General features: G+C 46.1%; 1 protein-coding gene across 2 annotated transcripts; it reads left to right on the top strand.

Annotated features, from left to right (window-relative positions):
• The first annotated feature begins 270 nt into the window (after positions 1 to 270).
• On the top strand, positions 271 to 59,922 carry LOC127239128 (solute carrier family 2, facilitated glucose transporter member 3). Of its 2 annotated transcripts, XM_051207922.1 has the most exons (11): positions 271 to 420; positions 2,362 to 2,439; positions 49,931 to 50,023; positions 50,380 to 50,540; positions 52,778 to 53,018; positions 53,343 to 53,505; positions 53,693 to 53,880; positions 55,083 to 55,187; positions 55,406 to 55,507; positions 56,302 to 56,505; positions 57,666 to 59,922. In XM_051207922.1, the coding sequence occupies exons 2-11, from the start codon at positions 2,419 to 2,421 to the stop codon at positions 57,864 to 57,866; spliced, it is 1,479 nt and encodes a 492-aa protein (XP_051063879.1). In that variant the 5' UTR covers positions 271 to 420; positions 2,362 to 2,418; the 3' UTR covers positions 57,867 to 59,922. The 2 variants fall into 2 exon arrangements, with proteins under 2 accessions (XP_051063879.1, XP_051063881.1); XM_051207924.1 differs by lacking the exons at positions 271 to 420; positions 2,362 to 2,439 and adding an exon at positions 47,386 to 47,487.
• Positions 59,923 to 60,948: the final 1,026 nt, after the last annotated feature.

Raw genomic sequence — 60,948 nt, 5'->3', positions numbered from 1 at the left:
CTTAAAGCAGCAATGCCACCACACTCTTAACGGCGGCGCGGAGGATGGCGGGGCCCAGGACGGTTACCCCGTGAAGGCTCGGGGCGCTGGCACGTTCGGGGCGCTCCCGAGGACCCCAGACTGCGGCTGGTCGGTTGGTGGCCAGGTAAGGAGCAGGACACGGGCGGCCTGCCGCCCCGGAGGGGACCCTTGCCTCCCCGGTAGGTGGAGCGTGCGGGGCGGACGCAGCGAGCAGCGGGCGCCGGGCACGTTTTCCTCCGTCAACGGACCCTTCGGAACGGAAAGCCGGCTGGCGACGGCGCGGGGCTAACGGCTGTGGCGGTGGCGGCGGCGCTGTCACTCCGGCGCGGTGCCCGGGGCAGAGCGGGGCCGCGACGCAGACGGTTGGGCGGAGCTCAGCGCCGGGCTGCTGCGGGGATGGTGGGTGAGAGCCGGGAGGTCGCGATGGGTGGAGGGTGGAGGGTGGAGGTTGCCCTGGGGGTCGCCCCCATCGGTGTTCAATGAGCTCCCACTGCATCCCAGAGACCTCAACCAAGCACAAGGCCAAACGCCCCTCCCTCCTGGGCCTCAGCATCCTAGACCAGACAGATGGGTAGAGCTTAGATCCTAGTGGGAAATCTTTGGGGGGGGGGGGGGGATGGAAACTACAACGTTGATCATGCCAGGAAGGAAATACGCCACATAGCTTCATCCCCAGCCTTGTTACTTTGGGGGACAGAGCTGTGACCTTGAGCATCCTTCTAGCCCAGGCTGGATTGAAATTTTAGATCCTTCTGCATCAGGACCCCAGGTTACCTAGAATTACAGGCCGGTGCCATCAGGCCTGTACATCTTCTCAAGGTGAAGGAATCAGGACAGGACTGAATGCTAAGCCAAATGCCGGGGGGGGGGGGTAGAGAGAGTGGTTTGTCTGAAAGGACCTTGTAGAGAGTAACTTCACAGAGAACCATAAGCGAGCCTCTCATGAATCCAAGCAGAACTGGACTGCGGAGAGGGAAGTGTATTAGCCATGAAAGATGCCTGCCAGGATCTGAAAATCGGCTTTTTCTTAGCAAATAATGGGTTATTCAGTCATCAAGTGACTTATTCCCTGTGTGAGAAGACATGAAAAAGCCATATGCCCCTGGGCACAATGGTGTTAGTTTCTCCAAGTTAATCAATTTAGCATTTTTCTTTTTATGAAGCATTGGGGATTGAACACATGCTAGGCCAGTGTTCCCTTGATAAGCTATAACTACACCCCACCTCCACCTCACCGTCCCAGCTTGACCACTATGACCACTATGATCTTCTTTACCTCACCTTTAAATGTTTATTTTCACATGGCAGGAGAGAGAGAGAGGAGAGAGAAAGAAGAGAGAGAGAGAAAGAGAGAGAGAAAGAGAGAGAGAGAGTGTGTGTGTGTGTGTGTGTGTGTGTGTGTGTGTGTGTGTGACTTCGTGAATGTGTCACAAAGGACAGCTTGTAGGATTTAGTTCCTTCCTTCCACTATTGGGTTCCAGGGATCAAATTTAGGTTGTCAGGCTTGGCAACAAGAACCCTTACCCACTGAACTATCTTGCTGGTCCTGGCACCTCACATTTTTGTTTGTTGGTTGGTTGGTTGGTTTTTCCAGACAGGGTTTCTCTGCATTGTTTTGGATCCTGTCCTGGAATTAGCTCTGTAGACCAGGCTGGCCTCCAACTCACCTCTGCCTCCCTGGTGCTGGGATTAAAAGTGTGTACCACCAACGTCCAGCTTGGTGCCTCACTTTTCAGAAAAGCATGGGGGTTATTTTATTTTATTTTAAGATTTATTTATGATATATACAGTGTTCTGTCTGCATGCATACCTGCAGTCCAGAAGAGGGCACCAGATGTCATTACGGATGGTTCTGGCCACCATGTGGTTTCTGGGAATTGAACTCAGGACCTCTGGAAGAGCAGCCAGTGCTTTTAACCATTGAACCCAGTTTTTGTTGGTTTTGTTTGTTTGTTTGTTTTTTGATTTGGTTTTTTTTAAGTTTGCTTTTCCAAGACTTACATACATACAGGCAAAACACTCATATACATTAAAAAAAAAAAAAATCTAAGAACTTCCTACTCATTCTGCAGAAGGAAACTGTTAATTGGTGGCAGAGTAATGCCTCAAAATCTAGAGGTCTTTACCATATTCAGCTGTCTTTTTCTTTCCTCTACCCAGGGACCTTCACCATTAGCCTCCCACACCCCTGGCCATTGAACAAGGATCCCGTTAGAATTTATGGAAATTTATCTCCCACTATCCTCGTGCTCAGTTGTCCAGAAGCTAAGTCACAGGCTGTTCTCTTGGGGACCCCAATTAGACAGAATAAGTAACTAATGAACCAATTACAATTTACAGGAACCTGTGCCTTGAAGAGAAATTTGAAGAAAGGTCCAGTCTCACTACGATAGAGAGATGGAGACCAGTAAACAGAGTGTGAGTAATTGGAATCAAACTGGCATGTTACTGTTGTAATTCCAGTGCTTACCTCATTCTGATCTTCTCTTGTCTTGATAATAGTGTAAGGCACAAATGTGCTGACAGGAGCCCATCGCTGCATCAGCCTATAGGAGACACTGTAACTACTAGGGCCTCAGGGGTTTTTTTCCTGAACATTTTAATGGCCATCCTTAGGAAAGCAATCGTCTCCTTTAATGTGCTTTCCACACTAAGGCATGGAAATCAGCCAGATTTCTTTTGTGTCGTTACTAGCATACATTATTTGTAAAAAGAAAGTTAGGATTCATTATGTTTTCATGTGTAAATGTACTGTTCTTGGATCATTCCATAATATTCATGCCTCCCTTTATCCCGTTTCCTCTGTCCCTCCAATAGTCTCAATAGTCCCCCCTTTTGTTTTCCTACTTTTTTTTTTTTTAATATGGGATAGTTCACAGATTTGTCTGTTGTCCTTGCATAGGGGACAATCAAAGTCAAATTAGTATATAAAGTACAGAAGTGACCTTAGTCCTTTTTTTCTGCCCCATCTTTATCATAGCCAGATTTTTTTTAATGTGAAAGCATGCCAGATGGTGATGGTGCATACCTTTAATCCCAGCACTTTTGGGAGGCAGAAGCAGGCAGATCTCTGGGAGTTCAAGGCCAGCCTGGTCTACAATTTGAGTTCCAGGACAGCTAGGGCTATTACACAGAGAAACCCTGTCTCAAAATAATAATAATATTAATAATAATAATAGTGAAAACTTGGCATTAGTTTAGGATATATATATATATATAATTTTTTCTTATTTTACATATTGATCCCAGTTCCCTCTCCCTCCCTCCCATAACCCCCGACCCCCCATCCTGTCCCATTCCCCATCCACTCCACTGGGAAGGTGTTGCCTTCCAGGAGGGATCAACAAAATCTGTCAAGTCATTTGGAGTAGGGACTAGGCCCTCCCACCTGCCTCTAGGCTAAGGGAGTATCCCTCCATGGGGAATGTGTTCCCAAAGTCCTTTCGTGCACCAGGGATACATCCTGGTTCCACTGTCAGAGGTCCCTTAGACTGCCCAGGCCTTCTAACTGAGACCCATGTTCAGGGGGTCTGAGTCGGTCCAATGCTGGTTTCCCAGCTATCAGTCGGGGGGGCTTAGGCTTATTTTTAACTAGCTCTTACAATGTAAATTAACCCATTTCTATTCATCTATGTTGTCACTTACCACCCATTCCTGCTTCCTCTGTCTCTCTCCCTCCCTCCCTCCCTCTCTGTCTATCTGTCTGTCTGTCTGTCTTGTGTCTAGATCTCTCCTCCTACTTCCTCTCTCTGCTGGGAAGTCCCTCCTATACCTCCTGCCTAGCTATTGGTCATTCAGCTTTGTATCAATCACAGTACTACATGGTCACACAGTGTGCAAATATCCCACAACAGAATATAGTATATGACTTTTCTCAGGAATAGAACACATATCTATTCATCCAAGAAAGGGTACTGATGACAAACCAAAGAGAGACTCCTCTCAGATATGGCTTGGCGACCAGAGAGTTTATTGATGTCACGTAACAGGAGTATGGCTAGGAAATGACTTATCCACCCACCGGCGGCAGCTGCGTCATCAAAAGCACACCAGCATGGGCAAGCACTGATTGAAGATGCGTCATTGGAATTCCCTGTACAAAACTTGCTGGCAGCTTACCCACCCCACTCACTCCCCCACCCCCACCAGCAACTGCCTAAGTGACCTCAGGAGGGCCTTCATGAGCTTCCTTAGCCTCCTTTTGGCAAGCTTTCAGCACCCTCTCTCCTCCCGAAAAGGAGTGCCTCAACCTGTACAACACAAACCCTGGAGAACACAACCGGTGTTCTCCGATGAGCAGACAATGCCTCTCACAGGATTGGAGAGGTGAAGACAGTCTAAGTTTATTCACAGAGATGGAGGAGCGAAGGGCTGGAGGAAAAAGCATCAGTGCCCGGAATGTGTGGCACAAACAGTACATCAACTTCCCTGGCGAGAGAAACTAGCTTTGTTCGTGCCAGTGAGGTTCAGAGGAGCTGGCAGCACAGATGGTGATGACTAAGTCTGGGTTCCATGGCAAGTTGGGGGTGTGCCAGAGGGGGAATGCTTTGTGAACTGGTCAGGCAGAGCTCGGACATGAGTGGGTGCTCAGTGACCATTAGCCTCTTCTACCAGAGCAGGTAAGGCAGAGACAGTGTCAGGATGTTGGCTTGCAGTAGAGAACCCTTTTTTAATGTGTTTATTTTCCTCACTAACCAAAAGCATGGCTGCTCTGTATTCCTCCCACCCCAATTCCCCGCCAAACTCTCCTTGCTGTAGGCCCTGTCTGTGGCTCCTGCTCACACTGTTTATTGAATAATGAAGCTTATCTATTTAAGACAAGGGTTTCCATTTCCCTGGTTTTCCATTTCAAAAAATTGTAGGTTACCATAGGAACAAAGCAAGTCCAAGGCTAGCTTATGCTGCCCAGTCCCAAAAAGAAAAAGAAACTATATAAACCACCATATTTCTCTTATTTTGAGGCTTCCTGGTTACGCCAACCTTATCATATTAAGGAAGCACATATCATTGGTGTGTTTGTTTGTTTGTTTGAGTCAGAATCTCACTATGTAATTCAGGATGACCTCAAACTCACTACCCTCTTGCCTCACTCCACAATATTGAGATTATTAGTATGTGCCATCGTGTTCTCTCCATTCTTGTTTTATTTTAAAAGAAATATATATCTATTAAGTTAAGGGAAAGCGTCCTCTGAAGTTTGATGGGAATTAAGGTTAAGTAAAGGTTAAAATGTTTGTTGGTGCTATTACTAGCAATTGAAAACAGTGGTTTTATTATATTTATTTACAACTATTTAAGAACAGGGGTGCACATGTGCCCTGTGAACATACGGAGGTCAGAAAGTCATTTTCAGAAGTTGGGTCTTTTTTCCTACGTGGGTCTCAGGGATTGAACTTAGTTTATCGGGCTTAATAGCAGGCAGTTTTACCAAATGAGCCATCTCACTTGCCCTGGTTTTACTTTTGAAAAGCCATTTTGACAAAGCCCACTACTAGCTAAAACTGTGTCCAATATCATACTAGCATCAAGGGTGAAAACTCAGAATTCAAGACGAACCAAGAGTAATGGGTTAAATATGTAGTAAGGAAAAGACACTGTAATCTGTTGGATTTTTAGCTGAGAAAGAAATATCAAATTAGAAAAGTTAGAAACAAAAATATTCAAACATCCTTGCTCCTGGACCCTCTATGCTGTTCTTCCTTTATTGCTTAATTTTGAGATGAGGTCTCATGCATCTCAGGCCAGCCTCACATTCTCTATAGCTGGGGACAACTTTGAACTGCTGGTTCTCCAGCCTCTGCCCCTCTCCCAGAGCGGGGTCCCTGGTGAGAGAGATCCACCACATCTTCCTATGTGGTGGTGGGGTTGAACCACAGGCAGCATTCTACCATCTGAGCCACATCCCCAGCCCCATACTGCTCTTTCATTCAGGCTTCTTTCCTCTAATAAAACCACTGAGCGAATATTAAATAGCTTTTTTTTTTTTCCTGGACTCATTTCCTTCAAGGGCTCATTTATTCATCTAGTTGTTTACATGTGGCTTTTGTTTTTGTTTCCCGTTTCTTCTTTCCTCCTCCTTTTCTTCCCCCTCATTCATCCATGTGTCAGGCACTACTGATGCCTCGACTCCAGTTCAGGACATGAGAAAGTCCAAGATGGAAAATCAGTCAGATAACAATATAGAAACGGGAGGGAGCAGGGAGGGAGTTTGCTCATTTTGATACTGTGGTCTGGTTGGGGAAAGCCTCTTTAGGAAGTAGTGGAGCAGAAATAGAAGGCCCCGGGCCAGCCATGAGGCAATCTGGAGTCATTCATACAAAAGAAACAGTGTGTAAAGATCCTGGAGTATAAACGCTTCTCAGACTCCAGCAGGGGCAAGCGTATTGTAATGTACAGATCCCGGGAGTGGATGTATTATGCTCTGTGGGCCATGTAGTCTTGGTTACCACTGTTCTTCAACTCTGAATGGTGATGGCTACCACACTCTGAATCAAAACAGGTGAGACTGGACAGCAAAAGCAAAAGTCCAGCCAGGGCTATGTCATGAGACTTTGTCTCCAAAAACAGTAAAATACAGGTTGTGCCCCAAGATGGCCCAGTGGGTAAGGATGCTCCCCAGAACCCACATGGTGAAAGGTGAGAGAGACCCAATTCCGGGAAGTCTTCCTCTAACTTCCACATGTGTGCCCAGGCTCTCAAGCACAGAACACACACGTTTAAAAAAGAAAGATGGCTGCAGCACTCTGACGACACTAAAACGCAATGCCCTGTGCACTCTGTGTGAACCGCATCTCAACGGAGCTGTGAAGGTGTGTGTGTGCATGTCTGTTTGTATGTATGTAATGTCATGTGCGTGCAGATAGCCTCAAAGTCCAGAAGAGGTCATTGGATGCCCCGGAGCTGGAGCTGGAGACCCTGTGTCAAAAAGTATAAAGGGGGGTAGAGACATGGCCTAATGTAGAATGCGGGCCTGGCATATGCAAGGCCCTAGAGCTGGGCTTCTCAACTCTCCTCATGCTGCAACCCTTTAACATGGCTCTTCATGCTGTGGTGACCTGCTGCTACTTTACAACTCTAATTTTGCTATGTGAAATTTTTTATTTGTTATGAGTTGTAAATATCTGATATGATTATTCGACCCCAAAGGGTCAGGACCCATAGGTTAAGAACCACGGCCTTAGAATAAACAAACACTGTCAAGGAGGTTACCCTGGTGTACCCAGGAGAAGAGCTGTGGGGAACAGAGGTGACCTTGAGCTAGGTGGCACAGGCCTGCAGCCCACCAAGGTGTTATCTAAGTTTTTGATCTAAATATGATAGACAGTCCATGGAGGAGTTTTGACAATGGAAGAAATGAGATCAAATTTATGTTTCTAAGAGATCACTTTGGCTGTTGTTGGGATAACAGACTATGTGAAGGTGAACAAGGAGACAGAGATGCATTACCCTAGGACCCATAGGGTAGAGAGAAGATGACCCCAGCAATGATGGATAGGCTAAGGGAAGTGGGTGAGCTGATGGACTGCACAGGAGGGCAAAGGTCATCCAGATGTTGGACTGACTCCTCTGTTGGGGTGGCCATTCCCAGTGGAGAAACTAGACAAAGGACCAGAGAGAGTAGACTAGGGCTGGACTCCTGAGCTCTCCTGATTTCAGACAGACTTCTAGGTGAAGAAATATCAGATCCGAGCCCAGAGTGAAGCCCAAATTACAGACCCATCTGGTTCGGGTATTCAAAGCCATGCACATATTGGAAAGTGTTGGGAATTGGGGTAGAGGAAGAAAGCTGTGAGGGCTGTGCTTTAAGGACATGCCAGTGTTTAGGAATGCGGAGGAAAACAGCGGGATGATGCAGAAACCCAGACAGAGTGATGGCTCCAAAACCAGAACCTGGAGATCACACCTGTGATGGCAGTACTCGAGAGGGAGGCTGAGGGGAGAGGGTCACTGTGAGATTGAGGCCAGCCTGGGCTGCAGAGTAAGTTCCAGGTTATCTTGGGCTACAGAAGCACCTCGTTACACACACACACACACACACACAGGCAAGCAGAGAGACTAAAAGGCCTTCCTGGGAGGTTCAATGTATGTGGAGCTAATGGAGGTTGAGGAATGCAGAACTGAGCAGAGGAGCTGGGGAGGGAGCTAAGTAGCAGGACTTGCACAACATTTACCAAGTCCTGTGTTTGATCCCCAGCACCACGGAAACAGGAAACAGGGTGGTGGCACACACCAGCAATCCCAGCCCTTGGGAGGTGGAGGCAGAAAGATCAGAGGTTCAAGGTCATCTGCAACTACAAAGCAAGTTTGAGGCTAGCCTGGGCTACTTCAGATCCCATCTTAAAAACACAACAGGGAGAAAGAAGAACAGAGAGGTGGCCGTTGCTGGATTTGTTCAGGTGGTATTTGCTGGTGATCTTAGCACAGGTGTAACAACAGAGGATGTCTCAGGAAATGGAGCCTCCACTGTGGGGCACTTGTCCAGCACTTGTGAGGCTCAGGGTCCATCCTCGGAACTGCAAAATAAAGAGGAATGTATATTGGGTGCTGTCTAGCGGGGCAGGGGCAAGAGGAGACTTCCTGCTTTGATCCTCAGGAAGGAACTGTGCCTCATGGGGATTCTTTAATGCATCCTAACACTCAACATCCCCCTTTCACCTTCTTACTGCCACACAAAGATCCACTCTTCTAAATTCTGTGACCCTCAGATGAGTCTTAAAAGGAACTAGGGTATGGATTCATCAGAAAAAAAGAACCTTTCACTCCAGAAAGGAGTTAGTTTCCAGACAGGATCTTTGGGTAGGAAGAGGGTCCAGCTATCCAAGGAAGGTGTGGTGTAGCTGGAGCAGGTGACACTTTATCTGTTTGGCAGGAAGCTGAGAGTGGGAGTAGAGTTAGAAGCAGAAGATGTTGGTGAAGATGGAGAATTTCTCTTATTTCGCTTCTATTTTCTCAATGAACTATATTAAGTTGGGGTATCAGCTGAGAGTCAAAAAGGAAGAAGAGATGTTGGAGATTTAGCAGAGAGCACAGAAGAAAGGGCTGGGCCGCTTGCTGATGGAGTGTGCCTTTGATTATCATGGATAAGGCCTTCGTTCAGTCTCCGGGAAAGGGAGGAATTGAATTCTGAAGGGGGGAGACCGTGAAAGGATAAGACAATCACAGACAGGGAAAATGCTGGAAAATGCTGGGTTTGAAGGAGCTGTCCTGTTCCGCCCACAACCATCTGCCTCCAGATCCTGTTGCTAGGATGCCAGCCAGGAGCATCCTAGGAGTCACAAGACCTATTTGAAAGCAGGCCACCAGGTGGCAATGTAGACCTCTGCAGCTCCAGTACTGACTGCTTTTATGATCCAGAATTCACCTGTGTAAGGTCAGTTGCCATGTAGGTGCTGGGGCTTGAACCCAGGTCCTCTGGACGAATAGCCAGTGCTCTTAACCGCGGAGCCATTTCTCCAGCCCCTCATCTATGTAAGGTGAGACCAGTGCCTTGTGAACTGTTTTTAATTGGTCCTAGAAGACAAAGCCCCAGGGAGAAGAGAACCCATTTGAGAATATTCAGGGTACAGTTGAGGGAGGGGGTGAAAGGAAAGGCCGCTGCTTGGGGATGGAGGGGTGGGGGTGGGTGGGCTTTAGAATTTAGGAGCCAAGACCTATCGGGCTTCTGACACTTGTACGTTTAAAGACAAGGAAAACCACCCGTGAAACCAGAAGTGGTGGGGTACCCCCCCCCCCGCAGGTGTTAATGACAGACCACCAAGGGAAAACATGAAAACATACTAAAATGGTCAAAGAGATGTTATCCGTCAGAACTGAGCCGGGGCTCATGCTGGATTAGACACCCTTTCATCGTGACAAAATAACTGAGAAAACACTGAATCGAGAAAGGATTTATTCCCTCATGGCTCCAGGATAACAGTCCACTAGCACGTGGTTCCATTGTTTTGGGGCCAAGCTATGATGGGGCACACTGTTATGTCTGGAGAGTGGGATGGAAGAAGGTGGCCCAGGTCCGGGATTATATAGCCTTCAAAGGAATGCCTGCAACTGGGCTCTGCTTTCTGCTCCCCACCCCCACCAGCCACATCACTATCAAGCTATGAACCCATCTGTGGGTTAGTCCACTGAAGAGGTCAGATCCCCCATGATTCTTCCCAGAGGTCTATTAGTTCTCAACCAAACCTTTTAACCCATGAGTCTTTGGGCTTATCAAGTCTTTGGTCATATCCAACCCACAATAGACACTGAGATAAACTGTTTGATTTCATTAAGGTAGCCTCGGTGACTAAAGGGAGGGCCTAAGTGGAGAGCAGGAGACTTGCAGGCTGCAGACACAGGGCATCACTGAAAGAAAAAATAGGAACAGGTGCTCTTTGGTGAAACCTCTGCTTGCCTTTGTCTTAGTGCTCTAGAACCTGTCACACGGTTTTAAGTTAGCATCTGTTTTCTTTTTATTTATATTATGTGTAGGAGTGTTTCGACCTAATGTTTGTATACCAACTGCATGCTTGTTGCCCATGAGGCCAGAAGAGGGTGCAGTGCCTTCGTGCAAAGTAGGAAAAGGTGCTTTTCCTGGGGAACAGGGTTTCTAGGGCAACCCCTGTGCGAAGAAACTACACAAGGTTCCAGCCTCCATGAATTCCCCAAACTAAAGTGTCAGCCATAAAGGCCATTGTCAACTTTTACGATGATGGGGGTGGTAAAAACCTTGGGAGCAGAGATGGCTCCTTCCAGTTTACAGAGCTACAAACAGAAAGCCACTGTTCCTGTGCAAGCCCATCAGCCAAATAGACTTCTGCCTGAACGCAGACACACACACACACACACACACACACACACACACACACGCACGAATCTTTTTTTAAAAAAATAATAATAGGGCCTAGAGAGATGGCTCAGTGATTAGGAGCACTTGTTGCTCCTTCAGAGGACCCATATTCAATTTCCAGCATCCACATGGCGCCTCATACGTGTCCTTATCCAGGTCCAGGGGATGTGACACCCTCTTCTGATTTCCAGGCACCAGGAACACATGTGGTGAGTGCATAAACACATATAGACAGAACATCCATATGCATAAAATGAAATAAATCTAAATAGTAATATAAATTTAGTCCCAGCACTTGAGAGGCAGAGGCAGGCAGATCTCTGTGAGTTCAATGCCAACCTGGTCTACAGAATAATTTCTGGAATAGCCAGCGCTACACAGAGAAACTCTGTCTCAAAAACATATATATTGAAAATAATGTGTAAGAATAATAATGATGATGATGATATCTTTTCAAAACAAAACAAAAAATTATTTTAAAAAATTATAGGACCAGCAAGATGGCTTGAAGGGTATATTTACTTACTACCTACCAATCCTGATGGCCTGAGTTTGATCCCTGAGACTCATCTGCTGGAAGGAAAGAACCGACTCCTGAAAGTTGTCCCCTGACCTCCACACGCATTCTGTGCCACGTGTACCTCAGTGGGGAAGTTCCTGCATCAAAAAATATGTGACAAAGGTAGTCAGAATTTAGCCGGGCAGCTGTGGCACATGCCTTTAATCCTAGCACTCGGGAGGCAAAGGCAGGCAGATCTCTGTGAATTTGAATTAGAGGCCAGCCTGGTCTACAGAGTGAGTTCCAGGACAGGCAGAGCTACACAGAGAACCCTGTCTCAAAAAAAACCAAAAAAAAAAAAAAGTATCAGAATTCTTCATGCCAGATTTTATGCTTAAAAAAAAAATACTATTTTGTATAATATGGTATGGCTAGTTATAATTTGAGAAGTTATGTTATGAGGAAGGACCTTAAGAAGTAGCATTTGAGCTAGGCAGTTGTGGCACACACCTCTAATTCTGGCATTTGGAAGGCAGAGGCAGGGGGATCTCTGTGAGTTTGAGGTCTGCCTGGTCTACAGAGCGAGTTCCAGGACAGCCAGGGCTACATGGAGAAATTGTCTTGAAAACCAACCACAGCAAAAAGTAGCACTTGTGAACTAGAAGGGAGGGCAGTGATGACTGTTTAGTGTCAGGGGTCATCACAGCCTGACCAGGAAGCTGCCAGTACATTACATGGCTATTTTGACCCCCCACCACCACCCCACTTTGTACTGGGAATTAAGCTTTGCTTTGTGCACACCAGATAGCCAAGCCTGCTACTACAGAAGCTTGGGTTAGCTTCCCTTGCCCATCTTGAGGTAGGGGATCCTTAGGTTGCGCCGACTTGCCTTGGATTCATTATATATAGCCTAGGTTAGCCTCAAATGACAGTCTCTAATCCTAACCTTCCAAGAGGCTAGGATTGATTTGAGGTTATGTATCACCACACCCAACATTGATGTCTTGGTTTAGCTTTCTTTTTAAATTCCTAGTGTTGCTGATCCAGCCACTGAGGAAGCAAAAGGAACAGTCATCAAGGAAGCAAATAAAAACTGAAGTTGACATGAATATCTGCAAAAGAATGTGGAGATGGATTGCCCAGTGTCTGGCAGGGAGTCAAAGGGGTTCCCCTTCCAAGAGATGCCATCATCTTTTTAGTCAAATGTTGCTCCGTTGATTTCCCGAGCTGGGTTTGAAGAGAAATGTCTTGTGGGAAATCTGCCCGTAGCATATGTTACTTCATGACTTCAGACTTGTGTACTTTGTGAGATTCAGAGCAATAACTTCATGCTTTAAACTCGGCAAAACACTTTAGCATACAGCACTTAATTCCCCCATTAAGGCAGCAATTTTATAGATAAAATCATTAAGGGCAGCTTGACCACGGTCATGCAGTTTGGCATAGACCTTGTACTTTATACAATGAATTCTTTCTGGCATTTGAAGCTGCTCCCTGTGGACCCAGTCACTGCTGTGGACTATAGGGAACTGTTGTGCAGCTAAGCCACAGTGATATATTACCCTTTGAATATTATTCACACATTTCCTTCCCTGGTCACGTTTCATCTGGTCCTATTGCTACCCCCCCCCTTCTTGTTGTCTACACCCTCTCCCGGACACCCTCCTTTGAGTACACAGACATTCCAAATCTCTCTTAAGGTGTTATCTGTGGCTCCAACCTGGCTGAGTCAAAAGCCAGCAAGAGTGGGAAAGCGATATGGAACAGTCCAGTAAGCGGATCTGCTGAGATGTTTTCCTCAGGTTTGTTCCTACAGGAGGTCCAGCAGCCCTCGGCCATGGGGCAGAGGGCAGGTTAGAAACCTAGCAATATCTTTAAGTGATATGGAACAGTCCAGTAAGCGGATCTGCTGAGATGTTTTCCTCAGGTTTGTTCCTACAGGAGGGCCAGCAGCCCTCGGCCACAGGGCAGAGGGCAGGTTAGAAACCTAGCAATACCTTTAAGCCTTAAGAATGCTGTCTCTGTCTCTGTTGCTGTCTGTGTGTCTTGTTCTTTAATTCCATGGCGAATAGTGCCAGGACAGACTTTTATGTACATATCGCACGGGATGGATAACTGTCTATTGAATAAATACCCCAATGGTAGGCTCTCTGTTTGCTCTGCTCTGCTCTGCCATGGCTACTCCTGTGTCTTTTGTTTTCCATCTATAATGAGGAAAATGAAATCATGTGATCTTCTCAAGAAGGTGCCTTCCTGCATACTGGGATTAAAAGGCCCATGCCACCATGCCTTACTAGTGATCTTTCTGAAATTCAAATCTGGACACACGCTTGCCACGCTAACCTGTTGGATATCTTTGTGATCAGACAAAGTTCAAATGTCCCCCACCTGCTGTACCTGGCCTGGCCAGCCCTTTGTGACAAATGTCTCCTTACCTCTCAGCCTCTCATGCTGGATCAGAAAGCATAGGACCTGTTCAGTCCAGCAAGCTCGTGCCCTCGCTGCCGCTGTAACCCAGACAGCCGTTTTCCTACCCACCTGCCTCTGTCAGAGTAACTACTGCTGAGCCTTCAGGGTTTCAACACAAAAAGCTGTTCTTGAAACACTGGACCACTGACAGCCCTCCTTTTCATTGACAGATGAGCTTCCCTCCACATCTGCAGTGCTGAACTAGAGACCTAAGTCTGTTCACCTTCAGGGTTACCATTCATGAGGTCCTTTGTGTTCATACTCAGACAGGCTGCAGCCCTGTTCAGTGTCTTCAAACTAGTTTATATGTCGCATGAATCTCCTATGGAAACAACAACAGCAAAAAACAAGTGTGCTTGGCTTTACAATAAAAACACTAGGCTCAGCGGGCAAGACACTTGGCTGCTAAACAGGACAACCTGGGTTGGAACTCTAGGAGTCACACGGTAGAAGAGAACCAGCTCCCACAAGCTGTCCTCTGAGCTCTATCCAGAAGCCACGGTGTGTATGCCCTTCCAACAAGCAAACAAAGAAAGGAAATAATACAGTTTGTCTTAATCGTCTACCTAACCTGGTAACACAACTACCCTGCACTCGGTTTACTAGTGTGACTGGACTGGTTTTCCCAGCTTGAAATCTGTTTTTCTCTGGGTCTTCCCTTCCACCATCTGGGTCCCAGGGATTGAACTCAGGTGGTCAGGCACGATGGCCAGCACCTTCTCTCTGTGGTCCATCTCTTTTTCATACAGGGTCTCATAGAGACCTGGATAGTCTCAAACGTCTTGAATTCTTGATCCTCCTGCCTCTACCTCCCAGAGCCACCATAGCTGACTGTGTTTTGCCTGATGTTTACCCCTGTAAGCACAACTCAAATGTCCCCCTTTTCTCTCCTTTTCAACTCTCTGGAACGATGACTCCTGAGTGGTACCACACCCCCGCCTTTCTTTCCTTTTGCTAACAGCTCTATTGTAGGACGAACCATAATCCTCTTGTGGATTTGTGGGATTTCCTTTATTTTCTCTGCTTCCCTCCTGTGTTCAGCAGGGCACCTAGAGTAAAACAGAACACATCACCTTTCTAACTATGTGGATACAGGTCCATGAGCACTTGCGTGTGCCTGTGTATAGAGGGCAGAGGCTGACAAATGTGGCACTTCTCAATTGTTCCTTACTTTCTATATTGAGGCAGGGACCCTGGATAAACTCAGAGTGCACTGGTTCAGCATGGAGTGTTAAATAGCAATGTCCTTGTTATATTAAAATGTCCAGTGGGTAGACTTTCAGCCTTTTGGTTGATGTCTTATAAATGTTCTTATCAGTTATGAGCTGGACTTGCTTTTAAATCAATATGTAGTTACATTCATTGTTCTAATGCGTCCACAGTGTTCTGTACATGGCTGCCCCTCCCAAGAGGCTGCTTTCTATCAGGCACAATACACGGTATTGAAGGAGACGGTAATCACTTTATATCAAATTAACAGAGTCCTCCCAACAATTAGTTAGGCGGGCCTTTCTCTGCTCTGACATTGCAGCTGGAATCTATAAAGAATGTGCTAGCCATGGGAGAGCCGGGGCTTTCTGGATAGAGGAAACATAAACGGGGCGGTAGTGCCCAAGAGCTTGGTGAGCCCAGAGAATTGCAAAAACACCACTGTGTAAGTAGAGGGAAGTATAAGGCGTGAGAACTGCAAGGTGAAATATAAATAATTCTCGTAAAGAAACCCCCTTGGCATTTTGGTTGTTTCCTCTGGGACATGATGGCATGGTGGTCCTCTTAGTGCTTTTATCTGTATGTATTATGGCAATATTTTGTGGAAATTGTGGCTAAAATATGAAAATATGAATCATTTTTTGCATGAATGTGAGTGTGGTGTGCATGTATAGGGGTTCATGTAGGTAGGAGTATATGTACGTGTACAGGTGCACATATATGCATGTATGCCTGTATGTGGGTTCATATGTGTGTGGGTGTACATGTATGTATATAGGTACATGAGCACATTTACATGTATGTGGATGTGTGTGAAGGCCAGAGGTAGACAGAGGAGGTTCTCTGATTATTCTTTGTTTTTTGTTTTTGAGACAGGGTTTCTCTGTGGTTTTGGAGGCTGTCCTGGAACTAGCTCTTGTAGACCAGGCTGGTCTCGAACTCACAGAGATCAGCCTGCCTCTGCCTCCCAAGTGCTGGGATTAAAGGCCTGGGCCACCAACGCCCAGCTTCACTGATTATTCTTTACCTTATATGTTGAGGCAGGGTCTCTGGCTGAGCCCACTAATCTAGCCAGTGTGCTCTAGGAATCTCCTGTCTCTGCCTCCCAGGTGCCGGGAGTACAGGTCTGCAACATGCATGCCTGGTAAAATGGATTGAGGACCCAAACCCTGATCCCCACATTTGTGCAATGAACACTACCCACTGAGCTATTTCCCCAGTCTCCTAAATATTTACATCTTCTCCTCCTCTTCTATTTGTGTGTGTGTGTGTGTGTGTGTGTATATATATATATAGGCACAAATATGTATATATGTACATATATAGTATGTATAATATATAATTTTGTATGTTATATAATAATTATATAATATGTACATATATAATATTTACATTTGTCATACTGGTTTCACACATTTTGTCAGATTTTTGAAAAATTTATTTTTATTTTTATTCTGTGTTCATTGGTGTTTGGCTTGCATGCATGTCTGTGTGAGAGTGTTGAATCTGGAACTGGAGTTATGGACAGTTGTAAGCTATCATGTGGGTGCTGGGAATTGAACCCAGGTCCTCTGGAAGAGCAGCCAGTGCTCTTAATTGATGATAAATCTCTCCAGCCCCTGGATGTTTTTGTTTGTTTGTTTGGTGTTTTGGTTTTTTGAGACAGGGTTTGTCTGTGTAGCCCTCACTGTCCTGGAGCTTAGTCCCTGGAGATATATATATATATATATATATATATATATATATATATATATATATATATATATATGGAAAATTTTAATCATAATAGAAAGTTTTAATTTGATGTACCCCAAAATTACACAAATTTCAGATTTTAACCTTCTGCAGCACAAATGGTATTTTAGAAGGGAACCTAGAAGTGATAATTATATGGACTAGATTGGCAAAATAAAGTCTGTAAATTAATCTCTGTTAATTGAGGCTGTAAGGATAAAGGACAGATTTTAGGGATTCTTTAAAAAAGTACACACACATATACACACAGGGCTAGGAATGTAGCTCAATATAGAACTGTTGCTTAGAACACTCAAAACTGTAGGTTCTATCCCTGGAACCTATATGTGCTATGTCACTAAGAGCCAAGCCTCCCTAGGACAGACCTGGTGACATATGCCTGTAGTCCTAACATTCCTAATGGAGAAGCAGGAAGGAGTCTGATACCATAAGTTATATAAAGAATTTGATATTAGCATAGGCTACATGTAATCAGGTAGCCAGGTAGCCAAAGGTTTGTAGAGAGACCCCGTCTAAAAAAATAAAAGGCAAACACACACACGCACGCACGCACGCAGTTGAATATCCCCCTTTGCAGCCCCAGCTGTCAGAACTCATTGGAGTGGATGATGAACACAAGTTGTGTACATCCCATGAGAGGCTCATGGCACAGAAGCAGCTGCTGATGCTCTGGGTGAGGAGCGAAGGAGTTGTGGGGTGCCAATCGGTGCAGGGAATGACAAACCCAGTCTTCCCATGAAGCAAGACATCTTGACTCAGGGCAAAGTATGCCTGTTGTTGAGTAAGGAGCCTTCTTGGTATAGACTGAGGAGAACTGGGGACAGGGAATGTAAGTCTACTCCAAGACATATTGTGGGTGCCAATCTAAGTGTTTTCAACTTGGTTATTGTGGGAAAGGGAGGGGAGTGAAGAAGGATATTCCTGGACTGACAGATACTGCTGTGTCTCTGCAGTTGGGGCCCCAAAGAGCTAACAGAATCCGAAAGCTTTTTAGTCTCTCTAAAGAAAATGATCAGCTGAGTAGTAGTGTGCATGCCTTTAATCCCAGCACTTGGGAGGCAGACACAGGTGAAACTCTGAGTTCAAGGCCAGCCTGGTCTACATTGTGAGTTACAGGACAGCCAGAGCTACACAGAGAAACCCTGTCTCAGAAAAAAAAAAAAAAAAAAAAAAAAAAAAAAAAAAAAACCACAAGTTGTTCTGCAACTTAAACACCAAAGTGTTGCTCTGAAAGAAAAAAACGCACTAAGAAAAATGAAGAGGTGGCTGCAGAATGTGCTAAAATGTGGGCCAAGAAAATGAAGGAAGCCAAATAAAAAAATGCCAGAGTCAGATTGCCAAGAGACATAAACTGTCCTTTCTGAGAGCCTCTACTTCTGAGGCCTATGAAAAACAAGAGTAGCAAATACATGGCCAGACCTCGAGAAAAGAAAGACCCCCCTAATGATACCTAAAGCGGAGGCTCAGGAAGTTTACATGAAGGAGGAGACTAGATTCTCGTTGAGAGGGTCAGCGATTATGGATATCTTTTGCTACCAAAATGTCCTCAGAACTCCCAGAACTCAAGAGGCAGAAGAAGGTGATTTCTGTTAGTTCTAGGCCAGTCTGGTCTACATAGTAAGTCCCAGGACAGCCAGAACTACGTAGAGGGCCACTGTCTTGGGAAAAACAAGCAAGCAAACAAAGGGATTGCAACAGAATGTAGAGGGGAAGAATGCTTGCACCTGCAGGCACAAAGCCTGTTTCCTTTGAAAATTATTATTAAAGTTCCTAACTACCACCGTGGTAGCCTAAGGGGAGAAGGATCAGGAGGTCAGAGAGCCTCTCTCATCCTTTAATTGTGGCTCACAACTGTGCTAGTGACTGCAGCTAAGATAAGCTTGGAATGCTGTAGCAAGACTATCTAGAGTCTTGTTATCTTCCCTAGAAGATAAGAAGAAAATAGAGTTAGGACTTTAGAGTGAGCTGTTTGCTTACAGAGTCCTCCTGAGAAACTGCTGGCCTTGTTCCATTTGTCAGAAGCCAGCTTTGCCTTGTACCTCTGGGAAAGGCCTCAACATTTCAAGCGTGAAATGCAAGGACCAGCATGCGTCTCATTCCTCTTTGCTCACTTATTTCCTCCCAGGTGCAGGAATGTCCACTTTTTTCAGGGAAACCCTCATACCAGGATAGGAGGATGGTAATCACCGCAACCAAAGCATTCTAACCACAGCAAAGATTAGTATCTTATTAATATCAGTCATAGAAGACATGGAATTTGCATGTAAAAACCTGATCTGTGCAGACCCCCTGGCTGTTCTGAAAGACACTGGTGCAGAATAGAATAAGAATGGACAGAGTGTAGCTCACTCCGAAGGGAAGCATCAAAAGATTCTATACTTCAGGACAGGAGTCCATTATAATGTACTGGCAGCGGGCTTCGCCCCCAAGTCCCTTGGGTGACTGGACTGTAGTCTAAGCTGTCTTGTGGGGGCTGTGAGGGGAACCAAGAGACTCCAGTGGGGAGGAATGGTACCTCTTTCCATGGCTATCCTTTTGCACCTTTAGTGACTTGGGACCCTTTCCCAGGTGACTTCTGAGAAGGAAGGAGAAAAAAGATACAAATAAGTAGAATCTGCGAGGAAAAAAATAAAGAATGTATTGACAGGACAGGAAAGATGAGCCAAAAGGGAGGAATGTAACGCAGAAATGAAAGCCATGAACAGACCCATACCCTGAATCATATGTGGAGTGATAAGCACAGAACAATGAAGGGTGGTATGTGTGGGAATTACCCAGTGAGAAGAAATTCCCTATGAAGCAAACCAAGGGGCCAGAGCGATGGCTCAGTGTGAGCACTGGCTGCTCTCTGAGAACCTGGGTTCAATTCCCAGCACTCCATAGCACCTGACCTGTGTGTAACTCCAGTTCCAGGGGATCCAGCACTCTCTCCTGGCCTCCTTGGCACTATATATATATATGCCTCACAGACAGGCAGGTAAAACACTCATGCACACAAGAAAAATAAAGAAAAGCCAGGACAGCCAAAGTTACACACAGAGAGCCTGTCTCAAGATAGTTAGATAGATAGATAGATAGATAGATAGATAATCAGAAAGAATGAATGAAAGAATGAAGACAATTGCAATAGATGACAAATGATGACCACACCTAGGTAGCACAGGTATAGAGACCTGGATTTACAACTTCCCTAGTACATACGTAGGAAAAATGTGGAAAAGAGAACGGTTCTCAATAACCCCTAGCTTTCAGGTTTTGCAATAGGATAAACACTGCCCGCCTTTCCCAGGGTGGAGTTTAGAAGAGAAGCCAGGCTCCTGTGTTTGCTATGCTCTGGTGGAGATGCATCTGGGCATTCAAGTGCAAATATAACAAGGGTATAGAGATGTAACTTTGGAAATTGGATGGTAAGTCATGATGAAGTACAAGGCAGCCTCTTATGTGTAGGTCGATCTAATTACCAGAAGGTTTATGTTACATTGAGGTAATTGTAAATATAATGTATATATGCAGCCTACTCCCACCAAGAGTTACTGAAAGATTGCCAGGGTGGTGGTGGCACACGCCTTTAGTCCCAGTACTTGGGAGACAGAAGCAGGCAGATCTCAGTGTGTTTGAGGCTAGCCTGGTCTACAAAGTGAGTACCAGGACAGGTTCCAAAGCTATACAGAAAAACCCTGTCTTGAATAACAAAACAAACAAAAAATTTTATCATTGTGTGAATGTATGGTGTGTGTGTATGTCTATGTGTGTATGTGTGTGTGCCTTTGTGTATGTGTATGGTGTGTGTGTATGGTGTGTGTGAATGTGTGTATGTGTAGCGTGCGTGCGTGCGTGCATGTGTGTGTGTGTGTGAATGTGTGTATGTGTAGCGTGTGTGTGTGTGTGTGTATGGTGTGTGTGAATGTGTGTATGTGTAGCGTGCGTGCGTGCGTGCGTGCGTGCATGCGTGTGTGTGTGTGTGTGTGTATGTGTGTGTATTGGGCCTATAGCAGTCAGTTTTCTTTTTCCACCTTCTCATGGGTTCCAGGGATCAACACTCAAATTGTCAGGCAGATGCAGCAAGCTCTTTACCCTTTGAGCCATCTCACTGCCCCTCCCCTATAAAAAAAATTAATGGAAGTAGTGAGCTGGCTCATCAGCTAAAGGCACTTGTCACTAGCCCGACAACCTGAACTGACAACTGGGGCGATTTGGTGGACAGAGAGAACTGACTCCCACAATTTGTCCTCTGACCTTCATACACTCTTTCTGCTTTCTGACACACAGCAGTAAATAAGTATAATGAGGATTTTATTTATTATTGCCTGTGTGTGTGGTGTGTGTCAAGGACCGCAGTGTCCTGAAGAACACCCACTGCTGCATGACTGACTACACCTAACTCCATTTCTCGCGTGTGTCAGGTTCCCCACTGGTAGCTCAGGCTAGCTCTTCTCATCTGTTCTTGGGCTCAAAAACCAATCAGTTTAAGCTATGGATCTGTTGTTAACATGTTTGGGGTATTTTATAGTAATTTGTGAAGTAGGGGACCAAAGGAGTAAAACTTTGAACTTTACTAAGAGGCTTTTTGTTTTGTTTTTTATTTAAAGACAGGTTCTCTGTATGTAATCCTAGCTAGCCTGAAACTTTCTATGTAGACCAGGCTGGCTTTGAATTCAGAGATCTGTCTGCCCTGTCTCCCAAATGTTGGGATTAAGAGTGCTCGCCTTCATACCTGGCTCCCTTTGTTTTTCTAAAATGTTAACAATGAGTTTTCTTGGGGCTAGAGAGTTGAATCAGTGTTTAAAAGTATTTACTGTTCTTGCAGAAGACCAGGGTTTAGTTCCAGCACTCAGACTGGAGAACTTACAATTCGGGGAGACCTGGTGCCATATGACCTCCTCAGGCACCAGTTTGTACATGGTACATATAAATTCACACAAGCACAAATGGATTCACACACACACACACACACACACACACACACACACAGAGGCATTTGGTTTTTCGAGACAAGGTCTTTGTATGTAGTCCTAGCTGTCCTGGAATTTGCTCTGTAGATTGAGCTGGAGTGTGTGTGTGTGTGTGTGTGTGTGTGTGTGTGTGTCTTGTTTTCTTCCTTTCTTCCTTCCTTTCTTTCTTTTTTTCTTTCTTTTTTTTTTTTTTTGAGACAGGCTTTCTCTCTGTAGCAGCCCTAGCGGTCCTGGAACTCATTGTGTAGACCAGGTGTCCTCGAACTCACAGAGATCCACTCCAGATTGCTGGGATGAATTCATGTGCCACCCCAGCTGGGTCTTATTTGTTAAAGAATACTTAGATTACATTTTAGTAAGTTCACCATGGGGCATGCCTGTGTATATGAGTGTGGGTACATGTGCACCATGATGGGCATGTAGAGATCAGGGGCTTGGAGGAACTGATCTCCTCCCATCCCATGGCTTCTGAAGTAAGCAATGGTTGTCAGCCTGGAAGCAGGTGCCTTTACCTGCTGAGCCATTGGACTGACTCATAAAGTTTTTGTCCCCAATTGGTTGGCACATGGATATGATCTCAGCATTTTGGAGGTAGAGATAGAAGGATCAGGAGTTGAGGTCATACTCCACTTACATAGGGATCCCAGGTTAGGAAAATCTGTCTCAAAAAGAAACAAAAAAGGGCTGGGCGTTGGTGGTGCTCGCCTTTATTCGGGAGGCAGAGGCAGGCGGATCTCTGTGAGTTCGAGACCAGCCTGGTCTACAAGAGCTAGTTCCAAGACAGGCTTCAAAACCACAGAGAAACCCTGTCTCGGAAAAGAAAGAAAGAGGAAAAGAAACAAAAAAGGGAAGAGGCAGGTTTCAGCTGCCTTCGGTGCATGGCCTTCCACAAGAATTTCATTAGAGATTTTCCTCAGAGATCAAGATGAAATCAACCCCCCCCACCACCTCGTGCTGGCTTTTCTCCCTGGGCATCTGGCAGTTCCTCACTGCACTGAAGAGAGGGTGTTAATATCTAATGGACTGAGGAGGCCCAGGGGTGTAGCCGAGTGGTTGACTTACTTGCCTAGTACACCTTTTCAGGTTGGGTACACAGCACAAAGAGAAACAGAAGAATTCTAGTATAAGTGGAGGCCATATTCAAAAGATTGGATGCAGTCCCAAGCATCAAGAGTGTGCCATGTGCGACACTGGACGACAGTGTCCTGCTCTTGTTAACTCGTGGGAAGCAATTTGTCATGCTTAAGTTTGACAGACAATTCTACTTAATACTCATAATTCTACTTCCTAGTAATCATTCCTTTTCCCTTTTGGTGTATCCAACCATCTATTTGTAATCTTTCTAGATCGTAGTGGGATCCACTCAGGTAACAAAGCATTTGGTAAGCTGGGTCGAGAGCATCTCAAGTTCCAAAGCAGCCTGGGAGATGTGAGACTCTTGTCTCAACAAAACGTTTTTTCATCTTCTTGTCATCTCCCTGAGTTTTTAGAATATTAACAGTGCCCTGTCATTAGGTCATTATCTTCGCCCAGCAGCATTTAGGCAAACTAAACCATCACTTATCTATCTCGTTGCCCTTCCTGGCCTTAACTGCTTTCTCCATTCTTTCCAGTGGAAAGGTTGTTTTTCTTAAGAAGGCAAATAGTGCCACTTTTGTCTCTCTTAATATTAGGTCAACAAAATCTAAGCCGGGAGCTCTGTCTTTATCTCCGAGGAGCCCCGGTAAGGATACATCTCTGTCACCAATGTTGACTGGTTAGTCATTGGTGAGATAGGTGGGGCTGGTCTCCCTCTGCTCCTGCCGGCACAGAGGTAGAGCGTGAGAGAGCCAGAGGAATGCTGCCCCTTGCAAGCACGTCCTCCATGGTGGGAATGTGTCAGTCTTTTCCTGCGGCTGTCGTGTTTCTTTGTATTGTCTGCAGCTGTCAGGATCAAAGAGTCACCCAGAGACAAGAAATAGCTGTGGTCTCAGGGTAGGTACCTGGAAAGGCCAGGTCCCGCTGGAGATTAAAGGGTGAAGGGGAGAGGAAAATTCTTTACAGTGTTACTCAGAAAGCTAGGTAGGTCTTTTCAGATGTTTTCAATTGTCCAAATTCCAACTATGTTCCTATCCAAAATCTAATGGGGGGAAATGTCTCTCCCCAGTATCTTCAACCTCATAGTCAGAGTCTTTTGACTCTCTCAAATATTTATTGAGTATGTCTATATGTATCGGACATATACATGAACCAGAGAAAGTGTCCAGTAAATGTGTTTGAAAGAATACATGAGTATGTATTTAGTAGCTGAAGTGGACAATGTTGTTTTATTTTTCAAGATGGAGTTTCTCTGTGCAGCCCTGGCTGTCCTGGCACTCATTCTGTAGATCAGGCTGGCCTCGAATTCACAGATATCTGACTGCCTCTGCCTCCCAAGTACTAGGATTAGAGGTGTGGGCCACCACTTCAGGCTTGAAATGTACAAACCCTGGGAATTCCCAGGGCTCAGTTTATGTGCATAATTACCAGTTGTATAAACAGTGCCTTTGCAAGACCTTCAGATTGCAGAGAAAGGTTGGAGCTCTTTTCCTTGCTCTGTAAGCTCACCCTGTAGAGAGCCAGGACAGTTTATTCTTTTTTTTTTTTTTTTTTCCCCCAGCATAGTCTTTAGCACAGCAAATCAGCATCAATGCCACAGTGATTTGTCTGGATCGCTGACTCTCAACCTTTTCTTTTGCTCTAAAATAAGACGTAAGAGACACTTGTTTGAAGCAGACAAAGCTGGTTCCTATTGGAGAATCTTCTTAGAGAAATAATGTATAGAAAATGAAGCAACACAATGACGTCAGGGTTCAGGGTTGGAGTCAAGGGAAGGCAAACTTGGGAAAGCATGGAGTGTGGGGGAATGTAGCTCTGAAGTAGGGCACACTGAGCATGCACAAGGCCCTGGGTTCCATCCCAGCAGGCACATTTATGCTCATGCACACACACCAAAAGAAAGAGAATGTCCGTCCTGCCCTGGAACACACTATGTCGACCAGGCTGGCCTCCAATTCACAGAGGACCTCCTACATCTAACGTCTGAGGCCTGGGATTAAAGGTGTGTGCCCAGCAGGGGACATTTTAATTGAGCAAAGCAGAGCAGATGAAGTGCCATATTTGCCATCATGAGTAAGAATGTGTGAAGAGGAGAAATGCAATAAAAGTGTACTTCGTGCTTAAAAGTGTAGAATTGGAATAAGCAACGCTTCTGGGTGGCATTGGAGGACAGGGTGCCTCAGGGAAACAGAGCCATGGAAAAGCGAGTGTGAAAGCTATCAAGATGTAGAACCTGGACAAAGGAGGCAGGGGACCCATGAAAGGGGGCTGTGAAGGTTCTGAGAAATTGAAAAGAACAAGTGCTTGCCCAGCATGCACGAAGCTAGGGTTCATCCCCAAGACTGCCAAAAAGAGAAGAAAAACCAAACGGTGACAGTCCTGTCACTCCTTATCCCAGCACCCAGGAGACAGAGGCAGGCAAATCTCTGTAAATTAAAGGCCAGCCTGGTCTATACAGGGAGTTCCAGGCCAGCCAGGGCTACTTAGTGATGCCCTGCCTCGAATGAAACAACAAAAGACTTGAGGGTGTGCCTGAGGGAAATAGAGCCTTTCATTGTTTTCTGGAGAGTTCCTTCTGTGTGTGTCAAAAGGCCAGAGGCTAGAAAAGGAAGTGGAAACAGATACAGAAATGAAGACAGGTCCCTAACCGCCCACTGCACTTTCCTTGGAAATAGGCAGAGCTTTGGCAGATGAGGATACAAACACTTCCTAGGAACTGACTCTGTTTTGACCCAGCATCTATTTCCAGCTGTTTTCTGCAGAGTTCAGTAGAAACCAGCCCATCTGTGTGTCCCTATATTCCAGGCGTCAGAGTCAGCTTTCATCTCCATTGCTCTGTTCTTACTGTGGGCAGTGCCTCTATCCAGTTGTGTAAGTTTGCTGTGATACTGTCACTTGCAGGCTTGCCTATTGGGCCCTGTCGCAGCCCATTTCTGCTGTCGTCTTTTTCTCCCTTCACTCTCCTTCATTTGGCTTCTGTTACAGCTTTTGCTCCATCAGCTGGTTTACTATGAGGACACTATCTCCATGGCAACTTTTTTCCTGGGAAATAAGGAAAAGGAAAGGAGAGAGAGGCTAAGTTGGGTGTTGATGGTGCATGCCTTTAATTCCAGCACCTGAGGGGCAGAGGCAGGTGGATCTCTGTGAGTTCAGAGGCCAGCTTGATCTAAAGAGTGAGTTCTAGGACAGGCTCCAAAACAGGGAAACCTTGTCTCAAAAAAAAAAAAAAAAAAAAAAAAAAAAAAAAAGAGGGAGCTAGAATCCATGGATTGGCACTGGAAGGTGACCCTTGGATTGCATCCTGGAATAGAGTTAAAACTAAGTGTGTTGATGATGGCCAAGTTACATAGAACCCAGAGGAACACAAATCCAGACCTGCTCAAAAACTCATTGAGCAAATCCTGATCCTTTTTTTTCTCGGTTTTTGGTTTTTTAGTTCTTCTTCTAAATTTTTCCTTAGCATTTATTATTGTTATTGTGTGTGTAAGCTTGTGTGCACACCTTCGGCATGGATGTGGAGATCAGAGGATGACTGGAAAGGAGTGGGTCCTCCCTTTCCACCATGTGTGCCCTGGGGATAGACCTGACAACATCAGGCTTGGGAGGAAACTCATTTACCTGGTATACCTTAAAATATGTGATTGCCTCAGGATTTGTAAGGTTTTCTTTGCGAAATATTTTCCCTCTAATAGTTTTAGACACCATAATTTCTGAAGCTAACTAATTACTTATTTGATTTTTGAGACAGGGTTTCTCTGTGCAGCCCTGGCTGTCCTGGAACTCTCTCTGTAAACCAGGCTAGCCTTGAACTCAGAGATCCACCTGCCTCTGCTGGGACTAAAGGTGTGTACTATCATGCCTGGCCTCTGCCCAGAGATCTTAAAGTCACATGAGGACTGCACATCTGTAAGGGAAAAGGACTAAGTCCCTTGTCCTCAGACTTGACTTCCTATTACCCCCTGCTTCTACCCCAACCTGGCGAGCCTGTCTGCCACACCACAAATCACCGAATTCCACTTCATTTCTTTAAGTCTGGAGACCATGAAGCTTGAATTTGCATTTCTTTCTTTCTTTCTTTCTTTCTTTCTTTCTTTCTTTTAGACAGGGTTTCTCTGTGGCTTTGGAGGCTGTCCTGGGAATTAACTTATGTAGACCAGGCTGGCCTCAAACTCACAGAGATCCTCCTGCCTCTGCCTCCCAATGCTGGGATTAAAGGCATGTTGAATTTGCATTTCTAATAGGCTCCCAAGAAAGGCTGGTCCCTGGAGCGCCATCTGAGACAGCAGTAGGCTACAGGATGATGGATCTATAGAGATGAGAGTTCTTGTTATACATGGAACATAAATGTGTGGGTGATGCAATTTCTTGATTTTAAATATCATTTCCTTTGGAAATGAAAGAGTAGGAATGAACCCCATCCGTTAGGCTTTCATTTTGTTTTGTTTTTTGAGACAAGATCTAACCATGTAACCAGGCTCAAACCCAGGGGTCCTCAGCCTTGATTGACAGTCCTGGCATTACAGAGGTGATGCATTGCCACACCCAACTTTGCTTTGGGTTTGTTTTGTTTTGTTTTCTGAAACAGGGTTTCTATGTGCAGCTTTGGAACCTCTCCTGGCAATCACTCTGTAGATGAGGCTGGCCTTGAACTCACAAAGATCTACCTGCCTAACATGTAGGGCACTTGGGTTTAATTCCAAGCACTGCAAAAAAAAAAAAAAAAAAAAAAAAAAGAGGAAGACAGAGATTGCTTACTAACAAAGAACAGCAACTGAGCCATCCCACTCCTAGGAGAAAAAAAATATTCATTTGACAGGTTATAAAAAAGTATATGATGTTCAGAAGTTGAACCAGCAGTGTCTACAGCAAAGGCTGGGAGTATTGTTCTATGATAGTGTTTGCCCAGCCCAGCCACACATCTCTACATTCAATTTCCAGTACTGCAGAAACAAATAATAATAATGTGTATATGAGTGAAGGAATGGATAAACGTATGTATAACCATGAGTAGGATACTAGGAACAACAAAGAATTAAATGTAGCATATAATATTTAAAGAAGCCTATCCAATGAAAAACAGTGTAGCAGTTAACTGTGTGCATGTATGTACATGAGCCAGGGCCCCTTGGTGCATGCCTGTTGTCAGCACTCTGAAGCATGCTAACACTTGGGATGCTGAATTTGGAAGCACAGGATGTTACAGACTATCTGTGTAAGGAAGGATTCAGGCATCATGCTGGCCTGCCCCTGTCACCTGACAGAATGCACTCAGGCAGTACCCTGGTCATCCCAGGGTTCCATGAGTACCAGTCTGCACACAGGTGTAAAGGACCCCTTTAAAAGTCTGCACACAGGTGTAAAGGACCCCTTTAAAAGTCAGACCCCCACCCCCTTATGCCCTGTTTGCTCTCTTTCTGCTCCTGTCTCCCTCTAATCTTCTGTCCTCTCTCTTGTCTCTTTTTATCACTTTTCCCTTCCCCCTCCCTCTCTCCCCTTTCTAATAAAACCTCTCGCTTGAGCTCTGTCTGTCTAGAGTGTTTGTCCCCTGCCTTGGTCAACGCTCACCTGCCATGGAATCTGCCATAGCCTCCCACACAGGACCCCCTTCCAGCTTTATCCTAACATTGGTTCAAAAGAACAATATGGACTACAAAACAAGACTCTATCTAAAAAACAAACAAAAACAGGAAGGGAGGGAGGGACAGAGGTAGCTTTGTCCTGAGCGCTACAATCTGGAACTGGCACAGGGGCCTGGGGTGTGGGCTGTAGAAATGTTGTAGAATACTGATCTTGATTTTAGCAGTGGTTACAGAGGTGAAAATACTAGAGAAGAGATCATCCATCCATCCTATGTCTACTTAAAACGAGTGTTTTTTTTTTTTTAACCTGCATTGTTGCAAGTGTATTCCAGTAAAAATGGAAGCATCACTAGCAAAGTATTGGTCCAGACAGTTGCCATTCCAGCAGTCCCAGCACTACCCCTGTGACTGACCATCTGAGCAGCGCTTCTGGAAGTCTAGATGCCCATGGGATCACATAGCAGATCTTTGCCTGTCAGATACTTACATTATGATTCATAGCACAGCAAAATAACAGTTATGAAGTAGCAACAAATGATTTTATGGTTGGGGGTCACCACAACACAAAGACCTGTAATAAGGGATTGTAGCTCTGGGAGGGTTGAACTCACTGAAAGGAGTGGCTCTCGATCAGATGTCCCTCATTCTGAGAGTGATGAGCTAGGTCCTGCTCTTGAGCAACCGGTCAGAAAGAGGAAGTGGAAGCCTTTGGTCACAGGTTCAGGATGAGGCCAGGAGGCCAGGTTTGCATCCAAATTGCAACAAGTCTGGCTACTTGTTTTTCTTCTCTGTCTTACTGGGTAATGATGGCTGCCCTGATACTCTTATGCACACCAGGCTGGCCTTGAACCTGCAGCAACACGGCCACCTCTGCTTCCCAGGTACTGGGAGGCATGCCTTTCCTATGCATCATCTGTGTGTCCTCGTCTTAGGCTGGTTTTTCCTGCACAGCACACACACCCTTTGGGAAGGGGCTATACCTCCTCTTCTCAGGACCCTGCTTTCTCGTCTGCCCGAAATAACATTTTCTTCTGAGTCTCTTGCAGGAATTCACATCCTGTCCATCTTGCCCAAAGGAAGCAAGCCTTCCAGTAGTTTTTATAGCCATACCATATACTTGTAGTCCCTGGGTTTTGAAACCCAGCCTGTAGTGCTGGTTTCCACCTCAGGCCTTCGGGGGAATTCTTCATTCCCACCTGGCTTTCTCCTCATCAGCAATTGAGTTTTTAGTGTCTCTTTTCCCTGCAGCTTTCCTCAGGAAGGAAGAAAGAAAAAAAAAAAAAAAAAAAACAATTACCTCTCAGGAATGATTAGTCAGTTAGTGGGCCAACTAAGGGTCTGGAAAAAAGGTGTGGGGGAGGGGAGCATCCAAATACTGTGTAGAGCTGGAAAACAAACGTATAGCCCTAGTCTTGTTTAAAATGGTTTATACTCGTTTCCCATTTTTGTATTAAGCGTGTCTGGGTCATAAGAAATACTAAGTATTTTGCCAGTGTCTGAAAAAAGTGACAGTGAAGAAGTGTCACCCGAGGTCTTACTTGCTTCACCATGCCCAGCTACTTTATTCACACATCTTAAAGGAAAATAGATTTATGCACGGTTTGTCCAAAACAGGTACATTTCTATGACGATGTGTTAACTTTTATAGAAATGATGAAACATAAAGCCAGGAAATACGGGTGTGATAGAAATTGTCAGAGCCCTGTGAAATCTTTACCGAAAGGCAGGTTCCCCGCCCCATCCCCGGTTCCTTAACCTCGGTACCAGGGCATCGGCACCCCACCTCCACCCTCAGCGGCTTGGGAACCCTGAGGAAATTTTAATTCTTTGGTCCATTGTTTCAGTAGGCGGATAGTAAAGGGGAGGGGCGCGCGTTTCTCCCGGATTATCTTCTCCTGCTGGGGCCGTTACAAAAGCCCTAAGTCGCTCGAATGCCACCGAACAATGACCCGGTAACTGCAGAGAGCACCGGGCTGCAGAGCAACGTTCTGAGAAGCAAAATCTATGCGCTGATAGGGTGGGGGTGGGGGAGATAGTGGGGCTGGGACGGGGGAATGGGGGACTTCAGACATAAAAAATAAGTCATCTACCCAAACACCATAATGGCTGAATGCTATTGCACACATTTTATCTGTAAAGCTGACTACTGTAAAAATAATCAGGCCGTGTGGGAACGTGATGGTCGTGATGTACACAACGCAGGATGGCCTGAGGGCTGCGGAGCTGTGCAGCCATAGATGGGACAGGTGGGGCTGATAACGAGCAGGTGGGAATTAGCCACCACCCTTGGGGCAGTAACCTTTTTAGACTCCCCAGAGATGCCACGGATTCCTGACAAGTGCACTTTCTCAGTCCCATCCAGTGGGCTCTGGCCGGCCCCGCCCGGTGGAGGGGACGTGCACGTTGGCACGGCGCCCTGCAGCCCCTCAGTCCTTGAGTCGCCTGGTCCTGCCTCCCCCGCTCACTGACTCACACGCATCACGCTTCATTTTGCTCCTGCCCTTGGTCTCCACCTTGAGAGACATTTGGGGTCGAACTGGCCGAGAGAGGGGGATAAAAAAAGACAGGAAGGGGCCCAGAAAAGCGAAGAGTTTAGAAGTAAAGGTCGGGTGGGCTGCAGACCACCAGGAAGAGCGGGAAGAGGCGGGCCTGGGAAGGGGCAGAAGTATGTGAGCATGCGCAGAGCATCCTTCTCCCCCCCCTCCCCGCACCGCCCGAAGTGAACAGGGTTTCGGTGGGCACAACTGTCAGGAAATGCAAATACAATTCCTGGCAAATGGAGGATGGCGTTGCGTGCTGCTAGTGATGCAGGCGTGCCTCGAGGTCGAAAAACTCAGGAGTAAAAGCTAGGGCTCCCCGGTACCTCCCTTGCTGTCCTAACCTCCGACTGTAAATGCAATACCTTATGCCGTGTACCTTTGTTCTCTTTTTGTGCCCTAAACCTAGGAAGCACACCAGTTCTGCCTGCATGCATTTAGCTCTTCATGACATTTTAGGACTTTGGACAGACATGTTTAGCATAATGCCTGTCTCAGGACATAATCTGGCATGTTGTGGATCAGCATTAGAAAATCCGATCGAAGTCGTGGGGAGGGGGGGTGGCCCAAGCCCTTAATCCCACCACTTGGGAAGCAGAGGCAGGTGAGTTCACTCAAGGCTAGCCTGGTCTACAAAGCTACACAGAGAAACCCTGACTCGAAAAAAAGGAGGGGAGGGAAGAAAGAAAAGAAAGAGTTTACGGGGCTGGAGAGATAGCTCCGTCGTTAAGAGCCCTGACCGTTCTTCCAGAGGATCTGGGTTCAGTTCTGTGTACCCATATGACAAATCACAACTGTCTGAAATTCCACCATGGCAAAACACGAGTGCACATAAAATAAAGAATATCCAAACGTGTTATACTTTAAACACATCTGGGCTGGGATGTAGCTCAGCAGTTAGGAGGCTCTGAGGATTAAACCCAGAGCCACATAAAATCCCAGAGTGGTGGCATTTGACTGTAATCCCAGCATTTAGGAAGTGAAGGTAGGAAAATCAGAAATTCTTGCTCATCTGTGGTTACAGAGGGCTGTTAAAGCCATTATGTGCAGCCGGTTGGTGGTGGTGCAGGCCTTTAGTCCCAGCACTTGGAAGGCAGAGGCAGGTGGAGCTCTTTGAGTTGGAGATCAGCCTGGTCTACATGAGCTAGTTCCAAGACAGGCTCCAAAGCCAAAGAGAAACCCTGTCTCAAAACAAACAAACAAACAAACAAAAAGCCACTGTGCTACAGAAGACACTATTAACAAAAACAACCAAACCCCAGTCTAATGATGTAATGCAATAATGCTGGGGGTAATTAGGTCTTTACTGCTTTGCTAAAGGCCCACATCCTGTTTGTATCTCTAAACTTCATGGAGGATGGTGGTGATAAACCTTTGGGCTTCAGTTTCTGCCCCTAACTTTTGAGATTTCCACTTGTCCAGCCTGAAAAAGGGACTATTTTATCCACTGGAAAATGAGAAACTCCCCACTGAGTCTGTGTGATCCTGTACACAGCTGTCTTCCACAGCTCTCTGGCCTACATTGGTTTTTTTGGTGATTATATGTAGGCTTCCTGCTACCTTTAAAGCGGGCTGGAGGGAGAGTCATAGAAAATGAAGGTGGGGTGACAGTGGGCGGAAAACCCAAACACAAGCCACCAACCATTCTTCCTTCAGTCACCTCTGTAATCCAGGTTTTCCTGTCCCTAAGAACATGGATGACAGCAGTGTGTTCGTGGTGGTTACCAGGATTTTGGTGATGGAGTTCCTAAATAAAAACCAAGGGAGTACCCAGACCTGGGCGAACCTGGATAGCCTTCTTATAGACCTAGTGCTCTTAACTAGGGGCACTCTCCTGTTGGTGAGTCTTCTCCCATGTTCTGTTACATGGGATGAGAGAGAAAGAGAGAGAGAGAGAATGTTGTCCTTTCCTAATCAATTTTTTCGGTGGTTAGTCTTGGTAGGACCACCTTTTACAGTACTTAACAGGAGGTTCTCAAACTTTTTCACTCTTCAGGATGTGTTTCCCACCAAGAGGCATCACTCCTTGTCCCACATCCCTGTCACCACAGACAGTGCCTCCTTCCTTCCTTCCTTCCTTCCTTTGACCCTGGGGTATGGCCCCATGACTTCACAGCTCTAAGATGCCATTTTATTTGACTCATCTGCTGTCAAACTTGGGAGCTGGCAACTTTTACTGTAAAGGGTCAGATTATGTAAGTGTTTTAGGGTTTGTGGACCACAAAGTGTCCTAAGAGCCTGGTTGCCTCAGCAGCCTCACTGTGTCCCTCTCCTGGGAGGCTCTAACAGCTTGGGAACAGGACCCTCATGGAGCCACCTCAGAGGACATCCTTTCCTAGAGCTCTGCCCCAGCTGCTTATCTCAAGCCTCCAGGTTCTCTGCACCGACCATGCTTACTGTGGGGATGGGAGGGGGACAAGAGAGGGTAATGGTGAGTGAATGTGGTCAAACTGCATCATATGCATAGATGAGCTGTCATGGTGAACACTGTGGAACTGATAACTGCTGATAATAATAATCTGGACTTAAACCATTACTATATTTATTCATTTGAGGGCATGCATTGAAAATGAGTCATTTCACCAACCCAACATCATAATCATGTATGTATTTACCATCTGTGTGTTCATGAACACACTAGAATGTCATGCTAAAGGAGTTTTCAACCAGGTGGGATGACCTTAGTTAGATCCCAGGACTCATGCTACACATGGTAAAAGGAGAATTCATTCCTGAAATTGTCCTCTGTCCTCCGCATGTAGACTATGACAAACTTAGACACACACACACACACAACACACACACACACACCAAGAGACACACACAGGAACACACAGAGACTTACAGAGAGAGACCACAAACACATAGAAACACACACAGAGAGAAAGAGACACATACAGAGAAACCTACACACAGAGACACACAGATAGAGAACACACAGAGGGAGATACACACAGGGAGACAACATACAGACACACACAGAGATAAGAGAGAGATACACATAGAGACTCCCTCATGTTCTCTCTCTTAAAAAAAAAAGTTGGGCAGTGGTGACACACACCTTTAATTCCGGCACTCAGGAGGCAGAGGCAGGCAGATCTCTGTAAGTTCAAAGCTAGCTAAGACTATATACAAATATATATATATATATTGAGGTCCAGGCTAGCCAGGAATAGGGAGAGGGATCCTGTCTGAAACAAAACAAAAGAAAAAAGTGGGTGAGGAAGGCAGATAGAGATGAAAGAAAAGTGAGTCTGTGCTGAGAGTGGCGGCCATACCTGGACCCGGTTGGACCCGGTACTTGGGGAGCGCAGGGGAGAAGCTTGCTGCATCCATACCTGGACCCGGTACTTGGGGAGCGCAGGGGAGAAGCTTGCTGCATCCATACCTGGACCCGGTACTTGGGGAGCGCAGGGGAGAAGCTTGCTGCATCCATACCTGGACCCGGTACTTGGGGAGCGCAGGGGAGAAGCTTGCTGGAAAGTCAAGGCCAATGTGAGCCACATGGCAAGTCCCAGACTACTCCTGGAGAACCTGTCTCAAACACCAAACAGGTGCTGGGGTCTTACCTTAGTACTAAAATGTCCTGGGTTCAGGTCCCAGTGTGTGTCGGGGGAGGGACAGCAAATAATAACAATAACAACCACAACAATAACAATGAAGCAAGGGGGAAAACAAAACAAAAAGTTCAAATGTGAACACAACCCAACCCTGTGATAATATGAACTCCAAGCAGTGAGAGAGACTAGAGGTCCGTGACAGCTCTACCCGTGCATGCCTAGTCTAAACCAAGCCTGGTGCTGGCTATTTTTATGTCAACTTGACACAAGCTACAGTCATCAGAGAGGAGGCAGCCCCAACTGACAAAATGTCTCCTTAAGACTGTAGACAAACCTGTAGGCATTTTCTTAACTAGTGATTGATGGGGGAGAGCCCAGCTCATTTTTGGGTTGGGCCACCCCTGGGCTTGTGGTCCTGGATGCTATAAGAAAGCAGGTTGAACAAAGCCACGGGGAGCAAGCTAGTAAATAGCATCCATCTATGGTGTCTGCATCAGCTCCTGCCTCCAGGTTCCTACTGTGTTTGAGTTCCTGTCCTGACATCCTTCAGTGATGAGCAGTGATGTGGACCTGGGAACTAAGTAAACCCTTTCTTCCTGAGTTGCTTTTGGATGTCTTCAGGCCATTAGTCTGTCCTCACTCTTGCTGTCTCTGATGTTGGTGTCTGTTAATAGTATTGAGAGCTGGGGTGGTGGTGGTGCACACACCTTTAATACCGGCACTCAGGAGGCAGAGGTAGGCAGATCTCTGTAATTTCCAGAACAGCCGAGGCTACACAGAAAAACCCGGTCCCGAACACCACCTCCACAAAATACTATTGAGATAAACTGGGTGTGTGGTGTCAGGCCTGTAATCCCATTGATCAGGAGGATTAGGCAGGAGTTCAAGGCCATCCTTAGCTGCATATCTACTTCCAGGCCACTCCTCAAAATATGAGACCCTTCTCAAAAGAACCAAGCACAAAAAAGCTTTCCCACAGAAGTACAAACAAAATGTCAGCACATGCTGGGATTAAGTGTGCATCACTATGCCCGTTTAAAGAATTGTTTTTATATGTGTGTACAGGTGGGGGGGGGTTGTCCAAGGAGAGAGGTAACAGATGTTTGTGAGCCACCTAAAGTAGGTGGTTGACATCGAATTCACATTCTCTGTCAGACTGGTATTTACTCTTAACATCTGAGGTCTCTCTAGCCCTATGTGTATCAGAGAGGGTGCTTCCTTTCAGTACTTTAGATCATCCAAGGCCTTGAACATTATAGGCAAGCACGCTGATGTCTGTACAGGACCCTGTGGACTCTGTCTGAACTACCCATGTCAAAAGCTGCCATACATAAGTGAATGACAATACATAAATGAATGGAATCTGGGTGTGTTGGCATGCACCTTTAGCCCCAGCACTCAAGAGGCAGAGACAGGTGGATCTCTATGAGTTCGAGGCCAGCCTGGTCTACATATGGTGAGTTCCAGGACTACACAGAGAGACCCTGTCTCAAAACAGTTGTGACTGGCCTCAAATTCAAAGAGTGTCATCGTGTCCGGTGTCCGGAGTGCTGGGAACTGATGTGCACCACCATCCTGAGGACAGGGTGGTTTCTCTGAGTGTCCCCATGCTTGGAAGGGATTGGGTGGAGCCTGCAGTTTGCTTAGTGCTCCTTGAGATTCCAGCAGAGACAGACAATGCCTTCAGTATCTACACTGTGGTCCCCGTGGACCCAGGGAGACAGCTTTCCCTAGATTCCTACAACTCCCAGTAGCCCCTGTAGCTGTGCTGAGCTTTTGAGACCGTGACCCTCCCTCCTCTGAGAATATTACCAAGTACAGCATTTCATTTACTTTCAGGCAGTTTATGCACTGGCCTAAGCCATCATAAGACACCAAATCACCGAGTACGTTTTTTCCCTCCTTTTTGAGAAGGCTCTGCCAGGTTCAAGGGCCACCAAAACTGGGGGAGAGACTTGCTCAAGTAGCAAAGCCTCTGAATTATGACACATCTCATTGAAAAGTGACCACAGACTGGCGTGTGGTCATGTTTTTTGAAAGGGGGATATGAGTCATCGTGAGTTGTCCTGTTGCTGCTTTCCTGTAACCAAGGCAGGCAGGGCTGCCCTGTGATAATGCCACCCCACAGCTGTATAGAGAAGCAAAGACATTTATACCTGGGACAGGGTGCACTTGTAGAATGCATAGGCTCGTGTCTACCGCATGCAAGTAGTAATCCGTGGGCCTTATAGGCATTTGTAGAGCAATTTGCATAGAAAACATAGCTGAGAGGGTAGGCCTGGTGGTACTCACCTTTAATCCCAGGGCTGCAAAGACCAGGACAGGCAAATCTGTGAGTTTTTGGCCACCACCCTGTTCTTCACAGGGTTTCAAACCAGCTGGAGCTCCATAGTGACACCTTGTTTCCAAAAAAAAAAAAAGGGGGGGTATGGAGGGACTTGATGAAGAGCTGGCTTGCTCTCTCAGAGGACTGGGTCTGACGCCCAGCTCCCAAGTAGCAGCTCACAAGCATCTGTGACTCCATTTCCAAGGGATTGGACACTCTCTTCTGACCTCCTGGGAACCAGGCATGCACATAGTGCAGGCAAACACTCATGCACAAAAATATTTAAAAAATACATGACTGTGAGGATATAGCCCAGTTAGTGGAATGCATTAGTGAGCCCCAAGATTGATGTCTAATACAAACCCAACCTGTTCTTTGGAGCTGGAAATGAAGGATGAGCTGTGGAAGACCATCCTTGACTACACTGGGAGCTGGGGCTCAAACCCAGGGCCTTGTGATTAGTACCAGTTGAGCCACACTCCTGGCCTCATAAATGTTAGGTTTTAAAATCAGATATACTACCTCAATCCAATTTGACTTGATAAGTGCTAAGGAATAAATGCAGAAATACATTAAAAGTCACTGTTTTCTGTACTTGAACCATCATCAGAGTAGAAAACTTCTTATGTACAGCAAAAACACTGCTCTGGGTAACAATAGTCTCAGAGCTGAGAAGTTTCTGGTGACATCCACTTGCCTGCATGCTGTTATGTATGGGCATGCATGAGACAAAGTATTCATGTTGTGAAAAACCCTGGGATACGAGAGATCCCGTCTTGGGGGGAAAAAAAGTCCCAGTGAAACCTTGATGCAGTGGGCCAGAGCACTCAGGAGTACCTTAGATTCATTACGCCATGAGTTGGAGTTTTAATTAACTTTTGATCATTCAGAAACCTTTTACAATTGCCAAAAATTCCCCAACATCTACACCCTACAATCATTTATGCAACACCCTGTAGGACTGTGACCCATCGTTTATGAAGCTGGGCTCACACTAGGCAAGGTGGTCTATACCTGTAATCCCTGCATTGGGAGGCCTAGGAAGGGGCATCTCAGTGAGATTGGAGCCAGTGTGGGAGGCAGAGTTAAGACCCTGCTCAGAGTATACTTACACATACATGTACTCATACATATATATCATATATATACATGGTGACTACCACATACTGCCATCCACAACATACTATTGTGCTTCAGATCCAAAGATAACAGGGCCAAGCGACTGTGGCCAAAGGCTCTGAAAGCTTGAGTCACAATGAAATTTTCTCCCTTATAGCTGATTGCTTTAGGCTACTTTGTCAGCGATGCAAAGTTGACTAACGAAACAACCAAAGACTAAGTTCTACTGTTAAGCATATTTATACTGTAGGAAACAGATCTCCTAAAATCTTATACATTGGAAGCTCTGTACCCAACAAACCACTTCCCCCTGGAGACTCGAAAGAAGTGTCTGTATCGTTTCTGTGAATTTGACCTCCTCAGACCGTACCTGGGTGGAATCGTGCAAGATCTGGGTTTCCGTGAAGGTGCTGTTTCACTGCAGTCATGTTATACATATTTCCTCCTTCTAAAAAACACATGTGTTAGTGTGAGTGTCAGTACCAGTGCATGGACTTGATCTGTAGACCAGGCTGACCTCTAGTTCACAGAGATCGACCTGCCTCTGCTCCCTGAGCACTGGAATTAAAGGACTGGGCGTCATGCCCAGCAGTTCATGAGTGTTTGGTCGGCATGTATGGATGTGCACAGTGTGACTATATGATGCCTGTGGAAGCCAAAAAAGAGAGTTCAGGTCCCCTGGAACTGAGGTACAGACAGTTGTGAGCAACCATGGAAACTGAACCTGGGTCCTCTGTAAGAGCTTAACTGCTAGGCAGTTACTTTCTAACACAGTCCTAACTTCTTTTATTTATTTATTTATTTATTTATTATTTTTATTATGTTTGCAGTATTCTGCGTACATGTATCCCTGCAGGCCAATAGAGGGCACCAGATCCCATTACAGATGGTTGTGAGCCACCATGTGGTTGCTGGACTTGAACTCAGGTCCTCTGGAAGAGCAGTCAGTGCTCTTAACCTCTGAGCCATCTTTCCAGTCCCTAACTTCCTTTTTTCTATACCCCAAACTGGCCTTGAACTTGGCATGAGGCTCAGGCTGTCTTCAAACACCCTTCATCCATCTCCCAAGTGCTAAGATTCTAGGTGTCGAGCATGACCAATTTGGGCTCACTTTCTCTACTTTTTTGTATGTTAACAGAAAGCAGTTAATAGAAAGCATTTAAGAGCTGCCAGGCTTTCTTTCCCTTCCTTTCTTTCTTCCTTCCTTCTTTCCTCTCTTTTTTTATTGGGGCGGGGGGGGGAGGGGGAAGATGAGACTGGGTTTCTCTGTGGCTTTGGAGGTTGTCCTGGAACTAGCTCTTGTAGACCAGGCTGGTCTTGAACTCACAGAGATCTGCCTGCCTCTGCCTCCTGAGTGTTGGAACTAAAGGTGTGTGCCACCACCACCCTCCTGATTGTGTCTTTGAGTTTGATGTAGGCCTGTTTATTTTTTACTTAGTTTCCTGTGCTTTTGATGTTAGAGGCAAGAAATTAATGTTCTATTAGATTTAAGGGATAAGGTACCCCCTGAGGCTGGGGTGTAGCTCAACAGGAGATCTATGTGTAAAGCCCTGGGTTCAATCCCAGGTCCCTCAAAGAAAGAAGCAACAAGCCAAAAAATATACCCTAAGCCTGTTTGGCTGGATGTTTTGCCTTCCAGGCCTATTATACAGTAGTATTGTCCTCTGGGCTGTCTGTAGTGGCCCCTGCCTGCTATACAGGTCAGCAGGTGGCCCATTGCACCCGAGGAGACAACATTGCCCCATGGACCTGTGTGCTGGGCCTGAGGTGGGAGTGAAGAGGTTGAACTTGCATCACTTTGGGTCTAGTGTTCTCTTGCACTGAAGGATGCTGCCTGTTCTTGGATGCTATTGTCTAGTTCTGTAGAATTCCAGGCATTTGCTACTCTTCGTCTTGTCTCATCTCTATCCCTGTCAGTACAAGGTGGCCCATCTTTAATCCTGGATACTGCTAAAGTAATGACTTGTCAGATCGTGAATGCACCTGTAAACTCTTTTTTGATGTTGCTGAATTTGTTGGGACAGAGTCTTACTATATAGTCCAGGCTGGCCTTGAACTAGAAATCCTCATGCCCATACATGTTGACAAGCCTTTGTCAACATACCCAGGTAGTTGTTTTAAGAAAATGGCAAACAATGGGGAAACTACCAGGTTTAAGAAGAGTTACAGGAGACCCTGTTAGCCAAAGATGCCATCAAATAAAAGAAGAGTGAAACTCTACCTCCATCCCCAAGACCTAGCATGATGTACAGGGCTAGCCACTGGCAAGATGGACACAGCCCTAAGCTCACCGAACCCAGACACTCTGTGCTGCTACTATGGGCCCATGGGTCTCTGAGGGACCAAGTGATCTGCCAAATTCTCCAGTTTGCTTTGGGATATTATGGTGCTTTGTTCATGTGATTGGTGAAGATAAAAGACATGGCAAAAAAAGAAATAGCCATTTCATTACAAATGGGAAAAAACAATAGTGAGACAGGTTTTTGCTTTGTTTTTAACCTTTTTAAAGGATTTAGTGTTTTTTTTTTTTTTTTTTTTTTTTTTTTTTTTTACTTTTGTGTGCATTGGTGTTTTGCCTGCATGTATCTTTGTGTGAGGGTGTTGGGTCTCCTGAAACTGGAGTTACACAGTTGTGAGCCTCCAGGTGCTGGGAATTGAACCCGTGTCCTTTGGAAAAGCAGCCAGTGCTCTTAATTGCTGAGCTATCTCTCTAGCCCTTTGTGTTTTTAAAAACAAATATCTGTCCATTTGTAGTAAAATGCTTCTACCTGGGAATTTGGCAGAATCACCTTTTTTATAGACTGATGATGATGACATATATCATCACCAATTTTATGTGTATGTTTGTATGTGCGGGGACTTGAACCCAGGCTACGGGAGTCCATTGTCTTCCACCATGTATGTCCCAGGAATCAAACTCCGGTGCTCAGGATAAACCACAAGGGCCTTACTCGCTGAGCCATCTCACTAGCCCCAGAATCACTGTAAATGTCCATATTTCTCCTAACAATCTCTTCGAGGTGACTTAGGCTTTCCTGCACCACCACAAATTTTCTAGCTTCTCCCATCGCCCATTTTCCAGGATCATTTTGTTGTTGTTTTGTTTTTGAAATAGGCTCTCACTGTGTAGCCCTTGCTGTCCTTGAACTTATATTCATACAGGCCTTTATCACACCATTCTCCAGACAGACCAGTACATTCTGCAATTTGATCAAGGAACCAACTCAACACCATTCTAGGGGCTGGCCAGTGTGCTGTATAAATGGTTGGTGGGCAGGCTGCAGCCCAGTAGACCATGTTGAGGCTGGCTACCTGCAGGTGCAATTCTTGCTCAACAGAGACCAGTCTCTTTGTGCTCATCAAGCCTGGTTGAGTTTTACATTATGGAGAGCAATCAAATCTTATTCAGAACCCTTTCACAAAAACAGAGAGTAATGTTTGACCAAATACCTGTTTGGTCTTTTTTTTTTTTTTTTTTCCCACTTGCATCGCCTTCATCTTCCTGTAATTCTATGAGATGAACATTATAACCCTGAATATAAATACTGAATCTAGGGCCTGTGGGATGTCTCAGTGGCTAAAAGGCATCTGCTGCCATGCCAAAGGACCCGAGTTCAATCCCCAGGACCCACATGGTGGAGAGAACCGACCCCCACAAGTTGTCCTCTGACGTCCACATGTGTGGTAACTGTATACCCACACACCTGTGCATGCACACAAAATAATCAAATAAGATTTAATAAAGATTTAAAAAAACGCTAAATCTAAGAGAAGCCGTATTTGGTAGCCAACACCTATAATCCCAGTACTGCAGAGACAGAGGCAGGAGGATGGCTGCAAGACCAACCCTGACTGATGTACATAGTAAATTCCAGGCTACCCAGGGCTAGATGGCAAGACCCCGACTCAAAATAAATAAATAAATTAAATTAAATAGAAACACTTGGTTTCCACTGTTCTTACAGAGGACCCAAGGTCAGTTCCCAGCCTGTCAGCTCACAACCGCCTGTAACTCAAGTTCCAGGAAATTCAATGCCTTCCTCTGGAACCCACGGCATCTGCACTCATAACCATATATACAAACACTCACAAACAGATCGGAATGAGGCTTTAGACTCTAACCCACAAGTTCCTCTGTGCTGCTAACCTTCCTGGAGCAGCTGGGCACACTGGGGAGGGACTGACAGGGGTTAAACTGTGGTCGAGCTCCCTACAAGGCAATGGGTTTGTACATTTGTGTTATGACATACAGCATGCCTAGCACACACACACACACACACACACACACACACACACACCGTGACCCATCGTTTGTTTTCTCCTAGGTCTCTTCCTTTGTCTATGTAATCTTATCTTCCTTTCTACAGATGTTTAGACTACAGCACACTTCAGCATGTTATACTGATGCAATAGTGTGATAGACTCAGTTTAATTTCTGCCAAGTATTATAATATAGTCAGTCCACTCCATGGGACAGGGAGATGGCTCAGTGGGCAGGACTGAAGTCCTGATCTTGCATGGTGAAGGGAGAGGACGGATTCCCGTAGGTTGACCTCTGACCTTTACACATATTCCATAGCACACACACTCCAACCCCTATTAACAAACAGGTTTAAAACAGTCCAGGTTTAAGTACCATGCTACCTCAGCTGGCTACATGATCCTGGAAATAGGATTCAGGCCATAAGGGTTGGTGGCAAGCATGTTGACCATCTTACCAGTACTTAGTTTTCTCATTATTATTATTATTAAAAAAAAAAAAAAAAAAAAAAACAGAACAAAACCTAAGACAGCCGGGCATGGTGGCACACACCTTTAGCCCCGGCACTCATGAGGTACAGATCGGCGGAATCTCTGTGAATGAGTCCCAGGACAGCCAGGCCTACACAAAGAAACCTTGTTTCAAAAAATGAAGAAGAAGAAGAAGAAAAAAAAAAAAAAAAAACCCAAAACAAAAAACCCCAACAACCTCAGGCAAGCTAACTTTATAAAGAATCGAGTCTTGCCTAGAATCCCAGCATTCCAGAAAGCACAGCTTAGAAGTAAAACACTTTCCAGCATAGGCAAGGCCATAGGTTTAATCTCCAGTACAGAGACCCTGTCCCCCCCCCCCAAAAAAAAGGCCATTTCATCTTGACATATGAAAACTGAGTGCCTCAACTGGGTTGCACTGTAAGTGTAAAATACACACTGGATTCCTAATGCCTGATACAAAATAGAAAAATAAACTCCCAATAATTTTTACATTGGTTACATGTTAGTATAGAAGTTTCAGGGCTGAGACTGGCATTAGCTTGGCCAAGGAAACACAAGTCCCCAGGTTTAATCCCCAGCATTGCAAACAGAAGAGGGAGGGGGGAGTGAAACAGAGAATTTGGGACAAATTAGATGGGATAAATATTCTATAATAAAATTAACTTGCGTGTTTTAGTTTTGCATATAAGGCTGCTGGAATGTTTTACACTATGGCCCATGTGCTCTGGTCAGGCTCTTTGAACCTAGACCTTACTGAGTAATCGCTGAAGATGTTTCAGTAGATAGGTGTGATTTGAATTTTAACTTAGGGTTAGTGCTACGTTGGAATTCGTACCTGAAGATTTTGAGGCAGGCAAGCTCAGCTTCGGTGATGAGAACCTGCAAGCTGGAATTTGGTCCTCAGGACCAGTGACTTTAATGAATGGTTTGAGCACAGGGTAAACAAGGGAAGCAGCATTTCTCAGATTTTTCCTTTCTTCACCCCAGGGTGTCTTTTTTTTTTTTTTTTTAACAGTGTTTTCAGATTCTAAGTGAATTATGGGGCACCTGGCAGAGAAAGATTAAAATCAGACAAATAAAACCATGCACGTTGCTGTTTGTGAGGAACGGTACAGATGCAAACAGTGCAATCTGGGCAGTCTTTCAAAACAGCCCTGCCTTGTATTTCCCCAGGCCTGCACCGTGCAGAGGTTAAATCGTGAGTGCTCTTTTGTAGGATCCTTTGTCTTTCTGCTTAGTTTTCACATTAGCAAAGTCTCAACACAAACTAGCAGGAGGCCGGATTGAGGCCTCCGTTCTGCAGGTGCCTGCAGTTGGAACTGATATCCCGGGCTATTGTTCTCATTCTCCCTTTTCTGCTAAGCACACCTACTCGGCTCTTAGCTCCCAACTTCCAAAGTCTCCTGCCTCCTGCCTCTTCTTTGATATCCAGCAAAGACAGAGGAGCTCACAGAGCTCTCACAAGCAACCTAAGGTTAGGTAGGTGTTTGTGCATCTCAACCAGAAGGCCCAGTGTTGTGCACTCCGTCCCTCAGGGTCGGTCACTCCCACAGTGCACCGGGGACCCCAGGCAACAGGTAGCATCCGTTCCCATGTGCACTGAGGAGCCCAAGCAGGTCACATTCATTCCCACTGGCACTGAGGACCATAGGCAGCAGGTTACAAGGTTACAGTTAATGCTCTATTTTTTTTTTTGGGGGGGGGGGGACAGAGTTTCTCTGTATTGCTGAACTAGCTCTGTAGACCAGGCTGGACCCGAACTCACAGAGATCCACCAGCGCCTCCTGAGTGCTGGGAACAAGAGCGTGCACTACTAACCCCAGCTCCAGTTATCTGACTTGGGCTCTGGCCAGGCCATGGTGGTAGCACAAGAGTTGAGACTGAAGCTTCCTTGCAGCTACTGATTAAACAGAATCTCTCCCAATTTGTTCAGCACATTTTAGATTCTTGGGTTTAAGCTGAATTCCAGCTGTAATCTTTAAAATGCATACACTGCTGCAAGCAGAACCTTCTCTGTCTCCGCCCAGCTGTTTGCCTTTTCAGAGTTAATCGGCAGTGTTTCCCAAACCACTAGGCCACTTCCACCCTCTGCAGTGCCTTTAAAATAGGAAAGTGCTGGCTCTTGATTTTTTTTTTTTTTTTTTAATGCATGGGTGTGCGTTTCATACATGGATGTCTGTGTACCACTTGTGTGAAGCTTCTGGAAGGCCAGAAGGTATCAGATCCCTTGGAACTAGAATTACAGATGGTTGTGAGCCAGTACCAGGACAATTAAAAAATTAAGATGAAATGAAAGTAGTCTTGTACTGAATTTTGCCAAAGAAAGCAGGTCTCAACCAGTCTTCCTTTCACATTGCTTCTTTCTTTTTCTTCTTTGTTTGTTTGTTTGTTTTTATTTGTTTCAAGACAGTGTTTCTCTGTGTAGTCCTGGCTGTCCTGGGGAAGGGCCAGGTTTGTTACAGTACAAACCAAAGCCTTTTTTTTTTTTTTTTTTTAATGAAACAGGGTCTCTTTGCATAGCCTGGAACTCTCTATGTAGACCAGGCTAGCCACAAATGCAGAGACCCTCCTACTACCGCTGCCCCCCAATTGCTGGAACTAAAGGCATGCCCAGCCACACCCAGCAATATTGCTTGTCTCTTAACCAAGAAAATAACATTCTGTTACCGGCTTCAAACATCTAAGAATTAGCCCTCAGGAGACTCTTTCTCTGCATAAAGCTACAGCTGTGCAGGGAGCAGCCTGGCTGCTTTCCACCCTTGTGGCAGTGTCCCCGTGCTTCCAGAAGAGAGAATATTGTGCCTGTCTTGAATGGTTCATTTTAATGAAGTCAAAATTCAAATAACAAGCCGTGTGTGTGTGTGTGTGTGTGTGTGTGTGTGTAGGGGTGTCTTTAACCCAGCACTTTACCCAGGAGGCAGAGGCAGGCGGATCTCTCTGAGTTGGAGGCCAGCCTGCTCTACAGCTAGTTCCAGGGCAGTCAGGGCTATACAGAGAATCCCTGTCTCAAAAAACACAAAAGAATTTATAACAGATAACTACTTTTCGGAGTTGGTTCTCTCCTGGCATTATGTGGATCCTGGGGATCGAACTAAGGTTGGCAGGCTTGGTGGAAAGTGCCTTTACCGGCCTCATTGTTTCTAATGTGGCTACAAGAAAATGCATTGTTGCACAAGTGGCTTAGATCCTATTTCTCCTGGCTGGCACTGGCCTTTGGGCATTGTTTTTCCTTTGGTTGCTAAATTCAGTTGCTGTGGTAATTAATGGGGCTTCCGACTCAGTGCTTCTTGGAAAGGGAAACGAAGGGAGGAGGGGATGGGAGCTCAAGGGAAGGTTTTCTTGTCTGACACGTTCCACTCAGCCTGAGTTTTCTCTGGTGCTGCTCTGGTTTGGAAAGGACCCTCGTTTCAGGGAGACAGTGACTGGTTTTGCTTGGGGTCAGCCATTCAGTCTGATTTTGGTCCACAAACCAAAGCTACTGAGAAAACATGCTTTCCCTCCTCGTGTATACACCAAGCCTCCCTCCCCCACCATCTCCTGCAGGGAAGGGGTTGCTGTTCCAGCAAGTCTGAGCTAAGGGCCTCAGCCACACACGTGCCTGTCACAATCTCCGCTGCTTCACCTGCTAAACTCACGTGAAATCCCTCCTGCTGGCCATCATTTTCCTTCCTGATCACTCACGTCTCCTACCTAGTTTTCTACGTTTTCTTGTACAATCACATTTTTTCCCCTCATGCTTGTCTTTCAAGAAATGCACAATCCCCAGTTAACAGGATTTTAGCAAACATTTCTGTTGTGAGAATCAGTTGTCCTTGTCTATTGACTGCCTGATTTGGGGGGTTGTGGGGGGCGGATAAACTAGAGCCTAGGCAAGTGCACTACCACACTTAAGGCCCAGAATGCATATCTACGACGCTGAATTTGATATTTGTTGTGTTTCTCCATGCTGTAAACCTCAGAACAGGCGACAGTGGCGGAGCTCACAAAGGGTGGGCTAATGTGTGCTGTGGTAAGGAATTGGGGCTATGTACCTCTCTTGATCTTCTCTTTCTGGCAGCCTAGGAGCTTTGGTCAGGCTCCAAGACATCTAGGCTGCCTTCACAACAGGACAAATTCTTGCCAGTTTTGTCAGGCAGGCTCTCCTTTACCTTCCCTAGAAGATTGCACACCCAGCCTATAATGAAAACGCAGCTGACGGCGCAGAGGGGCATGGGTTCTCTGTTTCCCACTCCTTGGGTGACTTTCAGCTGAAAGCAGCACCCACGCAGCTCTGCCTCAGATAGGTTAGCTTTCCTCTCTCCAGACTGATTCCATCCACAGCGCCTTGAATTTGCCCGCTCTCCAAACTTTTTAGTATTTTTTTTTTTTTTTTTTCCCTGTGAAACAAAAAGGTTGTCGGCTCTTGAAAAGAGGAAGGAATTTGGATGGGCTTTAAAAAAAAAAAAAAAAGAACCACTAGGAAGATGTGGTAAAAAAGCCAGGGGGGGGGGTTGATTGCTTGCAAAGGCGAGGGGGGTGGGGGAGGAGGAGTTGTGAAAATCAGATAGCAGTGGTCATGGAATTCCTGAGGTCATAGGTTAAAGGTGGCGGGGGGGGGGTGTCACGCAGGCTCCACCCTTTGCAGAAATTATAAATAGGTAGGCTGGGCTTCTGGCTGTGAACACTGCTGCGATATTGGTCCTCAGTCTTTCTGGGCACCGCTGAGAATCGGGAGACGAGTTGCTGCCGAGGACAGTGGCTGGGAAGGGTGTCTAGATCGTCCTTAAGGCTTGAGAAGCAGGTTAGGACCATGGGGACGGTGAAGGTAAGAACTGGTTATTTTTGTTTGTTTGCTTGGGGTCCTCACGAAGGCAGGTCTTGGTGCCGATTGCCATGCTCCATTTCTCCTAAGTCACCGAGCGAGCCATCCGGAGGGAGGCCTTTTCACATCAGCCTCAGCGTTCGCTGCTGGTGTTCCCGTTATTACCGTTCCGTGCATCTCATACCTGATGAGGAGCCTCCCGGGCACCTTCCTAGCGTGTGAAAATCACCAAAGAAGCTGTTTGCTAGATGTAGCTGTAATGAGACCGCTGAGAGCGAAGAGGGTAGGGGCTTGCCTGTGGCGATGATTGATGAGTGGGTCTCGGAGCCAGCAGGAAGGCTTGGGAAAGCATCAGACCTTGGGAGGACATGGGGTTAGCCTTGCTCAGCATCCAGCCGTCCCCGAGTACTGTGGAGAGAGAAGTCCAGTTGTCCTTACTGTGGTTGCGAGTGTATGATGCATTTGTGGCTGAAGGAAGGAAGCAGTAAGGGAAAGTGCATTTTCACGAAGATAATTTATTTGGAAATAATGTAAATTAGAAGGCGGTGAGAAAAAGCGGGATAGAAGAGATGGGAAAAGAGGCTTTTAACTGCAAGGAAAGAACTTGGAAAGCCTGGAGCGGCTAGCACTTACCACCGAGGCTGCGCGGCTGCCGGAAGGTCAACTCGCTAGTATAAGCTCCCAGCCAGCCGCTTGCTCTGACTTTAGAGAAAAGTAACCTAAGGACAGTTGAAGAGGTTGTGGTGGGCAAAGAGGTTGGCTCGGACTCCAGTTTTGAGTTGCCCCTGCCCACTTGATTGATCCCCAGCAAGGTGAAATATCTGTCTGATTCCCTTCTACTAAAAATGGCTCCCAACGCTGTGTTCAAAAGGAGCAGACGCTCTGTCCTGCTGGGTGGGTGGAGAAGAATAGTACCATATTTAGCGAACAGGAAGACTTGATGGCCCCAGGATGTTGCTAGTGGGTTACACAGTCAAGAGATAAGAGCCCAGCCCTAAGTGCCCAACAACTGAAGAAAGAAATAAGAATGATAGTGGTGACACACTGGCATACCAGTCAGGTGTTCAGAGAAATGAAGTCAGCCGCAAGCTGGTGATGCACTCGGGAGGCAGAGAGAGGCCAGTGGATCTCTGAGTTCCTGGCCTGCAGAGTGAGTTCCTGAACTGCCAGGGCTACAGAAAACCTGCCACAAAAAATAAAAAGAAAGAAAATTGAAGTTGTGTCATTTATAGAAGGATGGATGGATGGGGGCTAGGTACGGGAGGAAAAGCATGTTTTTCAAATATGTAGAACTTAAAATCTCAACTGTAGTCTCACACTTGAGGCTGGAGCGGGAGGATGGAGGAGTTAAATTTGAGATTAGTTTGGAATACGGACTGTAGAACCTTATCTCATTTTGTAAAGGGGTGAGGGAAGATGCACTGAGTGGACGGGGAGTTATTGGGAGTGGGGAGAGGAGCGGACTCAGTAATTTGTACTATGAGTTTGTTGATTTCAGCATCCCAGTGGCCAGGCTGTTGCTACCTGCTGCTCTGGCCTCTGCAGTGTGGGGGATAGCACAGGAAGACGACACTGAATATCCAGCTCTACAGAATGGTTAATTCTTAGGGACCTTAAAGCTGCCTTTTGCTCTGCCTTCGATGCTGTAGGGAGTTTGGATGTTTGTTTTTTGTTTTTTCGAGATTGTTTCTCAGTAGCTGTGGAGCCAGTCCTGGAACTCAGCTCTGTAAATCAGGCTGGTCTTGAACTGAAATCCACCTGTCTCTGCCTCCCAAATGCTGGGATTAAAGGTGAGCACCACCACCGCCTGGCTATTGTTTGGTTGGTTTTTTTGAGACAGGGTTTCTCTCTGTATGTAGCTTTGGAGCCTGTCTTGGAACTTGACTGGCCCTAGGGCTAGGATTAAAGGTGGGTGTTTTATAAGTCAAGGTCTCACTGTAGCCCAGGCTGGCCATGAATTCATGATTGTCCTCGTTCCTCAGAGTCCTCCCCCCAGCTCCTGGGATTATGGGGTTTGAGCCATTTCATGCCCTTGCCATCACAGTTCCTGAGTGCAGTTCCATGCCTGCCTCTATCTGGTGCAGTTTTACTTTTGGCGTTGTCTTTTCTTTTTGAGACAGTATTTGACCATGTATGTAGTCCAGGCTGACTTTGAACTCACGTTCCCAGGCCTTGGATGTGCAGTACTGTGGTCCAGGTGGTGCGATAGTTTCCTCCCCCCTTCTCCACCTCCTTTTTGAGACAAGGATTCACTGGGTAGCCCTGGCTGGCCTGGTACTGGCTATGAAGACCAGCCCCAAAGAACTGACTCAAATTCCTCCAAAGGTCTCTCTCCCCAAATGTGCCAGAAATCCTAGAATTCTGAGGCATGTCAGCCAGATACCCTGGGAGAGGGGGAGATTTGTCCGCATTTGTAAGCTTTTCTCCCCCCTTGTCTCCTCTCCAGGTGACCCCGTCTCTGGTGTTCGCCATTACTGTTGCCACGATCGGCTCTTTCCAGTTTGGCTACAACACTGGAGTCATCAATGCCCCTGAGACAGTGAGTGTCTTTAAGGAGGGTTGTGAATTTAAGATGCCTGGCCTAGATGGGGGAGGGGAAATACTGTTGAAGCCTAAGCCACTGCTTGCTTCTTGCCTTCTCACCTAGTTGTGATCCTTTTCTATGACTGCAGGGGCTTGTTAAAGAACGTGGGAAGTTGTGACTGGGTGGGGCGCACCGTTGTACATTGGTGCTGCCACCTACTGGATATTTAGGATGATGACCCGGAATTGTCTTATTCAGAGCATGTGCCTCTCTGCTCCCCTCCTGAGGGAGGAGGAAGCCTCCCTGGCGTTTGTCTACTATTCTCACCCAGATTTAATGGCCTGTCCCTCACTGTGTATATTATCTTGTAGATCATAAAGGACTTTCTCAACTATACTTTGGAAGAGAAATCAGAAGACCCACCAAGTAAGGAGCTGCTGACCACCCTCTGGTCCTTGTGTGTGGCCATCTTCTCCGTTGGTGGCATGATCGGCTCTTTTTCTGTTGGACTCTTTGTCAACCGCTTTGGCAGGTACTGATCAGACACTGGGCAAGGGATAGGCCTGTACTGTTCACACTGAAGACAAGCAGAGAGCATTGATTAGGGAGATGATGGGCCTTACGTGAGAATGTGTTGATTCATACTCAGGGAAAGCTAGTCTGTGAAGCTCCAGTAGGCCTTTCTAGATAGAGATCTGCTATGTGAGCACTTGGCCTCTGAAGTTTTGCTCAGGCTAGTTTAATTTTGCTCTTGTGGGGTCAGCTGTGGTGTTTTTCTTGAACCTCCTTTAAGGCCAGAGGTTACTTGCCCACCTGAGGCAGGATCACTGGCTCACTGTGTAGACCAGGCTGGCCTCAAATTCAAGGTGTAACCACCTACCTACCTCTACCTTCTAGGTACCACAACACCCAGCCAAACATTATTACTATTATTTGTTGGTTTTTCGAGATAGGCTTTCTCTGTATTTGGAGCCTGTCCTGGAACTCTGTGTAAACCAGGCTAGCCTCCAATTCACAGAGTTCTGCCTGCCTCTGCCTCCTGAGTGCTGAGATTAAAAGCGTGCGCCACCAACGCCTGGTGAGTTATTTTCATTACTGAATATTTTGGAGGTTTCTTGGAAGTTTTTTATTATTTTTTAAAATTAATACTTTTTGTAATCCCGAGATTTGTGGAAAATGTAGACAATGGCTAAATAAGTGATTTTTTTTCCCCAAAAAAGAGAAAATAATATCTCAAGAGGATTATCCTTTCAAACAAACCATTAATAAAGTGTATATTCATAACGGTTGGCATGGTGACACAAACACCCAGGCCCAGCGCATAGGATCAGGTTGCAGCCAGCCTAGGATCTACATGGTGGAAGAGAGACCCCCACCTGCACAAACACTTATGACACATGCTCCATGTGGCATACATCCTGCCACATACATGCACAAAAATTGTCTTTAGAGCTGGGCAGTGGTGGTGGCACATGCTTTTAGTCCCAGCACTTAGGAGGCAGAGGCAGGCGGATCTCTGAATTTGAGGCCAGCCTGGTCTACAGAGTGAGTTCCAGGACAGGCTTCAAAGCTACAGAGAGAAACCTTGTCTCAAAAAAACAAAACAAAACCAACCCAAAATTGTCTTTAGGTTAAAAATTTGCTATTCTAGATATACAAATTGAATTTAAGATGATTAGCAAAGCCAACCTATAGTTGGATAATGTTTCGTTGTTAATTTGGTTGGTTTCTGGTTTTTTGTTTTGTTTTTGAGACGGTTTCTCTAGCCCTGGCTGTACTTGCTTTGTAGATCAGGTTATCCTTGAACTCAGAGCCACTTTTCTGTGCCTCATGAGTGCTGGGATTAATGATGTACACCATCACAACCTAGTGTTGTTTTGGTTTTTTTAATGGAGTCTCTTTTGACTAATAACCACTATGGCTTTTTCCATTAGCCAAATCACCTCATCAAGGTTTTTTTTTTTTTTTTTTTTTTTTTTTTTTTTTAACTCAAAACTTTTTTTTTTTCTCTTAATGGTATTTGTGCACCTTGGCTGCACTTTTAAGATCCCCTAAGGTGGCTTTTAGGAAGTGTGTCTCTAAGTGGGCCTCTGGAGACAGGAACCATGTATCAACATTTTCCCAGCTCCCTTTGTAATTTGGTCTTCTCAAGTCAAGAATCATTGGTTCGCTGGGCATGGCAATGTTCAGAAGGCCAAAACAGGTAGATCTGAGTTCCAAGCTAACCAGGGCTACACAATCAGATCTTGTCTCAAAGGCAGAGCCTTGCACCCCTAGGCTGTTGAGGCTTTTCACTGTTAATCTTTTACATCTTTTAGTTGTGTCGGTGGCTTGGTCTCCCAGTCAGCATTTAAAGCTTTAGTTTGTCCCCTATTGGTTATCAGTACTAATTAGTCTAGTCCTTAACTACTTGACACAGAGAGCTGAGACTAGCTACCTTCAGTGTGAAAAAAAATATTGTCATAATAGCCTGCCATCGTTATAATATCAATTCTATGAAGAGTGTAATAAAAAGGGGTCAGCATGGTGGCTCAGCCTTTGTCAAGAAGACCAGTCCGTGATCTGAGTTTAGTCCTTGGAGACCACATAAAGATAGAGAAGGGAGGAAGCTGGGGGGGGGGTGTATTTGGTTTCTTCAAATACACAAGCCTACAGCCACAAAGGGAAAGATTTGTACCTACAGAGGCTAAGACAGCAAAGTCATGAGGGAAGGAGAGACCAGAGACTCTCTCATGGCTAACTATACTTTGTCACTGATTAATCCTACAGGCGCAACTCGATGCTTCTAGTCAACCTATTGGCCATCATTGGTGGCTGCCTTATGGGCTTTGCCAAGATAGCCCAGTCTGTTGAGATGCTGATCCTGGGTCGCTTGATTATTGGCATCTTCTGTGGACTGTGTACGGGCTTTGTGCCCATGTACATTGGAGAGGTGTCTCCTACTTCCCTGAGGGGTGCCTTTGGCACATTAAACCAGCTGGGCATCGTCGTCGGGATTCTGGTGGCTCAGGTAACTTGCAATCTTACTTATTTAATGAATGCTAGCTCTGTGTTCTGTGAATGATCTAGGTGAAGCACTTGGGATCTGGCCTGTGTTCAACTATGTGTTATATGTTTCATATATTGCTATAGTTCATACGGTAGCTAATGATACAGGTGGGGCCTAGCAATGGCAAAAAAAAAAAAATTTGTTAGTTCTGTTTTCTATGTATGGTAAAAGGATGAGTGGTCTTGTTTTTCTTTGTCGTTTTCCTTTTTTTTCTTTTTCTCTTTATGGTGAATTTGTGGCTTGGGAAGTATTTTGGGTTCAGTGTTCTCTTTGTCTGGCCTCTAGATCTTTGGTTTGGACTTCATCCTGGGCTCTGAAGAGCTATGGCCTGGGCTGTTGGGCTTGACCATCATCCCAGCGATCCTACAAAGCGCAGCCCTTCCGTTTTGCCCTGAAAGCCCACGATTCTTGCTCATTAACAGAAAGGAAGAGGACCGCGCGAAGGAGAGTGAGTACTCCTCGCAGGTCGCCTCGGGAATTTGGTTTTGTGAGAATGAGGACGCTGGGGTGACAAGCAAAGGTGGCCGCTGTGGGTATATTCATCCTAGCATTTCCTTGTCTGCTGGCTGACAGCAAACCATGGGGTGGCGGGGTGGCGACGACATGGTATATTTATCTTCGCCTCTGCATCTCAGTCCTCCAGCGGCTGTGGGGCACCCAGGATGTGGCCCAGGAGATCCAGGAGATGAAGGACGAGAGCGCCAGGATGGCACAGGAGAAGCAAGTCACCGTGCTGGAGCTCTTCAGGTCGTCTAACTACCACCAGCCCCTCCTCATCTCCATCGTGCTCCAGCTGTCTCAGCAGCTGTCTGGGATCAATGCTGTGAGTGTCTGCTGTGGTGCCAAAGGGGCCCAGCAATATTTTCCTGAGATCACCTGATCTTGTGGCTGGTTGGCATGTGTCTGTAGAGTGTAGTTACTCCAAAAGCTAAAACAGGAGGGTCACCAATGCCCAGGAGTTTGGGGTCAGCTACCTAACTCCAGTCCTGCAAAATAGGACCCAAAACTTCACAAATAAACGATGGAGGGGGCACAGTGCAAGATGACCTTGTTCCACGTGAGGAAGAAAGTTCACTATTGTACTAGAATGGCTCCCAGTTCACTCAATGAGCAGGTTTTGTCTGGGTATACCCTAGCCCAAACTGCAGGGTGGGGTTTTCCTGAGTCTTCCCTGCCAAGAGTGTTCTGAAGGTGGCCTAGACTTTTTAAAAGGTAAAGTCAGCTGGGAGTGAGTGGTGGAACACACCTTGAATGCCAGCACTCGAGAGGCAGGCAGGTCTCTGTGAGTTCGAGGACAGCCAGGGCTACATAGAGAGGCCTGGTCTCAACAGGAAAGAAAGGAGACCCAGTCTACAGTGAGCTTAGAAATTACTTTTATCAACCTATTTTTGAGCAAGTGATGTATCTTATTTTACAGCGTTAGGGATTAAACTTGGGACCTGTGGGTGCTGTGTAAGTCTGCTGCTACTGAGGTGTGTCACCAGGCTTCTGGTTTTGTTTTATGGTTTCTCCTTTTGCCTTTCCTTTTTGTTTTCCTGCTTTTTGAACCTTAGTCTCACTGTATAGACCAGTTTGGCTTGAACTCAGATTCTCCTGCCTCAGCTTCCTGGGTGCTGGCTGGGATTAAAGGTGTGTGCCACCATTCCCTGCATAATAATTAAGAAATGACAAATGCTGTAAAGCAAAGGTGAGTGTGGTGACATACATCTAATCTTTTCACTGGAGAGACTGGGGCAGGAGGGTTAGGAATTGAGACAAGACAAACTAGGACTAAAGTCTCTAAAATTTAGCAAAGTAGACATAAGTGAATGAGTTGGGAGTGGAGGTGCATTCCTGTGACCCCAGCACTGGAGAAGGCGGAGCTCGGAGTAGGATGTAAGAAAGTAGGGGGGATAAGCATTAGAAGGAAACACTAGCTGGACTGGATAACGGGGAGGTGGAGTTGCAGAGGTGCTACAGCTACATTGGCCAAGGACCTCAGCATCCCAGGATGCAATTGGTGATGCAGATTTTGTCTCCTTCTAGGTGTTCTATTACTCAACGGGGATCTTCAAGAGTGCAGGTGTTCAGGAGCCAATCTATGCTACGATTGGTGCGGGTGTGGTTAACACCATCTTCACTGTAGTTTCTGTAAGTTGGGTAGTTTGAATGGGGGATGGGGATGGGTGAAATGATCATCTTACAAGCATTCACACACTGACATCTTTCAGCATCCCACAATTCCCCCAAGAAAAAGAATTCCAGCAAATACTGAATAGATGGGAAGGGAGGTGTGGAAAGGTCTGGGGTCAGGCAGTAAAATCCTTAACACAGCGTGTTCATGATTTCGGAAATGCCTTGTCTTCTAGCTGTTCCTGGTGGAGAGGGCGGGAAGGCGAACCCTGCACATGATAGGCCTGGGAGGCATGGCTGTTTGTTCCATCTTCATGACGATCTCTTTGTTGCTGAAGGTGAGTGCTCTTTGAGTGGTGGAAGGGACGGATGAGATTACATAGGGAATAGCTGACTCTCGGTGGCAGGGCCTGAAGTGTTGACCTTCCAGGTCATCAATAAAGTCAAATTTAAGGTGCCCAAAAGGTTTATCACAGGTGCACTTTCGGAGATTGGTAGACGGGTGGCTATCTTGTGTGCATGTAATAGGTTTTGTAAGATGCGTTGTCTGATGCTCAGGAAAGGTCTTTTGCAGCCAAAAATAATGGCCCAGAATTCCTAATCCTCTAATTAACTTTCTATCACATGAGTCTGGGGCACCAGAGTCAGGTCCTCAAGCACCTTTACCCACTGAGCCATCTTGTGGGCCCTGTCTGGTTTAATTCCTAACCGTCACCTCGAAGGCCAGACATTGGTAGTAAGTTCACACCTGTAATCCCAAAGGCAGAATGTCCTCCACAAGGTGTGGTGGTGCATGCCATTAATCCCAGCAGAGGTAGGTGAACTCTAAATTCAAGGCTAGTGTGGTCTGCAGATCAAGTTCCAGGACAGACAGCCAGGAATACACAGGAACAGAGTGTCTTGAAAAACCAAAAAACTAAAAGGAAAAATCGTCTTGTAGTTCCATTTCATAGGTGTTGAACTGGTCTCTTTACAAATGAGGTGGCTGAAATGGGGCGACCTGGATTTAGCACATTAGGATTTCTGACTCCCAAGTGGAGTGACAGACAACTTTTTGTACAACACATCCGAACATGGAGCCTGCGCTATGTTTGCTGCCTTTTTAACTGGACTTTGTTTCCTTCTCTTACAGGAAAAGTATGGAGCCATGAGCTTTGTCTGTATTGTGGCTATCTTGGTCTATGTGGCCTTCTTTGAGATTGGGCCTGGCCCCATTCCCTGGTTTATTGTGGCTGAACTCTTTAGCCAGGGCCCCCGCCCAGCTGCCATGGCAGTGGCTGGCTGTTCTAACTGGACCTCCAACTTCTTGGTTGGGATGCTGTTCCCCTCGGCTGCAGTGAGTAAATTTAAAACCAAACTTAGTCTGTCACAAACCAGTCTACTTAAGCTAACACTTTAGATGCACCTTAGTAGTAGATACTCCAGGGCAGATCTCCCACAAACAAAGGAGCAGTGAAGGACAGCCAGGCATGGCTGTTTATGCCTGCAATCCCAGCGCTCGGGAGCTCGTGGCAGGGAGGCTTGGTATGAAGTTGAGGCCATCCTAAGGTACAGGGAGGGCAAAACTGGAACCTGTGAGGACCTGAGATGGTTCAAAGATAGTTCTGCTTAGTTAGGAACAGGACAAGCTCCTAGACCTAGCCCATATTAAAATCATCATTTCAGTTAGCACCGATAAATGGGTATCCCTATCCTAAAGGCTCTGTGGTCTGAAGGATGACACAGATCCAATTGATTACATAAACATTTCCTATTCTCTCAGCTCTTTCTAGAAACCTGGATTTTAAACCACATGGTCAAACGTCTTTTGTTTTTATTTTTTGAGACAGGGTTTCTCTGTGTAGCTTTGGAGCCCGTACTGGCACTTGCTCTGTAGACCAAGCTGGCCTCGAACTCAAGTTCTGCCTGCTTCTGCATCTCAAGTACTGGCATTAAAGCTGCCTGGCATGTCTTAAGATCAAAATCCTCAGAAAGGCCAGATCTGGTGGCACACTTTGTTTTTAATGATTATTATTTTATGTGTATGGGTGTTTTGCCTATACGTATGTCTGTGCACCACTGTGGGTCTGGCTTATGGGTGATTATTAGCTGCCTTATGGGCGCTGGGAATAACAGCCTGGATTCCCTGGAAGAACAGCCAATGAGATGTCTTCACCACTGAGACATCCTTCCAGCCCCAGCACACGCCTTTAATCCCTGCACTCAGGAGGCAGAAGCAAGCAGATCTCTTGAGTTCAAGGCCAGTCTGGTCTACAGAGTGATGTCCAGGCCAGCCAGAGCTGCAAATGAGCTGTCTCAAAAATCAGAAACAAAACAAAATCCTCAGGTGCTTGGAAGCAGCAACTTGAGTGGCTATAAAAAGCATGACAAATAATTGCAGAGAAACATGGTGGCACCTTAAGTGAAGCAACCTAGTCATTCACTCAATGTTGGGAGAGTCGTAGCTCAAGAAAGGAGACAAGTGCCAGTGACCAACCTTCTCCTCCCATTTCCTAGGACTACTTGGGAGCCTACGTTTTTATCGTCTTTGCTGTCTTCCTCACTATCTTCTTAATCTTCACCTTCTTCAAAGTCCCTGAGACCAAAGGCAGGACTTTCGAAGACATTACTCGGGCCTTCGAGGGGCAGGCTGCGAAATCCTCTGGTGTGGAGTTGAACAGCATGCAGCCTGTCAAGGAGACCCCTGGCAATGCCTGAGGCGAACCTCCTTCACCTCCCTCCAACATGGAAAGCAACCTCCCCCAAAGCGGGAGACCTCATCAGGATGAACCAGGACTGCTTCTGGACGCTGCTATTTGATCCTTTGCCACCCCACACACTCCATGAACACTCACTGCACTCAATGCTGGGGTTAGTTGGATCACCAATGGCTTGTTAACTGTTTTCATTTCTTGGGGATACTTGTCGAGTGGACCCACCTTCATGTTAGGAGGGAATGGCTGCAGTTCCCCTTAGTTCTAGTATCCCCTTGCTGTGGGAGTGGGGTGCAGCCCATGCCTCCCAACCTCAGCTTGCCAGGAAACAAACAGACTTTCACACCCAGTGTTGGGGGGGCCATTAGGGATTGAATGAGAGCCCTCTTCACTTGATACAGCTCTGCACAGCTAAAGTAACCTGAGTTTTATTTATTTTACCTTCAGGTTTTATTGCATAAATATTTATTTTTTTAAGTATAATTTTACCAAATAATGAAAGAGGAAGGAAATTAGGTTGGAGGGAGGTGTTTAAAGAGAGGTTCTTGAGGAAAGAAGGGTTGGTGCTGGAGGGGGTGATGGTACAACATGAACGGAGAACAGCTATTGCTGGTAGGCATGTGAGCTGCCTCCGGTCTAGACAAAGACTCTTCTTTCTCAGAAGAGTGAGTGCCTGTAGGGAAAGGCTCACGGCTTTCTGTGGACCTTTTAAGATTATACTTTTTATGTAGTGTTACTTGAAATCTATGCTTGTTACAAAGATGGGCTTTGTAGTTAGTGGTGGTGGTGGCCTTTTATTTTGCATGGAGTCCAGAGAAGGGAGGAGAGCTTGCAGAATGCCTCTCTCCTTCCCCTGGGCCAAACACCTTGTTCCTGTCCGGATGAACTCCCTGTTTTCTTTTTCTTCGGTCACCCCCACTACCCAACTGGTGAGCAAGCCATACAAATGAGAAACTTAAATGCAGTAGCTCTCGATAGGCATTTCTTATTTCAATTTTGTTTCTTAAGAGATTTTATGTGTTGATTTTTGGTTTACTTTGATTTAAAGGGATTCATAGCTAACTTGGACTTTGTTACCTCAGCTCTGAGAGAGGGTTTTTCCCGAATGATTATTAATTACCTTGTTTGAGGACCTTGTTGCTCTGCGGTCATGGCATGCTCGTCTGTTACGCTCTCAGGCTTCCCGTGTTACCATGTTCCTGTGATACTGTGCTAAGTGCCCGAGGGGCCTTCCCTCTGCTAGACACATTAGGGGTGGTGTGTGTGACTGTGCAGTGTGCCCACGCTTCAGGGTATGAATGTATGTGCTCTGGCTGTTAAGAACTTGTTTCCTTCGTTCCTTGTGGCTTTCTGTTTTTGCTAGAATCTATGGAAACTCATCCCTGTGGACACTGAGCAGCAGTGCCTGTGCCGGGTGCAGTTTGCACCTGGATTAGGTTCCACTCATCTGGCTCCCCGGCCTTGTTGGAGAGGGGTGCTTCCTGGAGGTTGGGGGTGGAAGGCTCAGCTTTACTCCAGCTGGAGGGACCATGGGAATAGGAAAAGTGTGAGGTCAGGAGTCCTGAAGACCCAGTTGTGGGGGAAGGGAGGTTTTCTTTAAAGGGACTAGGATGTTGTAGGACGTTGGGAGAAATGCCAAGATTCCCACCTGCCATAGGTCATGGATCCCTCCACAACCTGTCCCCTCTCTCCACTTGGCTCATAAATGGAGATGGTTCTGATGATTCCCCCCCCCCTTTTCCAGCCGTCACTGGATCCCTCTCCCCTCTTGGTGCTTTCACATTCCAGACCCTTCAGGCAAACCCTTGCATATACCAGTATTTCAGTACCTGTTCATTACTCTGTGTGGTCATTGAGACTTGGGATAACAACTCACAAAGCTATGAAGAGGGCCTTTTCTGGGAAAGGCGTCTCTAACTTACCTCTTCTGCTCCTCAGTGAGTTGGCAGAAATGCTGGGTGGAATCTTCCCAGTGTCAATGGCCAGGTTGTGAATATTTCCATATATACTTTCTATTAATGTTACTGTAGTTCTGTTTCGAAATAAAGATTCTGAATGTATATGACATGTCATAAGCTTATTTTTTTTTTCCTCCTTTTGTTCATTTTAATTGGACTTTCAGCAATCTCTTTAAATCCTGGCTGCGAGGCTAGGAATATAGTTAGTGGGTAGTGTTATCTTATGTGCACAACATCCTAGATTCGTCCACCACTGCCATACCAGGTATGGCAATGTATATAATACCTGCCCTCTGGAGACAGCCAGTTTGAGGCCCAACGCAAACCACTGGTTAAGAATAGTAGTACTAGTGTTGGTGCATACCTTAGTCCCGACACTCAGGAGGCAGGGGCCTGGTCTACAAGAGCTAGTTCGAGAACATCCTACAGAGAACCCCTGTCTCGAAAAACCAAAAAATAGAATAGCAGTATTGCCAAGCCAGGCAGTGGATCAAGGTCAGCCTGATTTACAGAGTTCCAGGACGGCTAAAGCTGTGACACACAGAAACCCTGCCATGAAAAACATCTTCCTGCACGGGTTAACTGAAGAGTCCTCTGCGTAGTGTTCTTGTCCCATCCCGTCGTCCCATGTCGTCCGACCCCCCCCCCCCCCCCCCGTTTTGCTCAGTGTTTCTCTATGAAGTTCATCCCATGCATTTACACACATCAATGTGACCATCACTCTCCAGAAGATCATAGGCAGCTAGTTCCCAGTCAGCCTTCGGTGTATTGTACTCCCCACCAGGACAGAGCTACTGCCCTTTGCTTTGGTTTGATAATGGTTTTCGGCCCCTGTTTACATAAAAGGCACCTAAACACCTTCATCTGTTAGTGCTGACTAGACTACAAACATTAAATATTTGATGGGGTTCCTCTGAGTAGCCATCCCTGCCTGGCCTGGAACCCTTCCAGTAGAGAGATTAAAGGAGGGCACCAGGCCACAGTGGGTGTTTGTAGTGGATGTACTGGTCTGGGATAAACTATGTAGACCAAGCTGGCCTCAAACCTGGCAATCCTGCCTCTGCCTTCTAAGTGCTGGAATTACAGGAATGTGCCGCCCACGCTTGGCTTCCACAGTGTTCCTTTTAT

The sequence above is a fragment of the Phodopus roborovskii genome, unplaced genomic scaffold (assembly GCF_943737965.1).
Source record: "Phodopus roborovskii unplaced genomic scaffold, PHOROB, whole genome shotgun sequence".
NCBI lineage: Eukaryota > Metazoa > Chordata > Mammalia > Rodentia > Cricetidae > Phodopus > Phodopus roborovskii.
This window is presented reverse-complemented; position numbering and strand designations above follow the sequence as displayed.

Excerpts from the sequence above, each read along its gene's own strand:
- LOC127239128 (XM_051207922.1), top strand. The coding sequence starts at position 2,419 with ATGGAGACCAGTAAACAGAGT. Across the intron at positions 50,024-50,379 it reads TCATCAATGCCCCTGAGACA|ATCATAAAGGACTTTCTCAA; the intron begins GTGAGTGTCTTT and ends ATTATCTTGTAG. Across the intron at positions 53,506-53,692 it reads AGAGGACCGCGCGAAGGAGA|TCCTCCAGCGGCTGTGGGGC; the intron begins GTGAGTACTCCT and ends TCTGCATCTCAG.